This window comes from Symsagittifera roscoffensis, chromosome 1, assembly GCF_963678635.1.
Source record: "Symsagittifera roscoffensis chromosome 1, txSymRosc1.1, whole genome shotgun sequence".
Lineage (NCBI taxonomy): Eukaryota > Metazoa > Xenacoelomorpha > Acoela > Convolutidae > Symsagittifera > Symsagittifera roscoffensis.
Genome location: NC_087062.1, coordinates 32,782,526 through 32,854,614, shown reverse-complemented (window position 1 = coordinate 32,854,614; position 72,089 = coordinate 32,782,526). Strand labels below are relative to the sequence as shown.

General features: G+C 34.2%; 2 protein-coding genes across 5 annotated transcripts in view; both read left to right on the top strand.

The window, feature by feature from the left end:
- The window catches only part of LOC134856550 (fructose-1,6-bisphosphatase 1-like), a 9,771-nt gene extending 5,160 nt beyond the window's left edge, over window positions 1–4,611 (top strand). For all 4 annotated transcript variants that reach the window (XM_063872838.1, XM_063872832.1, XM_063872824.1 and 1 more), the window contains exons 4-5: window positions 1–23; window positions 4,121–4,611. The exon at window positions 1–23 is cut by the window's left edge and continues 115 nt beyond it. In XM_063872838.1, the coding sequence (XP_063728908.1) occupies window positions 1–23; window positions 4,121–4,426 (329 nt within the window). In that variant the 3' untranslated portion in view covers window positions 4,427–4,611. The remainder of the gene's footprint in view (window positions 24–4,120) is intronic.
- A 17,457-nt stretch (window positions 4,612–22,068) lies between these two features.
- Window positions 22,069–56,363, top strand: LOC134843001 (probable G-protein coupled receptor 142). The gene is made up of 5 exons (XM_063859577.1): window positions 22,069–23,693; window positions 24,061–24,347; window positions 39,727–39,905; window positions 47,465–47,635; window positions 55,651–56,363. Exons 1-5 carry the CDS (start codon window positions 23,619–23,621, stop codon window positions 56,193–56,195), a joined length of 1,257 nt encoding a protein of 418 aa, XP_063715647.1. The 5' UTR covers window positions 22,069–23,618; the 3' UTR covers window positions 56,196–56,363.
- The last annotated feature ends 15,726 nt before the right edge of the window (window positions 56,364–72,089 follow it).

The window sequence follows — 72,089 nt, the reverse complement described above, 5'->3', positions numbered from 1 at the left end:
TAGACTCCAAGAAGTTTCCCGAGGTATGTTTAGTATTTTCTAATGCTTTGAGTGGTTATGTTCAAGATGTGGATCTTGAGTGGTAATTGAGTGAGAAAATTTCTAAATTTTGATTTTGTCAATAATTAGTTTTTGGCGTCCTTTATAAAGGTTTTGTGTGTTATATATATCATAATAGGGGACCTGTATGGTGCCAACGGGGTCGAATTCCTTCGAATCCCGACTCTGATTTAGTTGGTTTCATTTTTACACGAGCGCAGCGTAGTCTGATAATACGATACAACTTTTTTCCCAACTTAAGTAGCAAATAAATGTGCTGCTTTTGGTGGCACTTTTGATCAGTAGGCTGCATTAGCATCATAATACCATGTGATTTGAGATTTTATTAGTAATAAGCTAAGACAGTTGATGCTTTTTTAATTCCTCTATTGAACTGAACAAAGATATTTGTTTCATAACGGTATCTTAATTAATCAGAAATTTGTTAACTACTTAAATTCGCGAGATTTTTGAAATGCCTAGTTTACGCAATCTATTATTATATATTTAAATTATATATTTGAATGCGTGCTTCACTATCTCGCCATCTTTCAGCTTTTTCAACGTATTATTTTTGCATGTTTAACAAAAGATTTTTTTAACGTTGAAGCTATATCGTATATTGTGATAGTTAACGTTTTTTCGATATTCCAGCTTAAATTCAGTGTTAATTTCATGAAGTTGAAATTAGCAACCCAATAATTGGATATTTTCCCAGGTTTTGCGATTCTGGCCTCCATATATGAATAACCAAATTCTTTTAGTTTACGAGATAGGCAACTTTTGAGATTTTTTCAAAAAATTCTAGAAATTCAATTTTAAAAAAGTTCTTAATTTTTGAAATTCTCACCCTGTAGTTAGGTGTTCAGGGTACTCTCTGGGGTTACGAATTTCGCCTTCAATTATCACTTCTCAAATCCTTGTAGTTTTTGAGATATAACGTTTTTAATGATTTTTTCGAAAAATTTTCAAAAACTTAGATTTTAAAAAATTCCCAAAACGTTGAAGATCTCAATCCTGTTGTTGGATATTGTGAGGGTACTCTCAGAGGTTGCGAATCTTGCCTCTGATTATGGCTGCTCAAATCCTTATAGTTTTCGAGAAATGACTTTTTTTTGGTTTTTTCAAAATTTTTCCGAAAACTTAGATATAAAAATTTCACAAAACTTGAAATTACTATTTGTGTAGTGAGGCTTTTTCAGGGTACACTCAAGAGCTGTTAATTTCGTCGCCAAATATGACTGCTCAAATCCTTGTAGTTTTTGAGATTACGTTTTTTTATGATTTTATCCAAAATTTTCAAAAAAACACAAAAAATGTTATAAAGTTCCAAAACTTTGAAGAGCTCAATCCTGTTATTAGAATCTTTGAGGGTACTCTCAGGGGGTTGCGAATCTTGCCTCTGACTATGGCCGCTCAAATTCTAGTAGTTTTTGAGATATGATTTTTTTTATAGGATTTTTTTCTAAATTTTTCAGAGAACTTAGGTAAAAAAAAATTCACAAAACTTGAAATTATCATCTCTGTAGTGAGGCTCTGTCAGGATACTCTCTGGAGTTGCGATTTTTGCCTTCAAATAGGACTGCTCAAAGTCTTGCAGTTTTCCAGATATGACGTTTTTTGTGATTTTTTCAAAAACATTTTCATGAAAATTAAATTAATTTTTTTTTGAAAGTTTGAAATTCCTAACCTGTAGTTGGGGGCTGTCAGAGTAATCTCACGGGTTTAAAATTCGGCCTCCGTTTAAGAATGCCCAAGTCATTTTTGTTTAAAAGATACGACGATTTTTATGTTTTTTTGGTAATTTTCAGAAAACTCAAATTACAAAATATTTCGTGAAAGTGAAATATCCAACCCTGTAGTTGTATACTTTCAAAGATTGCGAATATTGCCATCAAAAAAACTGCTAAAATTTTGGTTGTTTCTGTGATGTGAATTTTTTCTGGTTTTCAAAAAAGATACCTCTTTTTTAGAAAACTTAACCTAAAGTTTCTCAAAATTTGAATTTCCAACGTTGTAGTTGGGTACTGTAAGAGTACTCTCAGGAGTTGCAAATCTTGCATCCAAATACAACTGCTCAATTGCTTTCGATTTCCCAGATGTGACGTTTGTTAATTCATTATAAACTTAGATATTAAAAAAAATGTCACAAATTTTTATGGTTTTTCAAAATTTGAATTAAAAAAACGAATGAAAAACTTTACAAATTTGAAGTTACTCTCAGGAGCTGCATATATTGCGTCCAAATGCGAGTGCTCAATTGCTTTTAGTTTCCCAGATGTGACGTTTTTTAGTTCATTTTAATTTTTCGAAGAACTTTTATAAAACTTCACAAAGTTTTATGGTTCTTCAAAATGTGTATAGAAAACTTGAAAAAAAAAAAACGTTGCAAAATTTTAAATTACGATCCCTGTAATTGGGTGCTGTCAGTGTACACTAAAAGAATAGTTTTTTGAGTTGTTGAAAATTTGAAGCACCGGAGGTGCGGTATCCGCTAGTTAAGTTTATTACAGTTCAAGTTATTACATGCAAAATTTGTTGTGCGTTTTATAGCTCTGAATTTTTGCAGTTTTTATGGTCTAGAGGTATCGACTTTCCCTGGGACGGCAAAGGTCCTAGATTTGAGTCTGTGTTATTGTTCTCAACTTATGTGGTTTTAAAAAAATCAGCCGGCCTATCGTTTGTCTGATTGTTTTGTCTTTGGTCTCCGGAAACTGAAGGATAACAATTAGACTTTCAGAATAACTTATGTTTTTCATGACTGTAATTTTATTTGCGGCTCAACGAGAGTTTACCCAAGCTTCGTCTGCTTAATAGCTGCTCGATAAATGTATTGCAATACTCAATACCCTTTCGATAAGCAAGCGTATTGCAATGGGGTAATAGAATTTTCCCCCGTAATTCACTTTTTTTCACAGAATGACTGCAATTTCGGTCCTCTCTACTTTCGTCAACGAGCAGAAAGATGGAGAACAGATAACGTTTGAGCATAGACTCCAAGAAGTTATGGCCGCTGTTATGGCATAGACGCCGACTTATGGCTGCTGTTTGTTTGTCAGTTTCATCAGAGTTTTTGTTAATACTGGTTGCAAGTTTACCAACTCCTATTTTAGTATATCAGTCTTTTTTCTTTTTTTTCTCTCCTTATTCGACTTGGTTTCGACTTGTAATATATCGACACATGGGCATTTTTTGAGAAATTATAGAAGCAAAAAATTTTACCCTAAGTTGAAAGTTTTTCTACAAAGAGTATTTGCTCCAAAAAAAGCAATGTATCTGCTAAAGAATTGTCAGATTTGTCACCGTTTCATTTGTTTCGATTCTTATTTAACATTTTTTTTAACTTCTTGGTATTCTTTTCTCAAAGAAATTTTTGTTTAAGACTAAATCAAGGCAAATTAAAGAAAATTTTAGTCGATCAATTTTTTCGAAGTCTTTCATCTCAATTTTTGTTTGTTTGTTTCTTCTGCTATATATGTGTCCTATGGCATATAGCGCGGTTCTTTGCTTCGCCTGCTCCGTAAAAAAGCCGAAGGTGCAGTCATTTCAGATCCAAGATTTTGGATAGTTTTGCAATTTTTGGTAATTTGAAATTTTTTGTTCGTGTTGTAGGCTCATTCTTTTTCTATCGCAAGTGATGCGAAGCTCTATTTCTCCTGTGCGTTTCATACTGCCGCTTGTATTGCTCTGTGCGTTTTCCATACCATGAACGTCACTCGACGCCGAGTTATCAAATCCTTGTTATGGTGTTCTTTGTTTTTGTGTTATAATTTTTTTTCTATTTTTTGGGCTTAGTTGCTGTCTTTTCATGTTTTTCCTGCTGGCTTGCGATTCTGCTTTTGTGAGGTATCATTGTTCTGTAAGTTATGCGAAACTTGGCCACGTCTGTAAGTTTTATTTATTGTTCCTGGTAAGTATTTTCTTCTTTTTCAGTTTTTTTTTTGAAATCAAATTGCTCTTCTAGCGTACCAGATTAATTTGCAATTTGCTGTCGTTCAACATAAAGTTTAAGAATTCAAAGTCTATATAAACTCAATCCAAATTTTAGTTTCTTTTATCATGAATTTTGTACATATTCTAGACCGGTGAGCCTTATGCTGCGCGATACATTGGCTCAATGGTAGCTGATTTACACCGAACCATTAAGTACGGAGGTATCTTCATGTACCCAAAGAATACCAAGGCCCCAAATGGCAAACTACGACTGCTCTACGAGTGCAATCCCATGGCATTCGTAGCTGAGCAAGCGGGAGGTGCTGCTTCGGAAGGCAGTGGACGTATCCTCGCAATAAAGCCAAAATCGATTCATGAAAGGGCGCCAATTTTTATTGGTTCTAAAGAGGATGTGGCGGAAATTGAGGACTTCATTAAGAAGTTCGATTCTTAGGAGGCACAAGCAATCTTGATCTTGAGTGTAGATGACCAATGTTGGCACCTTGGAATGCTGTTTAATGACTGGGGAATGTAATATGTTAAAAGTGATTTTTTGTGAAAGTGTTTCTCTACTTGGTGCTTGATTTGTGAATTTGTAGCCGGTGAATTTTAGAATGTTAAATTTATATTTTACTCATAGTTTTGTTTTGAAGATGATTCATATCAAAAGCTCTCATTGATTAAATTATGTTGCGCTCTGCGACATGTTACTTTTGTGTCAATCAAGGGTGTTGGACATGTTTCAATTCCTTAGAAAGTCTTTCAGGGTCATAGTTTTTTCTACCATGAAAACCGAAAACTACGCTCAATTTGGCGTTGGCTCCCAACGCAATGGTGAACCAATGAAACCAACTTCTGAGGAAACACCATGGGCAATGATGATTCGAATGTCTGACTCGTTCTTAGGCTACCCTGTTGGTTTTGACTACGATCCCTGTACCATGAAGTGGTCAGCATCCGTCACTGTTGAAGGAACTTTTTTTGTGTCCCACAGTACCTATATTAGTCTAGCTAGAGAAAAGTTAGCAGTTCAAATTATTCATTTCAAGAAAGCGATAGATATTAAGCCACAGTATGTGAAGTTTGTCAACAAATTTCTCTTGAATGTTGATGCTTATGAGATTGAGTGCATGAAGAGCTTAAGAGGTGATACGGTAGGTCTAGCCCATAAACAAGAGCAAATTGATGCAAATGACATAAAAGTAGAACCAGATGCTAGTCCAAATCAAACAAGATGGTGTCATGATGGTGATTTCGAAACAAAACCAGATTTGAATCTGAAGACGATGATGAAGCAAGAAGCTACAAACCTACAAGTCGGTTCTTATCACTCGAAGTTTTCTGAAACGCCTCAATTTCTAAAATGTGATTTGCCATTAACGGATGACTGCATCAGTAGTGTGTTTGAGAACATGTCAGTGCCGGTAGAGGAAATTGAAATTGACCCTGAGGATGACCCCTTTGCCATATTTGAGGACGCCGAAAGCCCAGATCTTAATTCACAAATGGAGCTACAACGAGAATCAGAAACAAGTAGCCAAGACAGTACATTTCAGGGATCAGCTTCAGCCAGTGGGAATAACGATACAAGTACGGAATTAACTGAATCGGCTTCGAGGACTGAATTTTCGGATTGTTCAAATGGGAAGCAGCAAAGTGCATCAAAGTTGGGATCCAAAGGCGATTCTTGTAGTTCTTTTTCTGGTACCATTTCATCTAGAATTGACGAAGATTTGCGATTGGAGTATGGAAGTGCCAGAAAAGTTACTGCGGCGAAGTGTGATACTAAATCACAAGAACCTACTAGTTCACGTGCAATTAAGAGAGATCCTGTGACTTCGGTGTACAAAAAAGAAATAACAAAGCGACAAACATCTAGAGAAGAATCAGATCGGAATGAGAACAAAAAGGTCAAGGTTGAGGTGTGTCATAAGTCGAAGAGTGAAAAGGAAAAACGAGAGGATAAAGATAGCTCAGAACCGAAATACAAATACAAAAGTCCGGAGATCAAGTTTGTTCCCTTCAAAATTGAGAAGAACCCAATCAAAGATCCTCGACTGAAAAAGCGAAAGTACTGAGAGATTTATATTTGAGTTTTTGAGTTTTGAAAACAGGCGAAAATAAACAGGACGTAGTTTTTTAGTGAATTGTTTTTTAGTTTCTTTTAAGCCTGCATATGAAATGAGTTGCAACTTCCCGATTTTTATTGCAATCAAGACGAAATCCACGTCAATTTTTTCTACTGATCAAAACAATTTAGCCGACGAAGAAAATTTAATTGTCAATAAGAAATTAGTTTTTCTTTCCTTTTTTTCCTATCAAGAGAGTTGAGATCATCATTACACTTCCCACTGTTAGTCACGCCGCTCGAAACTAATCTGAAATGGGTCAAATAAATATTGATTTTTTTTTCGTCTGCCAAGGCAATCGAAACATACCCATTTTTGGTCGAGATCTGGAGTTTTTGGTCGAGATCCGGGTGGATCTACACTAAAAACTGGAATTGCTCAATTGATAAATCTTCCAACTGATTATAAAAGGAGAAGGGGCGGAAAATTCAAGGTTCCTTTTTAATAGTTTTAATGTCCTAAATAGCTACTGGAAAGATGGTCAGGTCAGATCAACGGTCTGATCTTAAACCGACAAAATCATCTCCCCAACCTATGAAATATGATTATTCATGAACTTGCATTATAACTGCGAGTTAACTGTCTTATAATGGGGTATTTTTCATAGTAAAACATGCCGTGTTATCATAGTTTTTTCTGGTCAGCTGTTAAGATACATGGAGCCAGAATATAGATCGAGCTTGTTTCATTTTTAGGCTGTTGGTCTTTTTCAAAATTCAACGAAAGGAGTTCAGAGATCGGCCGGCTGATTGTTCCTTATGATTGAAGTTTTTGCCTTTTTTCTTGACAATTTTTTGGACAATGTTTTCAGCTCCAATTTTACCCCTCGTACTATATCTCCTATTTCTGAGTGTTAAAAAGTATGCGTTGAAGAAATTTTCAAAATCCAACTGATCGAGTTTGAAGGTATTTGTCATTAGTCACTTAGATTTTTTTCACAATAAGCCATTGGTCTCAAAGTTGTTAAAATCAAAATGTGGTTAAATCGGTTTGCTTTAGACTTGAATGATAATTTTGCCATTTTGTAGTGCGTTGTTTGTGGGGAGATAATTTCCATGTTATTTCAAACGGATATGACTGACCTTTTTTGGTTTTCTCGAACATTTTGCAAGCTATCTGAATACGCTTCATGACAGATGAATTTTTCAGCTTTGTGATTTAGATTTTAATTCTTAATGGATCTTTTTCCGGTGTTTTTCGATCTAAGCCAATTGCATACAAACCTAGTACTAGAAAATTCGATTTTATTTTCAATAGTGAGCAGAGAGAAAAAACCGTTGGTTTTCTGGCCATTTGTGAACCTTTGCAAAATATATTGTTTGCTGTAGTTATTCTGCAGGAGGTGAATTGTGGTATATTCATTCAAAACCTGTGCAATCGGAGTTCATTTTCGCAAAACATTGTTCCAGACTCATATCAGCGTCGATTCAAGCTAATTTTGACTTTTCGGAAAAATTATATCCTCATCACCAATGTTTTACTGTCATTGCACAGTATATTTATGAAGCTCAGAGATAATCTTTTTCATGGTACGAAGAAGAATTGAAAACTTTGAAGGAGTTCTGTTAATTTATCACTCGACATTGTCTAACGTTTTTGTTTTTCTATGACACTTGAAAAGAATTACGTGCGGAGGATTACACGAATTAATTTAGCTTAATTTAAGCCGTGAAAACTTAGTTTTACTCGGGTAAACTTAGTTTTTGAACGCTATTTTGGGATTCAAGAAAATTCAAAAAATTTCTGCAAAAAATGGGAAAAAATTCTTGTTAAGTTTATAACAATTTTTTACGATTTTTTTTTTGCTTTTATAGTCGTTTTTCTACAAAAACTGTGGTACAATTGGCCTAGTTTACCATGACTGCCGACTATGCCTAAGTTCTGTTTTTCGTTCAGATCTTTTTATCAAACCACACAGAAAAAAAACGACACTAATTTGAAAAAAAAAACTTTTTTTTTGTTTTTTGAAAGATGGTCGGAACATTCTGTGCAACTTGCACACTAACCGGCTTTCTTTGTTTAAAATCTGTCTTTTGTCGAACGAAAAGAATAAATTTTTGGTTCAGAAAGCAGGTAGAAAAAAGTAGAAACCTGTTCCAAAGAAGGATCATTTTGAGAGTGATCTACAATCATCTCCAGCCATGCGCTCATTGGCACCGAAATTGTAAGCCATTTTTCTCATCATGGAGAATATGCCCGGAAAAGTTTCCTTCTGATAAACTTTTAAAACTACTATGATAACTAACGCTGATAATAAATACTATGATAAACTAAAGTGATTTGACGTTCTTGAGGCTAGCAGAAGCTGTTCATTCAGAAGCTTACTTAAACAGGCAAGCGTTCAGAGCCGTAGTATTCGTAGTGTTCAGACCCTTTTCGGCAACCTAAGTGGACCATTATAGTGCAACTCTGCTGTGTTAAGTCACCGAATTGTTTATGCAGTTGTCTTTGACGCGTAAATGCATCTCATTTTAGAGCAGCAAAGTAATCTAAATTTTAAGGCGCTCAAATATTCATTTCGAGTTGAATTGAGGCCAGCTTTTTGCTCCCAAGTACTTTCCCAGATAATAGTCTCGCGAATTAATTGTTAGGTGGATTTCTTTTGTTTTTTTTAGAGCTGCTTTTGGAATTTTTTGTTCCTATTTGCGTAGTGCTGCTTCGCCTCTGTGTTCCAATAATCTGGCGCTATCCAACTAAAGGGCCCAAGATCCAACCAAAGTGTTGAATTTGCCTATACTTAATTGGAGACACGTTCATTCAATTTTCATTCGCTTTACCCTTGCGACAAGCAAGTGTGTTACAACCAGGTACTTGGCTTCTCACTTGTTTTAGTAGAGAAACCACTAAGGTTTTAGGCAAAGTCGAATTTTTGAAGTTTTTCAAACAAGTCAAAATTTTTAGACCTTTTTCTTGGAAACTTTTTGACTTTACCCGAAAAATACAGTGCCAAATCACAGGTTGTTTTCAATTGATAGACCCGGTTTTGGGAATCGTCTCTGTCTAAGCGGCCACAACCCGCTTGTTGCAGTAAAAATTATAGAGTTAGGAATTTCTTTAAACTGTTTTTTAGAACTTAAGACCGTTTTTTAGAAGCTTTGATTTTTCTTGAAAGTGACACAATCCAATGTGAGATTTTTAAAAAATTAATTAGAAGAGCCAGTTGCGATAAGTATTTCTGTAGAAGCGACGACTCCTTAATGTTTTTAAAGAGAAATGTTATCTCCTTGGGAAAATTGATTGTCTGAAAATTTTTTACTCTTCTCACTTATTTTAGTAGAGAAACAAGTAAGGTTTTAATCAGTCTTATTTTTGAAATCACATTTTCCCTGCCGCATCACTAAAATTGTTTTATTCAATATCAAATGCGTACCTCCAGTGTTAGTTGGGCCCCTGGCTGTTTTTCATCAAAAAATACAAAGTTTTTTGGTTCATTAAAATTTTTTTTCAACATTTTTTCGACGTATTTTTGTGTTTGTGTTGTGTCGCAAGTGGGACGAAGCTCCGCTTCGCCTCTGCGTCAATTATAGAGTTGTCAATTTTTTTTACTGAACGAATTTTTGGCTAAATTTGTCGGCTTTAACTGCTCATTATTTGTTTGAATATTGTGATTAGTTTCATTTTATAGTTTGAGCAGCATTTTAAATAAAGTTTTTTTTTGCGCTTGATTGCACAAACCAAATTTTTTTTTCAATTTTTCCCCAGTTTTCTCGAAAGTTATTTTGAAAATTGCTATTTATGTTTCTATACTTTTCTACAGTGTTTTTCAGCCTTTTTAAGCCTCTTTTTAGCCTTTTTTTTTAGTTTTGAGAATATCAACTTCCTTATTATTTAAATTTTGCTAGATTGGTTTCTTTGCAGAACGCTTTAAAATTTTTCCTGAAATTTTTTTTTCTTTTGACTGTTTTACGATAAAACCTTATGAAATCTTGATCTTCGTTGGGATGTCAACTATTTCAATTAACATCGTTTTTTTTGTGTCCTATGTTCTTAGGAGAACGCTTAAAAATTTTTCCTGAAATTTTTTTTCTTTCGTGACTGTTGTACGATAAAACCTTAGGAAATCTTGATCTTCGTTGGGATGTCAACTGATTCAATTAACATCGTTTTTTTGTGTCCTATGTTCTTAGCAGAACGCTTAAAAATTTTTCCTGAATTTTTTTTTCTTTTGTGACTGTTGTACGATAAAACCTTATGAAATCTTGATCCTCGTTGGGATGTCAACTGATTCAATTAACATCTTTTTTTTGTGTGTCCTATGTTGATTGATTTTCTCTGTAAAGTAATAGCAATTTTTTTGTGCTTGCAATAAGCAAACGTTATCGAAGCGGTATATACAAATTTTTTTAATTGAAAACTAGTGTGAGTTAGTTGACATTTTATTGATTTAAAGACCTTATTTCGTGTCGTTTGAACCAAAAATTGGAGTTTGATCGGGGGGGGGGGGGGGGGGGTGAGAGCTTAAAAGAACAGAATTGAAAAATTTGAAAATTTTTCGGCTCAACGAGAGTTAACCCAAATGTTTATGGCTCAAGATTAATCTACCCAATTTTTCTCCGCTCTGATGCCGTTCTATGAATGCTCCTGAATAACTCCATAAAACCAGGTGATTGTGCTTTCGGATACTTTGATTTTTTGAGTTTTCAGTGAACCCGGCGCGCCGTACATGCAGCCAGAATTGGCATTATCACAGCATCTTTGAACTGTGGTGTGAGGAAACTAGACATCCTTTCCGGGTTTCTAGTTGTGGAGCTCCGCGTGCCGGTCGAGTAGCTCCGTCTATTGATTTTAATCCTACTCTTTTTTTGTCGGCAAAAACCATAACCCAGGCTTCTTCACCTGCTGCCCTTGTAAAAAAAAACTTTTTCGGACACCAGCTTCAGCCCTTTTTATGTGATTAGACCCATTTGAAATCTAGTGGTCTTGACAAGCTCAAAGAGTATTATAGATTTTTTTAACCCAATATCTGATATACTCCCACCTCCTATGACTCACGAAAAAAATCAAACGCCACACAAAGTCCGGCCCTATTTTGACTGTTTTTAAACTATCAATCAGGGCCCAAATTACCAACCGCGAGAATTCTTCCAGAAGTTTAGTCACGACACATTGTCCACTAGGTTCTAGAAAGTGGTGCAGTCAATAAACGGCAGTAAGTCTTTGCCAGGAACGCCCTCAATTAATTTCAATTGCAAAATTTTCTCGGTGGGTAGACATTGTAACTTTTTTGGTGCCGTCAATAAATGGCAGTCAGTATATGGCAGTAACGCACCCGATTACTTTCAATTACAAAATTTTCTCGGCTGAGAGAATTTGCAAATGCTTTTAACCTGCAATATACTAAATTAAGTACTCACTTATGTGATAAATCTCAAGGAGCAATTGAGAAAAAAGAACACAATCTTAGCGTCGAAGGCTTTTTAGTTTTCTTCCTTTACAAACTGAGCGTTCAAAAGCAGTAGGAAGTTAAGGTCTTCGTACAGTCGACCATAAACATGTTGGTCAATTAGCAATAGCATTTTAAGCAAACATCCTTTATATCTATACTATATTTGAATGCGAGTGACAGCTATCTCCCATGTTTAAGCATAATAATTTTGCATGTCTAACGAAAGAATTTTTTCATGTTTAAGCTATATCATATATTGCAATGGTTAAGAAAATTTTCAATTAGTTCTTCGCAAGGTCATTAATTTTTCAGTATTTTTTTTCGAGGCCAAACTAAGTCTGTCTGTCTGTATACCTGCATTTTAATTAAATTGATTGTCTGTCTACCCGTCGCCTAATTTGTAAATTTTCATCTTTTATCTATCTACTATCTATTTTATATTTAAATGCGGGCTTCATTATCTCGCCATGTTTAAGCTTTTTCATCGTATTTTTTGCATGTTTAACAAATGATTTTTTTCACGTTTAAGCTATATCTTATATTGCAATGGTTAAGGTTTTTCGATTTTCCAGTTTTAGTTCAGTGTTTATTCCATCAAGTTTGAAAATAGCAACCCAATAGTAGAATAATGTCAGAGTTTTCCCAGATTTTGCGATTCTGGCCTCCATATATGAAAAACTAAATCCTTTTAGCTAAACGAGATAGGCAATTTTCGAGGTTTTTCAAATTTCTAGAAAACTTAATTTCAAAAGTCTTCTCAATTTCTGAAATTCTCACCCGTAGTTGGGTGCTGTCAGGGTACTCTTAGGAGTTGCGAATCTTGCCTCCAATTCTCACTTCTCAAATCCTTGTAGTTTTCGAGATATGACGTTTTTAATGATTTTTTCGAAAAATTTTTAAAAACTTAAATTTTAAAAGTTTCCCAACACGTTGAAGATCTCAATACTGTTGTTGGATATTATGAGGGTACTCTCAGGGGTTGCGAACCTTACCTTTGATTATGGCTGATCAAATCCTTGTAGTTTTCGAGATAAATTTTGAAAAAATCCAAAAAAAGTCATATCTCGAAAACTACAAGGATTTGAGAAGTGAGAATTGGAGGCGGGATGCGAAACTTGCGTCTGAATAGGTCTGCTCAAAATCTTACAGTTTTCCAGATATGACGTTTTAAGTGATTTTTTTCAAAAAAAATTTCATGAAAATTAAATTTTTTTTTTTTCAAAGTTTGAAATTACTAACCTGTAGTTGGGGGCTGTCAGAGTAATCTCACGGGTTTAAAATTCGGCCTCCGTTTAAGAATGCCCAAGTCATTTTTGTTTAAAAGATACGACGATTTTGTTTTTTTTTTGGAAATTTTCAGAAAACCCATATTACAAAATAATTCGTTTAAGTGAAATTTCCAAGCCTTTAGTTGTGTACTATCAAAGATTGCGAAAATTGCCATCAAAAAAGACAGCTCAAATTTTTGTAGTTTTCGAAATGTGAGTTTTTTCGAAAAAATTCACATCTTTCAGAAAACTTAAGGCGAAGTTTCTCAAAATTTGAATTTCCCAACGTTGTAGTTGGGTACTGTAAGGGTACTCTCAGAAGTTGCAAATCTTGCGTCCAAATGTGACTGCTCAATTGCTTTCAGTTTCCCAGATGTGACGTTTTTTAGTTCATTTTAAATTTTTCAAAGAACTTCAAAATTTGGTTCTTCAAAATTTGTATAAAAAACTTGAATAAAAAACGTTGCAAAATTTTTAATTACGAACCCTGTAATTGGGTGCTGTCAGAGTACACTCAAAGAATATTTTCTTTGAGTTGTTGAAATTTCGAAGCACCGGAGGTGCGGTACACGCTAGTTTTTTTCTTTTATACCGTTTCTCAAATATAGAAGAATTACAGAGGTGATTTCCTTCCGGGCACCAAGCCAAACAGGTTTCGAACCGCTTTTTTGAGTTTAAGCTCAGCTGTCACAATTTTAGAATGTTTACGCTATACCACCCTAAAAAAGTTCCTACCCAAAGCCGATCATCAGCATGGCTTTCGTCCGAAGCATTTAATCAACACAAACAATTTTCGTACGTTTTTTGTGCCGGCTTCGATTTTCACCAACAAAGTCTTCGAATAGGACAGTCCTGGCTACGTTTGATTTATCAAAAGCTTTCAACATGGTCACCCATTGTACCCTCCTAGATCTCCTTCATGGCACATGTTTACCGGGAAGCCTAAGTTTTTATCAAACTACCTCAGTGAGCGTCAATCAAAAACTTTGTTGGGAGAAGCCTTGTCAAGATCCAGGATTTTTCGTATTGACGTCCCCAAGGCCCCCACAGGCATCCCTCTATAACGCACTTTTTAACTTTTTTCTAGTTTTTACGCCCATGACGCTCCAGTATCGCTCCCCGATTTCAGATTGCAATCTTCAGCCGACGTTTATCATTCAGAAAAACGACTATCTACGGCCTCATCAATCTTTTCTAAATCAGTTGCCGATTTAGGCTCCTAGCGTCGTCAAGTTCTAAATATCCATCCAATTGCGAAAGATATGCCGTTCGCTCCTCGCAAAATTTTTAAAGGAGTAATTTGGAAACGTTTTACCAAGGAAACAGAGAACATTTTAGCAAAAGAATCATTGCAGCGCGACGTAAACATCGGCAGCCCTCATTGATGAAAAGGCCGGAAAGCGCGCTCGATTTTTTGTTTCCAAATCAAATTTTAAACGTTAGAAATCCCAGCCGAATAGAAAATTCTTGTAGAGCTTGTTTGTGTTTTAGTTTATTTATGTTTTTTTTTAAATATTATGTTCATATTATTAATTTCGTTCAGTGGTCGTTCGATTTTTTTAAATGTATTTTTCCATTATAGGCGCGGTTAAAGGTTTTAAATGAAATATATATACATGTCTTATAATTTTTCGGGGGTTTATTTTTGTCTTATTAAAAATGTTAGTTTTCTTGGCTCATTTTGCGATTTTCTGCGAGCCAACCACTTTGCTTAATTCAATGTTTGTTATTGGAAGTAGAGCACTAAGGTATTTCTCGGGTTAAACTTCATCAAACGTAAAATTTACGTTTGTTTGAGTATTTTTTTGATGAATTTGTCGGCTTTATCTACTCACTCTTTGTTCAATTTTTTTATTAATTTCATTTTATATTTTTGAGCAGCTTTTTAATTGAAAGTTATTTGCGCTTGTTTGTTCACTAGCCAAATAGTTCATCGGTTTTTCCGAGTTTCTCAAAAATAATTTTGAAAATTGGGATTCTTGGTTTTTATAATTTTCTAGTTTGCTTCAGTTGCTAATTTCAGCTTTTTTCTAGTTTTGAGAATATCAACTTCATTATTGTTTAAAATATGTGAGAGTAGTATGTCTGCAGAGCACCGCAAAACTCTTCCTCAAATATTTTTTAATAATTCATTTTTCTCTTTGATTGTTGTACACGATAAAACCTTATGAATTGTTGATCTTCTTAAGGATTTCAACTGTTTCGATCATAATCGACTTCTGGTATCCTCTTTTGGTTGATTTTTCTGTTTATTTGAACATCGGGTCCAAAACATTTTTCTTTTGCAATAAGCAGGCGTTATCAAGTCGAACTATGTTTTTTTAAATTAAAAACTTGTGTAACAGAATCAGAATTATTTGATAGCTTGCTTTACATTTAGTTCAATTTACTCAGCCAGCTTCTCCGGCATACTTGTTTAGAGGTCAGGCAGGACCTGGGATGGCAATCTTCCTAGGTTTAAGTCTAGCTTAGAACATTTCTTTTGAGCTGAAAGCCATGTTCATTATACTTACAAATGTTTTCTTTTAATTTTACTATTAGTTTACTAATCCTGATTTAGTTTCCTTCATTTCACTTAAAAGCTTGTTTTTTTGCCTCACATGTTAATTTTTCGGCTCAACGGATTTTACCAACTAATTTCGGCTCAACAGTATTTTTCTCATTTTTTCTCGGCTAAATTATTGCTCTATAAATGTTTCTGAATACTTAGTTAACACTGGCGATTGTGTTTCCCGGAACGTTTTCCGTTGAATGTCATTCAAGTCAATTTTTTGAACTTGTGTAGTTGATATTTCCAATTTTCTTTCAACTTTTTTGTCGCCTTGGTGTTTTTCCGTCTATTAGTTTGCAATGCTATGTTTGTGTTGTTTCCCAAGTTCTGCGAAGCTCCCCTATGCTTCTGTGTCCAATTTTTTTTTGATTTTCTTGATGTATCTCAAGTGTTGCGAAGCTCTGCTTCAGGGTCCAGAAGTGCCGCCTTACCAGTAGTGAATCCGATGCACTGTGTATTATCCGGAATTGGCACAACCATACCCCACTAATGAAGTATTTCATTTGCTTCATCAGGCTGCCTTACCATATTATCATTTGTCCCATTGAGAAAACCAACTGTCAAGATTTTGCCTGAGAGTGAATTCCAATGGTGATATATTTAGTTAATGAATTTTTCGAGCCAGACTGATTTTTTAATCTGAATTGGCGTTTCATTCGCTTCATTTTTGCAAATTGTTTTCTTTTTACCATAATATTCCGTTCACGCATGATTCGATAGCTTTTTTAAAAAAGAAAATCATGGGTAATTCACTCCGCTTATATCATTATTTGTCGTTGTCTTCTATTTTTTGATTGTTCATTGGACTAATCTCATTTGTTGTTAGTTAATGTTTGTGGCAATTCTTGTTTGATCTCGTCGATCGTCTTCCGATTCGATTAATGAATTGTGACAGCAGCTTACTCACTACATTTTAACTGCCTCCGTTTATATTTAGGTCATTATAACTGTACAAAGGCTTCCTTAAGCTGGTAGTACAGCTAACATACCGCTCTTGAAGTGCTGATTGATTTTGAGCAGTTTAAAATTTATGATAATTATGGTTGAGCGGCAGTTCGTAACAGGCAACAATTGCAATTTTTGATAAGGCAACTGCTTGTATCAAACGACCTTTATATCCTAAACAAGCTCAAGTAGTCCTTTTTGCTATGCAATGTTTTAAGTTTTTTTTTGTTCATTTCTGCCAAAAGACTTCTTTTGATGCTTATGATTTTCTACTCGATCTGCTGATTGGTCTGATTATTGGTTGCGCTGTTCCACCGGCGTGTGTTCCGGTGCATCCGCGGGGTGCATGACATGTGTCAAAAGATGCGCCTTGGTCCATTAGCCTATTTCCAATTCACATTTGCAGCAGGAACCTAGTTAATCAAATTAAGGCAGCTCCGTCGGGAGTTTTCGACTCGATCTGAGGATCAAATTAGCACTTTTTGATTATTTTCTCTTTAAGTACAAAAAGATGAAGGCGGAAACAAAACATCCTAAGCACAACGGATCAAATTTCAAGAAGAAAAGAACGACAAACTCAACCCTTTGCAATTTGTTGTGTCAGAAAACTTCATCAGGGATCAATGTTAACTATCATCCTATATGGTACCTATTAGAAATTGTCCCATTTTGCGATTGCGGGCCGGGAGAATAGTGAACAAGATCCCGCCAGTTATTAAGTTACTAATTACATTATTTCTGATGTAACGCAACTCAGTGTTCGCAAATGCTCACCAAATTGTTAAAATTTCTACTAAAAACATAATTTCGAAAACTTACATAGTACTGCTAGTAAGCAAGAGTTGTCGAAGCTAGGTATTTAGTTAAAGGGTATAGGAATTTGGATTAACTTAATATATATGTCAAGCTTATCAGTGGATTAAATGGAAGATGTGGATGTTAATGTGGTGCTCTATTTTCAACGAAGAAAGAAGTAAAAAGATATCAGCTTGTTCAACATTAAAATTAGTTGTAAAAAAAATTGTGGATCAAGTTAACTATTCCCCCCCCCCCCCACTATGGTACCTTATAAAGAATCCCCCCCTTATAAAAACACATTTCATTTATGCTCAACTGGATTGGCTTTGTATTTCTCACAAATGTGTTCTGTCGCATTCCTTTTGGTTGGCGTTATTTCAATTCGCATTCCTATTGGTTGACGTTATTTCAATAAATTTCATCCAAACCTTGTTAACTATCCCCCCCCCCCCTATTGCAATAGGGGGGAATAGTTAGCATGATCCAAAATTGTAATTGTCTATTCAACATTGAAATTCAAGTATGTGTTTCTTTGTTTTTGTGTGGGGGCGGGGGGGCTTGCTTATCCTGGGGGCGTTCAACAGTGCCGCAGTACAACAGTGCCGAAAAAGGCGGGAGAATTTCAGAATAATTTAAACGCATTTTCTAAAGAGCGGGAAATTACTGACGCTAATTATCAAAGAAAATCGCCCCAATTTTAGCGCCAAAATGTCTGCAACTGCAAATTAAACAATTTTTTTGGGGCCAAAATGTCTAAATTGCAAATTTTCTTGCTCAAAATCTTTAAGTGTCACTTAAGGTTATAAAGGTTCGTCGTTTAATTTTTGATTGCCGCACTTAATATGCTGAAACTTGTTCATTTTTCGGCACTGTTGAACTAAGTTTTCATTTTCGGCACTGTTGAACTAATTTTTTTATCGGCACTGCTGTACTTCGGCACTGTTGTACTGCCTCCTTATTCTCATGCTCACAGAAGCATCAATAGTGTGGTGCAATAGCTGTTTTAATAGGTTAGACGGAGGTTGAGAAATTAGACGATAAGCAAATCAGACGGAGGTACTTAAAAGGAATATAGACGATTTTGCAAAACTGCAAATGTGAGAAAATAGACGAAAGTGCGAGAGATTAAAATTGGTGGAATCCCTCATACATGAAGGACCGAATGTGCGAAATTAAAAATCAGCCAATCAGATTTCAGTAATCTAGAATTTGCAAAGAAATTCCAGGGACTAGAATATTGATATTGGCCGAATATAAAAACGGCAGAAATATGCAACATTTCCAAATTGTCATTGGCGCCGCCGAATTGGAACAAATTTTATAATTCAAGAGTTTCGTTATAAAAGAAGCGATATATTGATTCATTTAATTGAATGGCAATTGCTTCTTTTTAAATTTTGACTGTCGGCTAATTTTATTTTCGGTCATTAGCTCAGCAGTTTTTTCGCGCATTCGGTCCTTCGCGCATGAGAATAGCCCCCATTAAAATTGCTTGAGAAAAATATAACTGTTTGTACGCATTTTACGCTTCCAATTATCAACCGTTATCAAGTCGGAATATTGTTTGTACGAATATAACAGTTAAATTTCGGTAGCCAAAGTCAATCATGCATAATTTATTCAATTTATAACTATCTTGTAATATTCGGATTTGACATCGTTTTGTTCATTTAAACTAATTGTTTTGATAGGTGTTGACATTTTATGTTCTTTGTGTATTTGTGAAACTTGACTCTTTAGAAAAAATTTTGTTAGCACTTTCCTTGTCATAGCTTTTTTTCGTCTAAAATGACAGATCTGTATAAAAAAATTCTGTCTACTTTCGTTTTTGTAGCATCCGTCTAATTTGATTATCGTCTAATTTCCTAGGCCCCTGGTTGGACATGAAGATCAAACGGTTTTGGAATTGCCGAATTCTTATAACAATGGGAAATTATTTTAACAATCTTACCAATTCTTATGGCAATTGGGCATTTCGAAAAGTTTTAAAAGTAGAAATTTTGCTGATATAGGTGAAAAGAATAAAAACAGGCCCTTTTGTTAACCAGAATAACTTTTCAGTTCGTGCAGCCTAGTGGAAACTTTCACTTTGTTTTTATGAAACTAATGAAGACTTTTTTGGAAAGCGAGTAAGCTATTTAAGGACGTTTTGAGATCTATAGATCACTGGCGCCGCTTTTTTTCTCTTATTTTACGGGGAAACAGAAATACGAGCACTTATTTAAATTACAGAATATTTTTAAGGCAATGAAAAAGAAAGCAAGCGTTCCGCAAGGTACCTTTTCAGCAATTGGATTTTTCGAACAAGTGTAAAATTTAAATAGGCTCTTAAAATTTTACTTGTATGATGTTAATCACTTAAATTAAGCAATACGATAAATTTTCTGAAAAAAAAACGAATAATTGAATCGATTTAAATTTTACTAATAACTATATTTCTGCCCTAAATCGAGTTGGGGGGTTTTATAAATGATCAGTAACATACCAGACAATATCAACCTATATTTAAAAATAGAAATTCATTTGATATTGTTTTCCTATTTTTTTTTTTACTAAAAGAGAATAAAGCAATTGAATTTTTTTTCGATTCCAAAAGTTTCGGTGAATTTAATATTTGAAAATTAGAAATGATTTGTGGTTCAATGGTCACTGTGGGTTCTGCGTTCTTCGAAGCTCTGGGTTGCAGTTCTGATGTTTTTTATTAAGTGTTTGCGTTCTTTCTTCTTTCTTCAGGTTTTTGTTGTGAAATTAGGTTTTTCTTTTTTCAAATTCTCAAGTCTAGCGCTGTAATGATGCCTAAACAAGAAGCAGAATTTTGTTTTCATCTTATATAAACGTTTTTACGCTTCCAATTACCAAGCGTTATCAAGTCGGAATATAGACTTTTGTCGGGTGTTGTTGATGGTATCTGATTATTGTTTTTCTATCCGTTTTATCGCCTCAGTTGTCACATCGAATTTTATATGCTGTGTGAAGTTTTCATTGTTCCTGCACACATTGTTTTGAAATTGAATTTACTACCCCAGACATTTTTTTTTTTCGATTATATGCTTCTTTCGGTCTGAATGGTTTCGGCGTATGTTTTATCGGCTAAGTGACCCAATTTGCGTCGTTTGTTGAGAAGAAAAATTATCACGCCCCGCCCTCCGGAAAACCCAAAAGGAAAGAACTTGGGTTAACATGGTAGCTGAAGTATTTTTATGACAACAGTTATGCTTTGACTCAATCGGATTTTACCCAAGTTTTGTTGGCCTACTAGCAGTTCGAAAAAGGTTTATGAAAATGTATTTGACATCAGTATTGTTTTTTTCTGGATGTCATTTTCTAAAATTGAATATCTTTGATGGAAAATTGTGAAATATTTCTTCTGGTCATTTTGCGGCTTTTTGGCTTTGGTTTCATCTTTTTTCTGCTAGCTTGCAATTTTGTTTTTGTGGCGTTGCAAGTGGTGTCAAGCTCCACTTCGCCTCAGTATTAAGATTTTTTTTTTAAAATTGTAGATATATAGCGTTAAAAACGTATAAATAAGTGTTGATGAACTAAGTGCAGACATTTAATTTGTTCATTAGCATTAAAAAAATTGTTCGCTTAAATATAATTTTATGTTTGTTTTTTGATTAATTTTTAAGTCCAATTTCAACTCGTTCGCTTAATTGAAATCAAATCATGCTCTCAAATAAAGAAAGCCACATAGTGCGCAAAAATGTTATCTATACTATATTTCAATGCATGTGACAGGTATATTGCCTAGTTTAAGAGTTTTGTTGCAACAGGTAAGGGCATAAAGTATATATGCGTGGTTAAGCTATATCGTTTATTGCAATGCGGAAGATTTTTTTTCGATTTACAATTTGAATCTAGTGTTTTACAATTTGAATCCTTTTAGTGTAGATAAGACGATTTTTGTGTTTTATTCAAAATTTTTCAGAAATCTTCAATTAAAAAATTTTGTCGAAATTTGAAATTTCCACCATTGGAAGCTGTCAGAGATTTCTCTGGGGGTTGCACAAATGTTCCCTCCAAATATGGACACTCAAATCTTCTTAGTTTTTGAGATATGAGGGTTTTTGTCATTTTTTCAAAAAAAAATTCAGCTAACTTAATTTTTTTTTGGTTTTCAAATTTCAATTGAATTTTGAAGCCTTCTTCCTTGTAATGGGGACAGGGGAATGTCGGAGTGTTTTCAGGGGTTGCTTATTTGTCTCCAAATATGACTGCTCAATTCTTTGTAGTTATCGAGATATGACCTTTTTTTCGAATTTTTCAAAAAAGTTTTCGAGGAAACTTAAATTTGTTTTTCTTCAAACTTTGAAATTCCCAACCTTTTAGTTGGGTGCTACCAGAGTACTCGAGGCGGCGCTACATATGACTTATCAGGATATTTTTAAGTTTCCATATGCAACGTTTTTATGGTTTTTCAATTTTTTTTTTCGAAACCTAAATTTCAAGTTTTTTCCTAATTAGAATTTCCTAACCTTATCGTTGGGTACTGAGAGAGTGCTCTCAGCAGTTGCAAATTTAGCGTCCAAATGCGACTGCTCAAATGATTTTAGTTACCAAGATGTGACGTTTTTTATATGTCATTTTAAAATTTTTCAAAAAAAACTTAGATATATAAATTTTTGTTTTGTTTTCCTCAAAATTTGAATTTTGTTTCCCCGGAGTTGCGTTACACGCTAGTTGATTCATTATTTCGAATGTGAAATTTTGTTCGATTTCACTTCGAAATAAATTTAATCAATGATCTGGTATGTTTTTCATTGCTCCACTTTTTTGAAAAATGAATCAATCATCTAAGATTTTTGAAAGTCCGAGAGCTTGAAAGTCCACCAGCCGTCATCCTAATAAATGAAAAAGATAGCATTTTTTTGGCAAAATTTTAGCTACTAGCATAATTTGCTGCTCTTGTAACCATGGGCAGATACTTTGTGTATTTTAAATGAATATTTTTAAATGGGTTCATGATAGTGAGGGATGATGTCATAATCTAAATTGCTATGGCAATACAATTGTTTTTCCCAAATTCCTCGCTGTGATTGTGTGTTTTTATCTCGCAGTTGAATGTACTATGGTCCAGCCGTCAATTATAAGTCTGGGCTGACCATTCAGCAGTTCCAGCGCTCCTCTTGATACCTTGGGATTTTAGGTGCGTATCAAGTTAAATAATGTGTTCCCATTTGCCATTCTGCTCTCGCTATTTTGAGCTAGACTAACCACTGTGACTGAAAATTAGATTCTGACCAATGAGAATTTTGTTTCTTTTTTCTGCATTGTAAATAACACCATTTCAATTATCGAATGAATAAACTTCTTATCTTCTTGATTCAACTGAATACTTTTCCTCCAATACCGACTAAAGCGCACATTTGGCGTAGCTATTTTTATATTCAGCTTGTTTGCTATCAATAGGTAATTTGTAGGATATATTTTGTCTGAAAGCTCATTTTATCTTGGAGCGGTTTAATGCGACCATATAAGTTCTATTTTCCAAAGAAACTGGCTCTAATTCCGAATATCCGAGGGATAAAAAAGGCTCATCTACTGTACTGTCTTTTTACTACCACTGTTAGCGAACCGCTACGAGTTAGATTTTCCATTATTCATAGTATACCACTGTATAAGCATTTTAAGTTTTTCTTAAAAAAACTAAGCTATCAAAGAAACATTTTCCTGGCTCCATTTTTTCTTTAATTTTTATTTTCTTAAATTTATTAATAGAGATGCATCTGTGACGCTTAGTTTTGCAACAATATTTATGTCACTTGAAATTGAAGGGAAATAGACTTTTTGAGCAAAGTACTTACCAGTCCGATTTTTTGAACAGCAAGTTTATTAGTCCTTGACAATTTGTCTCTGAAATCTGAAAAGATTTTAAATTCCCATCTGCCGTAATTTTATTTAATTATCTGATTTACCCTGAAAAGCAGTCCTTTTTTCTGTCGCTACTGTGAAATGAACTAATTGAATCAGTTAGAAGCCAATATTGAGGAGAAATTAGAGAAGTTGCGAAATAAAGGCGATCAACTTTCGAGCGACCCCAGCATAAACTTCACTTTACGATCGGCTTCCTAAAAAGGTTTCCCTCTTTGTTGAAAGTAATAATTGATGATAAAGGCAACTTCCTTGGCACACCATCAAAACGCGTTATAAACCGGCTATAAAGTCCTTATCTTGCTCACATTCACCGCTTCCCCGCTTTTTAAGTGCCGAATTTATAAAATTTCCCACCCGTTTAAGTTTCGTTTTTAATGACGTGAAATTTTTTAAAAGTTTATCTTCTCAATTTAAATTAGAACTTGAATCGACTATTGAAGACAATTTTGATTTAACTATTGGGAATCCATTCTTTTATTGCAGCGTAATTGTCGGAGGCATTTTGAAAGGTTTCAAAATAGCTCTCTTTAATGTATTATCGTTAGCAGTTTAACATTTGGATGTAAATATTTTTGAAATAAACTCAATTGTGGTTCAAAATAGCTTATTATTTGCGGTCCCAAAAAGAATACAAGAAAAAAGAAGACTTACTCGAACGAAAGTAGTTTATTCACGCAGAGCTGCTCGGGTTTGAAATGGATTCGAATGTCACTGAAAACCCAAAGGAGATAAGCCCGGAAAAGCAAGATTTCTACGATTTTCTTGACGAAGTGAGTGTAATTTAGGAGGGAATAGAGCCGTCAGTTACTTGAAGTTCGTAATTTCTTTTTTTTCGGAAGTCGAAAAATTTTTTGGCAGCAGCATGAAACTAAGAAAATGGGATGCTATTTTTTTGGTCGTTACAATGATTATTGTGCCATCAATTGGGTTTTTTTATCGAAGTATAATTGTGAGCTGCTATTCAATTCAACAGCATCAGCATGAAACAAATAAAAGGCAATGAAAAATTATGTTTTATAACGAAAGATCAATCAAGTGAAGTTGCGGTTATTATTTTGGGTCAGATTTCGTTGGATTTGTTTCAAGTATGTATGCTTCATCGATTCTTAGGATGGCTTCAAGTCTGATTCTGTTTAGTTTGACGTCGTGGAGCTAGCCTTCTACTGGGGCCTCATCCTCCTCGGCATCCCCTGCAACATCATAGTGTCTGCCCTCATCATCATTCGCAAGCGACTCCATGGTCATGCATACCAACTGATTATAGTGGCCATAGCTATGGCCGACATAGTAGTCCTGCTCTCAGTGGGACTCATGGACTCAATTACATTACTGCACAGGTGGGGGAAAAGATGGCCAGTCTGGATGACTTTCCACTGCATGTACTTGCCAGTGATCGAGTTCACTTCAACCATCGCATCTGTCTGGTGAGCCAATTTTTCGATTACGAAATCGAAAATCGCGAGAACAAAAAACATGAAAGATTTTTCTCAAAATGTGGTAATTCTATCGAAAAAGTGGCTACCATTAATTTTTCATGAAGCTCAATGGTTCTTTTCATGTCTTTTTTTGAAGTTCGAAAAATGAAGTTTTCCAAAAAACAAGTCAATCGATTTCCCTGCGCTCATTGACTTTTTTCCAACTGTCTCTTAGCTATGGTTTTTAACGTGCTGACATTTTATCAAGTTTTTGCACGAAGTGAATTTATTAAATAATGATGTTTGAGTGATGGTTTTTCGGAAAACATTTTGTTGCAACTGAGTTGCCTTTTTTGATGTTTCACCTTTTCTAAGTTCTTAAATTCATTTAACGAATGTTACGAAGATCACGCATATGGCGCCACAAATCTCCTTCATATTTAGGTTCAGTTGCTGAATACTGAGTGGAATGAAAAATTTACCAAGTGATCCTGCTTCTGAAATAGGATTCTTTGCATTACGAAAATTTAATCACAGAAGATTTGCGAACTTGAAAGAGCTTTGAAGTTATTTTTTTAGTTTGGAAAGTTTTCAACAAAATTCAAAACAAATCAGTAGTTTTTGAGTTAACTCGAACTCATTAACTTTTTTCAATTGTCTATGGGTTTAATTTTCGTCTATCACCGGAATTATTCTATACAACAATTTTGTCTTTATTTGGTAGTCCTTTTCCACTTTCTTGCTATATAAAGAATCTCAAATTGATCTTTTTTGTAATAATATAAATAGAGTGCGAATAAAGTAACTGTTTTTAGTATACTTGCAATTAGCAAGCTCTATGAAGGCGTAACATTACCTTTTTCTCGTTGATAACTAGTCTAGCAGAAACATCAAATCATTTGGTAGCTGGATTTATGATCAGTTAAAGTTCAGCGTTTTCATCTCCACATGTGGCGCAGAGGGTTGAACCCGGTCATGGACTGATCTTTTTGCTAACTGAAAATTTTTTAAATGAATAAATAAGATTAATTGTCGGTCAGACTTTTCCCTGCTCGTTTTTTGTCTTCTTAGTGTTTACAGCGTCGACTTAATTAAGATTTCATTTATTTTCACTTTAATTGAAAACCTTTTTGATTTATGCATGTAATGATACGGGTCATTGATTCCCTATAAAGTAAATTGAAATTTAATTTTTTTGTCAGTTTACGATTTAAGGAAGTTTTTTTCATGCTCCTTCAAAGAGATCAGTCACAAGAATTAAGCCGTGTCTCATTTTTAATATTACGCATGTGATCATAATAACTTGAACAATTTTTTCGAAATGTTTCAATATGGAAGAATCAAAATAGCCAAAACCTGAGAATTTAAAATTGTTTTTTTTGTCACTGGTAACCTATTCTCAAATTTTTTGTTGACATGATAGAATAAGTGGAAAAGTATGTGATGCCGCTTTCGTGACACCTCATTTTGCCTAAAAAATAAAACAAGCTTGGTGTTCGGAAAAAATTTAGGACTTTTCAATTTCGTGTAACATCTTTGAACACAGCGCTGTTTTGAAATCTGAGATGCAAAATTTGATTTTTCTTTTTTTTCACCTCTATGAGTGTGGCCTCATATTACAGTATTGACGTAATGGTTGTTATTTTGAGTTTATTTTCAGTCAATTTTGCGTCTCATGAGAATGGCAAAAAGTTTGGGAAACAGTTATTTTCATTTTGTTTTTGTGGAACAAGCTTGACTACCGGCTTCACTTGTCTTTGTGTTATCGATAATTTCAGAATTTAAATAACCCCCTCTCAAATTCAATTTTTTCCTGTTCTTGCAATAGTTTTGGCAAGTAGGGTGTTTATATGGCTTAACGGGTGGTTGGAATGTCAAATTGTACGACCTTGAAAAAGACCGAAAATTGATTGCACGAAATTTCTGTAGTTATGTTCGATAATATGATTTTGTTTCAAGTTAATTCTTTTCCCCTGTTTACACTAGCGTCAACTTAGTGTATTAATATGAACCTTCCTTTTTTCTAATCTAACTCGCAAATGTTGGTGCCACTTTTGGGGCACCTTTACAGCTTTTAGATAGTATGCGCTTTGATATTCGAATAGTAATAAGTCAACACAGTTGATGTGTTATAAGTTCATCAAATGAACCGAAAAAAGTGATGTGTTGCTTAGTTTCACAATTTGGTAGCATGTGTTCGATTCGATACGGTTTATTGGTGGCAGTTGCTTACATCCTGCCAGCGCACATGCCGGAGATGGCAGGACGTTACACTCGTATTCTCTTGGTCGGAGGTTCGAGTCCCGCCGAAGTTGCGTTTTGTGCTATGACTTTCTTGAATTCCTCTTTTTTTGTTTTGGAGCTACTTTTTGCCATTTTCTCGATTGTGTTCGCGAAGTGCAGCTTCGCTTCTGTCTTAAAACCTCATTTAAGCTATATATATATATAACTCAATTGTTCAAATTTAATTTCAATCAGTTCATATTCGTATTACTTTTTAAAATCTTATTATGTGTAATCCTAACACAGTTGAGTGCTTTTATATCGAAAATTCATCCGAATATTTATTCGAAAATTAACTGTCTGCATTGCTTGCAAATTAAGTATAACGTCCGTTGAATCCAAATTGTCGGAACTTCTTTGCTGCAAACTGGCACCTATTTGTTCTTGTGCAAAATCAGACTTCCTAATTGGCTTTTTTTATCCTTGAAATTGAGTTCGTTAAAATTAATTGATAGCTTTTGTCGCATATATCTTTGTTTTCGTCTTGGAATTTCGAAAGCATATGTATTGTAATTGGGCGTTTTTCTGTTGGTAAATAGCTTTGATTAAAGTAAGATCTCTTCTGCTGTCATGGCATACATTCAGCCGATGCAAGTATATGATATTAGTATATTTCAAATGAACGTTGCTTTCGAAATTATAAAAAAAAATCACAATTTTTTAATGAATATTTTTTTCTATATTTCCTCCAGAAAGCGCACGTTTTCCCTAGAAATCGGTCAAGTCCTCAGCCTATTGCAGACTTTCCCTGGAATTTGGTCAAGTCTTGCGGTAATTTTTAAAAATGTTTTCGTGCTGAGACCTCATTTCAAGTGCTTAAATTCGATTTGTGAAAGCATATTTATAACGATATTGATGCTCTCTCTAACTTGCAAAAATTGTGGCAGCATGAACAAGTGAAAAATTCCTAAATTATTTCTGCAGGCAAAATGACCTTTTTTAATAATTGTTTTAACCTAGCGATAAACAAGGGTGTTGCAACCGGGTACTAGATTTTTCTTCCGTTTGAAAAATGTTTATTGAAAAATTGGAAATGTGAGTTACTCATGTACCTATACTGGGCTTGTGCTTCATTGCTATGCAGGCGGTACATTCAAGATTTTGCTATGTGATTTTGTCTTAGCGCTGCCAGAAATTTGCAGCTTACGTTTTCCCTCCTAATTCACGGTCGTTATTAATTGATGTTGATGTAATTTTTTGGTTCAATAATTTTTAGGTTCTTGAAATTTCATTTTTTTCTTTTGATTTTTTTGGCTTAAAAAGTTACGGCTTTGGCGTCGTTTGATGCGCGAAAAAGTTTTCGTGTGCCTGTGTTTGTTATAAGGGGAAGGGGAACGTTGATTTTTTCGATTTGCTTTGAATTAAAAGAATTTTGGCGTGAAGAGTTTTTTCGGCTTTGTCACCACCTGTTTATTTTGTTCGCATGCTGATTATGCATTCTATTGTTAGGGCAGATTTTTTGAATAATATTTGTTCATTTTGATAGATCTAGTTGTATCCTAAGTGGTGCAAAGCTCAGCTTCGCCTCTGTGTTTTAGTTTAATTCCTACTTTGTTCTTTGAAGCGATGAAAGTCTTAGGCAATTTAATTGGATTAAGAAAGGAATACGCGATCTCAAATAAGGAATTCTGTCTTGAAAGTTTTTTGATTTAAAATGTCACATTTAATATTTTTCCGCTATAATTGCAGGTACAATTTTTTTAGTTTTTGTACATTTTTGTGCTGTGTTGAGCAGAGTTATTTGATTTCAAGTTTTTATAAAAACATAAATTTCGTTCATCAAGAAAAAATGAAGTCACATCTTTTGGACCACATGGCTTCTGTACAATTTTTTGGCTTCCTTGTTTGTTGGGACGGTGTTTTTAGTTACGTAGTGTCCTAGTTTTGGTTAAATTCGAGACTTTTCCTGTGAACAATTTTTTTTACAATGTTTGCTCAATTTTGCTGACGTGCTCAAATTCTTGACAATTCAAATAAAGCTATCTGTTGCTTCAATTGAGGTAGTGTTTAGTTTTATAAGATTTATTTTGAAAAAAAAAGTTTTTTTTTGGATTTGTGGTTTTCGCTCTAATTTCTGTCGGCAGATTTTCCGTTTTTTTTTTTTACAATTTTTGTTATCTGGTACGATAATTTTTTTGCAAAGCTTAGGTTTTCGAATTTTTCATTCCAGTAGTTTTTACTATAATTGAAAGCTGTTCTTGTGTTTGTAAATATATCTACTTTTCATTCAATTTTTTCTGTTCAGTATCATTATCTTGCAATGCTTTTTTTAAGTGTATCGTAAGTGTTGCTGAGTTGCGCTTCGTATTTGTCTTTAGAATTTAGTGTAAGATATTAACTCATCGAATTTGTTCAAGTTACTGGCTCATCGACTTTAGTTTTTAGTTTAAGAATGGATTTTTTAAAATTTGACCTGATAATTTTTGTTTTTGACATCATTTGATGTGTTTAAAATTGTGACATGCGATAAGCAATTGTTTTCAAAGCGAACTTATACTTTTGTAAGGTTAATTTTAAAAAAAAATAGTGTCAGTGATTCATCAATCTGCTTGCGTTATTACTTTTGCTAGAGCAAATTTCTTGTAATCGTGAACTAGACTTTTTCCCCGTAGACAACTCTTCATACAAACTCTTCTCTTCTTTGTTCACTTTTTCTTCTCCCCTTTTTCAAATTTGGTTTTCCTAATCGATGAATATCTATACGCGGTTAATGTAGTCCAATTGAATTGTTTTATCTAAAACATTTTTTTTTACATGCGATCTAAAGGAGTAAATTCCTGTTTATCCTGTTAGCAAGGCTAATTGAATTTTCTTTCAAGTTTTTGAAGGTTTTTTTAATCATTGGTCACTACTTCTGATCTGAGTATTTTTTTAATTAAAACATACTGTAAATCAAAGTGATAAAGGGGTTGGTATTCTGTGCTTATCCCAGGCTCTGAAACTGCTAAATTCAAAGACAGCAAGATATCTTTCCTGAACATCTTTGATCATTTATACTTTTGATTTTTTATTTGATGGTGCATCTAAAAATCAAAACCTTAGTGCCATAGAAGTTTTCGACGTCATATTTTATTTTTTTGTCTCCTTCAATACTGTTTATAATTCCGTCTTTTTTTGGTTAGAACAAATATCCAAAATAGGACCTTTTAATTTCCTGTTTCCTTCTGTATCTGGTTTTTAAAATGTAAGGTTAGATTTTCTAATCATGCTTTTTCTAGGTACATCCTAAGAGTTGAGAAATTTTCCGAGGTGTTATTTGACGCAATGTGTGTCGCATATTTTAACTTACTTTATGAGGAAAATAAAATAGAAAAGTTTGATAATGTGAATGTGACTTCGATAAGATAAGGAAATATTACTTAAAACTATTTTGGATAACAAAAAGAAAACCTTACTGAAAAACTTTTTAAAGCCTAGTTTTTTTGACATACTCGAAAATGCTTTTTCTCAAACAACCGTCATAGAATACTTGGCTACATTTTTTTGGGACCACCGTAACAGAACTGCAGCCGCACGAAATGATTGGCAAATTATTAAAAACCCCTCCTCTCCTAGATACTTGGTACATAATTCTTTAAAATTCATTAAATTAAGCAGCTATAATAGTCCTCAAAAATTTGCTCAATTTGCTCGAGTTCTTGTATTTAATTTAGCACTAATCTATTTTTTATCACTTCGTCTTGGTTTATTGTTGAAGTAAGGGCAATGCTTGCACAGTTTTTGGTTCTTGAATGCAATAAATCTGCCGCGGCGGTCTCTACTGATAGGTGCATCGGCCATTATATTTGCTGCCCCTACCAATAGGCTCGTGCAACTGGTATTCGTGTTTTAAGGTAGATCAGAGAAAGAGTAGATTTATTGTTCACGGTTTTTCCCGTTTTTATTATCTTTTCATCCGTATATCCGGTGTTTTCAGTTTTTTTCAATGATTCAATGATTAACCAGCGGTGGAAATTGAAATTTAACTGGCTGTTTATCGACGCAGAGCGTGCCTTGGCGCTCTCTTGGCTACTTCCTAAAAGCATCCATACACAAATGATTTTATTGAATATCAGTTTGTTTTAGACTTTAGTTCACGTTTAAATTCCCGAAGATATCAAGTGCATAATCTTTAATTGATTTTTCCCCACAACTGTTTAATCAAAAAATGGGAAAAATGTTTGAGTTGAAGGTGGCCCATATAATAAGCGAATCAGATAATTAAAATTTAAGTCCTAATTGGCTAACGATCTGTTTCCTAAAAGCTGTAAGAAAACAGCTTTGTTGTAGAGTGTTCGCTCTTTGACTCAGTTTGCAATGGCTCCACAAAGATCGCAGTTGTGTCCTGCAACTCTGGTTGAACCTTCTGTTTTGGTTTATTCAATTGGCTCCTATAAATCAATTTGACAAGTGTAAACCGGCCAAGAAAGAATTCAAAATGTTTTCACACACGTTCCACCAACTTACCAAGCAAGAACACCTGTGGCGATTGAGTTTGGAGAAAGTTTGAATGGTTTTTGAACCGGAATATGTTGGGCTTACACCCTTGATTGGTACCCTTTCTCGCATACGTTTTCGTAAATATTGAACTTCAGATACAAAAGTCTGTTTTGCTTAAATTATTAACCGGCTAACTGAAAAACGGCTTCTTCCAGATCTTAGACTCGAGCCAAAGTCTGTATGCATTATGGACATGTTTTTGACAAAATTGAACTGGAAGCGCACAGGAGGGGTTAATTTACATGCATACATTAAAGACAAAATGCCAATCGCAATCTAAGATAATTATCAAATCTGGGTTTAAAGGGATTCTTTTGGCTGCTGTTACGTTATAAGGGAAATTCGACTAGTGAATCTGAATGCTAAAATGCATTAAGCTAATTTAGTTTTAAGTGTGCAGAATTCTGAAGTAACTTAACCTATCACCAGTTGACAAATCACGGCATCAAAAGAAAATTAAGTTGAACCTTTATCTGGGTTATGTATTATTTATGAATGTGATCGAACTGTAACTTATTGGAATCCAACGTCAAATCCGAATTCATTTCAAGTCAAATAGTTCGGAAACGGATTTTCCTGCTATGAATTATTCAAAGTTCAGATGTAAGCTTTGAATTTTTCACGAGCAAGCAAGATGTTTTGAGAGGAAGCAATACATCGAATCTCTTTTTCCCTCCCCAGCGTTGGAGATGAAAAATTACTCCGTGAAATGACTCCGTTGACAGTGCGAGTGATGCAATACATAAACTAATTGGTTCGTCGGGACTTGTTAATTAGGTCAGGTGATTTTTTGAGCTGATTTTGGTAAGGTAAATGCGGCTTGATGTTATAGATCCCGATCCACCTATTTGACTGCTTGTGCGAAAGCAAATCATTATTGCAAAAGGACATCCAACTCAGACTCGTGTTCGGTGAACTGTGTACCATTTTGGTGTGCCCTCGGGGCTTGCACTCTCAAATCTTTTCTGCTTTTTGTTTTTTTTATGAACATTTTCGGCATAGTTGCCTGATTTTTTTTCTGAACATTTCCGACATAGTTGCCTGATTTGCTCTCTCCGCTGTCCAATACAATTCCCTGTTTATTTGATGGGATTGAGTTAATTTTTTGCTGGAATCAAGAAAAAATTTACGAACATATTAAAATTTTCCACCCTTTTTTAAGGGAATTGCAATCGGGTACTAGACTTTTTTCCGGAATAAATATTGTCCACAGAATCTTTAAAAAAAGAAATGGAATATTTAGGTTCAATTCTTATTGACTTCCATAGGGTTCTGCGTCTCCGGCAAACTTGGCCTGAGGGTGTTTTGAGGGGATGAGGACTCGAACCTATAAACAAATGAAAAACGTCCGTATTTTTGAATTTTTTCGCCTCTGTGTGTTATTTGAAATTTCCTCCCTCCACCGATCCATTCATACGCTATCAACCCATCCATCCATCGATGCCAACCCATCCATCCATCGATGCATCCTGCTTTCAATTCATTCAGCCATTTCTTCAGCCATATAAATTTGCTGATGCTACAAATAATTGAGTTTCCAGAATTTTCCGGCTTAAGATAAATGCTGTCCGATTTCATGAGAAACTTTAGCTGTAGAGGGCCGATAGTTTTTCTTTAAACTCAAATATTTTTAAGGCTATATATTTTTTTCTTTTTCCTTGCAATCATTGACTTTTTCACCTGTCTGTGAGCTCTTTCTCATGAGGATTTACTTTACTTGGCACCTGTACGTTTGATAACGCAAAAAATGGCAAAAAGGAGCTTCATAATTGCGATAAAGTACAAAAAAGATTGCAAGGAAAATAAAAAGTTTTTGCTTCCAGGGGTTTCGAAAACGCCGACCTTCAAAGTCCGAATCAAGTATCTTCTAAACTGCGCCATGTCACTTTTCTGTCGTCTAAACAACTCGCACTGATAAAGCGGATAAATCATATGCTCTTAAATTAAAAATCATTAGAGCAGTGCATATTTTTTGAAATTGAGGACAAAACTTCAGCACTTATTTGTGCGAGCTAGGTTCAGGAAATGGCTCTAACTCATCACAAGCACAAAGCACAAGCAAAAAAAGAGCAAAAAGTAGCTCTTAAAAGGCCTTAAAAGAGAAAAGATATAACTAAAATAAAATCTGTTATATGCCGGAATCGAACCCACCACTTGGAGATTAAGAGTCACATGTCCTATCATCTGCGCCATGGATCTTAACAATTTGTAAAAAAAACTACGAATCATAAACCAGATGCAAAGATATAATGCTATGCAGCAGAAATATACGAGATTTAATGTTATAGCTGCTGATTTAAAAGCCACTAAATAAGTGAGCATTTTTATTTGCGACTTGGGTTGAAAAAAATGTGGGTCTCGTAATATGACTCTACGCTTTACTTGTGTATACTCGTGTAAATACACGCGTTTGCTTGGCCAAAAAAATGTATTGAAATTTAACTGGCTGTTTATCGACGCAGAGCGTGCCTTGGCGCTCTCTTGGCTACTTCCTAAAAGCATCCATACACAAATGATTTTATTGAATATCAGTTTATTTTAGACTTTAGTTCGTTTAAATTCCCGAAGATATCAAGTGCATAATCTTTAATTGATTTTTCCCCACAACTGTTTAATCAAAAAATGGAAAAAATGTTTGAGTTGAAGGTGGCCCATATAATAAGCGAATCAGATAATTAAAATTTAAGTCCTAATTGGCTAACGATCTGTTTCCTAAAAGCTGTAAGAAAACAGCTTTGTTCTAGAGTGTTCGCTCTTTGACTCAATTTGCAATGGCTCCACAAAGATCGCAGTTGTGTCCTGCAACTCCTGTTGAACCTTCTGTTTTGATTTATTCAATTGGCTCCTATAAATCAATTTGACAAGTGTAAACCGGCCAAGAAAGAATTCAAAATGTTTTCACACACGTTCCACCAACTTACCAAGCAAGAACACCTGTGGCGATTGAGTTTGGAGAAAGTTTGAATGGTTTTTGAACCGGAATATGTTGGGCTTACACCCTTGATTGGTACCCTTTCTCGCATACGTTTTCGTAAATATTGAACTTCAGATATAAAAGTCTGTTTTGCTTAAATTATTAACCAGCTAACTGGAAAACGGCTTCTTCCAGATCTTAGACTCGAGCCAAAGTCTGTATGCATTATGGACATGTTTTTGACAAAATTGAACTGGAAGCGCACAGGAGGGGTTAATTTACATGCATACATTAAAGACAAAATGCCAATCGCAATCTAAGATAATTATCAAATCTGGGTTTAAAGGGATTCTTTTGGCTGCTGTTGCGTTATAAGGGAAATTCGACTAGTGAATCTGAATGCTAAAATGCATTAGGCTAATTTAGTTTTAAGTGTGCAGAATTCTGAAGTAACTTAACCTATCACCAGTTGACAAATCACGGCATCAAAAGAAAATTAAGTTAAACCTTTATCTGGGTTATGTATTATTTATGAATGTGATCGAACTGTAACTTATTGGAATCCAACGTCAAATCCGAATTCATTTCAAGTCAAATAGTTCGGAAACGGATTTTCCTGCTATGAATTATTCAAAGTTCAGATGTAATCTTTGAATTTTTCACGAGCAAGCAAGATTTTTTGAGAGGAAGCAATACATCGAATCTCTTTTTCCCTCCCCAGTGTTGGAGATGAAAAATTACTCCGTGAAATGACTCCGTTGACAGTGCGAGTGATGCAATACATAAACTAATTGGTTCGTCGGGACTTGTTAATTAGGTCAGGTGGTTTTTACACCTTTTGATTTTTTGAGCTGATTTTGGTAAGGTAAATGCGGCTTGATGTCATAGATCCCGATCCGCCTATTTTACTGCTTGTGCGAAAGCAAATCATTATTGCAAAAGGACATCCAACTCAGACTCGTGTTCGGTGAACTGTGTACCTTTTTGGTGTGCCCTCGGGGCTTGCACTCTTAAATCCTTTCTGCTTTTTGTTATTTTTTTCTGAACATTTTCGGCATAGTTGCCTGATTTTTTATCTGAACATTTCCAACATAGTTGCCTGGTTTGCTCTCTCCGCTGTCCAATAGTCCAATACAATTCCCTGTTTATTTGATGGGATTGAGTTAATTTTTTGCTGGAATCAAGAAAAAATTTACGAATATATTAAGATTTTCCACCCTTTTTAAGGGAATTGCAATCGGGTACTAGACTTTTTTCCCGGAATAAATATTGTCCACAGAATCTTAAAAAAATAGAAATGGAATATTTAGGTTCAATTCTTTTTGACTTCATATGGTTCTGCGTCTCCGGCACACTTGGCCTGAGGGTGTTTTGAGGGGATGAGGACTCGAACCTATAAACAAATGAAAAACGTCCGTATTTTTGAATTTTTTCGCCTCTGTGTGTTATTTTGAAATTTCCTCCCTCCACCGATCCATTCATACGCTATCAACCCATCCATCCATCGATGCATCCTGCTTTCAATTCATTCAGCCATTTCTTCAGCCATATAAATTTGCTGATGCTACAAATAATTGAGTTTCCAGAATTTTCCGGCTTAAGATAAATGCTGTCCGATTTCATGAGAAACTTTAGCTGTAGAGGGCCGATAGTTTTTCTTTAAACTCAAATATTTTTAAGGCTATATATTTTTTTCTTTTTCCTTGCAATCATTGACTTTTTCACCTGTCTGTGAGCTCTTTCTCATGAGGATTTACTTTACTTGGCACCTGTACGTTTGATAACGCAAAAAATGGCAAAAAGGAGCTTCATAATTGCGATAAAGTACAAAAAAGATTGCAAGGAAAATAAAAAGTTTTTGCTTCCAGGGGTTTCGAAAACGCCGACCTTCAAAGTCCGAATCAAGTATCTTCTAAACTGCGCCATGTCACTTTTCTGTCGTCTAAACAACTCGCACTGATAAAGCGGATAAATCATATGCTCTTAAATTAAAAATCATTAGAGCAGTGCATATTTTTTGAAATTGAGGACAAAACTTCAGCACTTATTTGTGCGAGCTAGGTTCAGGAAATGGCTCTAACTCATCACAAGCACAAAGCACAAGCAAAAAAAGAGCAAAAAGTAGCTCTTAAAAGGCCTTAAAAGAGAAAAGATATAACTAAAATAAAATCTGTTATATGCCGGAATCGAACCCACCACTTGGAGATTAAGAGTCACATGTCCTATCATCTGCGCCATGGATCTTAACAATTTGTAAAAAAAACTACGAATCATAAACCAGATGCAAAGATATAATGCTATGCAGCAGAAATATACGAGATTTAATGTTATAGCTGCTGATTTAAAAGCCACTAAATAAGTGAGCATTTTTATTTGCGACTTGGGTTGAAAAAAATGTGGGTCTCGTAATATGACTCTACGCTTTACTTGTGTATACTCGTGTAAATACACGCGTTTGCTTGGCCAAAAAAATGTATTTATTATACACTCGGCTAAGTAATCGAAAAATTGTAAGCAGAGATTCGCTTGAGTTAAATTAGCCCCCACTCTTCACCAAAAAATAGCAGGTTTTTCAGGATTTCGGTATTTTTTTTTCGTTTTGCTTATGATATATCTGTTCAATGAAAAGAAAAGGTTATGATACGTGTAATATTGTAAGCAATCAGCTGTACAAGTTTTGTACTAATTTACGATTAGCAAATCATTATTTAATGAAACAAAAGTTCAAGAGATTTTTTTTGAGTGATCTCTTTTGTAAAATTGGGTTTCTTTAGCATCCGAATGTCTTTTTGAGCTTAGTTAAATCCGTAATATTCATTTTGAACTATTGTCTCGACGACAAAAATTCTGGTCTAGCCGACGTGAATAATCTCATGATGTTTTTTGCAGTAGGTAGTGGGTTTTCGAGGCTCTTTTGAATGCTATCAACATTTTAACAGCTTCTCATGATGACGCCAGCAATATTTGATGGAATATTTATAACAGGGTAATACTTGGCCGAAATACAATGGCTGCAAGATTTACGGCAATTTGAAGTATTTAAAAATGGCGGGGAAGGCTGACAAAGCCTAGAAGTGTTTACTGACGAACTTAATTAGGTCATTTAAGTGCATTTTGTACTTTTAAGTATATTTTGTTGGTATCCATGCCTCAAATTAACAAAGAAACGAGGCTTTTTTGAGTGGAAAAGACTTATAAAAATGCTACTGTAAACATACTTGTACAAAATGCTAGTGAAAGTTTCATCAAAATCATTGCCCTGAATGTTGTATTGAAAATGCGTTTCAATTAAAGAAAATAGAGAATTTATTTCTCCCAATCATAGAACTTAATAAACCTAGAATTATCCGGAAATATTCGTTTTACAGCAATTTAATAATTTCATTTTTTTTTCTATTTAATTCTCGATTGGAGAATATAGACAAATGGTTACAGAAACACCCACAAGTTGCTTTCAAAAAATTGTATTGCAATAAAATGAAAATTAAATACCAAACAAAAGTTATGTAAATCCCCCTGATTTTGTCTGAACTATTTAATGGATAACTTGGTTAACGTAATGAAACAATTAAGTAAGGGTTTGTCTGAACTTTGTAATGGATAACTTAGCTTTCTCATTTCCTTATTACCACATAGGTAAATAACCAACGTCAATCAGTTTTATCGAAAGAATGGATTGAAATTTTTTCGTTAACAAACAAAATTTAGGCAATTTTTTTGGAGATCAGATTTGCAAACCCTGAGAGTACCTTGAAAGCATCTAAGACTAGAGTTGAGATTTTCAACGTTTTTTACTGAACGAAATTGTTTATTGAAACACATATTTTACTCAGCCATTGTTTCTACAAGCCAGCTTGTCATCGTTTTTTTTAAGAGTACACTTTTTATCCCGTCCAACTCGCCTAAGATATTTTTGGTCTACAGTTTTGCTTATGTTTACAGTTTAAAATCATGTGTTCTCAGCTTTATCAGTGGCTAGTCTTTCGATTCTTCACTGTCAGTAGCGCAAATGGGATGGCAGTCGGCTTGTATGCTTATTGACCAAGGTTCTATTCCCATTGAGGTTTTTTTTTCAACTGGAGGACGTTTTTTGTCTTTCTCTTTCTTTCTTTTTTGTTCCGACTTTGGTAACGAAAGTAACGGAATATTTGTGCTCGGGTGGGTTTTTTTTTCTTCAGACAAACTTCGACATTTTAACAAGCCATTTTTGACGGAATTTTTTTACATCATTCGAAAGCTATTGTTGTCCTAAGGTTAAATTTGAAAAGATATTTTACCTGTGATGATTTTTCGTAAAGTTATGGGGGTTTGAAGGTTGCCATTTTGGGCAGTTTGACACAATTAACGCGCGATATATTTTGCGCTATAAACGCGTAAGCGAGATTTAATCCGTCTTAGTAATCGTTCCAAATTGGTTCAAGAAAGATTATATGCCATAATTGATTTGTTAATAGGAGCAAAATCTACCACTTGGTAAAGTTAAATGCTTTCTGGATCAGTCTTGTGAAAGCTATATGCTTTTTTAAACGTAATGAAGGCAGTGAAGTTTCTTATATAGGTCTTGGTGATTTTTTAGGAGTAAGTCCTAAAATGCTCGAATAAATACAGATTCATACATATTGATGCCTTTATGAATGCACTTAGGTATATATGCACTTCTTGAGTTTAATTGAAAATATTTTGCTGAAAATGACGTAAATAACACTCTCCAAATACGAACGTGGAAATGGCTAGAAAAAACGTGAACGATTTCTAGTTTCGAAAGTCGAATTTTTTTAAAAGATTTCCCAGCGGAATAAAAATCTTACGTATTGATCCAGTGTTCTCAAGTTGGGATCATGTTGTCAAAAAAGCGCTTGTCTTAAATTGTTCTATTCATTCAAAGATCTTAAAAGCATCATTATTTTTGAGATTTTTTCGAATTTTTGAGAAGTCTGTTTTTTTTATAATGTTTACTTGCGTTCATTACTCTTTTTCAATCTTTGGTTGGCTATGTTATGGAGTTTTGTCCCTTGTGTTTGCGAAGTGTAGCTTTGCTTTTGTATTTTTAGTATATAATTGTCTCTGAAATTATGGAAAATACATGCCGATCGCTTTATGACATGCTTTCAATATTTTCCAACCTAATTATAAATTAATATGTTAAGCAAGCTTGAACCCTTATTGGTTGTTGAGCAGCATTTTTTTAAATTTTTTTTGGAAATGAGGTATATATACGCGAAATATTTTTTTCATGGGTAAACCGCTAATTGCTCTGTTATGATTTTAAGCTTTCTACCAAAATATGCCATTTTTTGCTGGAACATTAAAATCTTGAATAGTTCAGAAAAAACTTTAAATTATTATTGACCCTTGAACGACCGGTTTTTAATTTCTGACTGAATAGCTGTTTTTTATCGCATAATTGAAGGAAGTGTATTTTAAATTGAAACCAATGCATAATCTTTCAGTCACCAATTGTTTTAAAAGCCTATCTTTAATTAACCGTTTCTTCTTTGTTTCTTTTCAGGTGAATTTAGTTCAAATGAATTGGCACCAGGATATATTTGTATCAATTTTTCTTGAAATTAAATTAATGTATTAATGATGCTAACATATTTTTGGAGGATTAGAGGATTAATCCTCTATTAATCCTCCAATCCTCCATATTTTTGGAGGATTGGAGGATTAATAAAAGGTCTCGTTCAATAGTGAAGTGAAGTCTGGTTTTAGGTTTGTGGTTCTGTTCAGCGTGGAGCGATACTTCGCCTCCCTCAATCCGGAGAGGGGCCGATTGCTCTTCTCGATGGACAAGTGTGTGAAGTATCTGGGGGGCATCCTGGTCCTATCTCTCCTCTTGTCACTCCCGCACCTCCTCGTTCGGAATTATGACGGAGTACGCTGCCGAGAGGGTGAGTGATTGTTGTTTTAATGAGTTATCATCGCAAGATCTAAACTAACCTAATCCGACTGCATTCCGCCCCCTAGTTTTTAGTTTAGTTCCAAGAATCTTACTATGAAATCGAAAATGTATCATCATCGTTTTGAATCAGTTTCAGCGGAAATTCTGATTCGAATTAGAATAAAATCAGAAAAAATTGTAACTCTTTTTCCTTCCCCCCCCCCCCCCCCCACCTCACTCAAACATGAGTTTTATGGTCTAACGAGTGGTTTTACGAGGTTATTTATGAAGACCAAATATGTTTGTCATGGCCGAATGAGTCTGCATGTCAATTTTCATGACAATCGGACAAAGTGATTAGTAATTTCAAATATTAGAATTAGCAGGTGTGGAGGGGGGGGGGAGGAAGGAAAAAGAGCCAAATTTGTTCCGAGCCGAACTATTGATGTTTTTAACGTATCTTGTAATCGGAATTGAGCTTGCTTTATTAATGAACCTTGCTATCATTCAGTATTCTTCCCTTTTAGTCTTGAGGTAATGCAGTTGCCTTGGCATCCTATGGTCTGAGTTGGTCGAGTCTCGGCCGGTCATTGTTTTTTTTCAGTATATATGAATCAAATTGAAATGTAATTTAAAAATTCACTCTGGGTATTTTCCTTTTTTGTTGTTTTTTCACTTGAAAGTTTCAGTTTATGTTGTATTGGCTTAATCAACTTGTTTGGTGTAATTTGATGGGCAAAAATTGGTTATTTTAAATTAATTCAAGTTGGTTGTAGTGCGAAAGTTCAAAACTTTAAAACTCAAACTTTTTTATGACGATAAGAAATGTCTGTTTTCGGCTTAACGGTCGTCTACCCACTTACTGTCGGCTTGGTGGCTGCTCGATGAAAAGTAAAAGCGTATTTAGTTCTGGTATATGTGTTACCGATTGTTTTTCTGAAAAAGACTTTCTTTTATTCCCAAATAAATTTTTTCCTTCTCTCTTTGCTTGCTTGCAATACTATGATTGCGTGGCTTCTCAAGTGATGCGAAGCTCAGCTTTGCTTCTGTGTAATATAATATTTTCATTTTTTGATACAGAAAAAACTTGGAAACTGCTTGAACTTTCAGTTGAATTTGTTTTATGCATTTCTTATACGCTTCAAGATATTAAATATGCGCTGGATAATCCAAAGATCCAAAAATTTAGCGTAGACTTCTCCAAAATGAAATATGACAAAATCTGCCTCTGGGTCGGAAAATTCTCCGGTCTTGAAGAAAAATAATTTCGTTGTCTAATTTTGTTTTTGAAGGGAAAAAGATTATCAGTAGTTGAAAAAAAATTCACGAATGAAGTAAGACTAAGACCGCTTTCAGTAGAACATTGCTGTTACTAAACTTACCGTGACTCTTTGACATGCTTTCACTCTTCCGTCTAAATCGCAAAATTTTTGTACTGTACTTGGTTGGTAGTTTCTGTTCCGACTTTGAAGAAAGTGAGGAATATATATATACACTCCGCGTCATAATTTTTCGTACCATTTTAATACATGGTAAACACTTGTTTAAAGACAAAAGTTGGCCAAATTTTTTCGTACCCTTAGGTTTTTGTTGCAAAAGTCACGAACTGCGCGCAATTGGTTCTGTTCACATGCACTCACGCGAGATCAGTTTGTTTAGTTTTGTTCAATTTTTGTTCAGTTTGTTCAGCTTTTGACATGCACTCACGCGAGATTATCGAGTTAGCGAAAGAAAAACAAGCTAATAGTTTTTCATATCGCCGAATCAGCCAAGAACTGAATTTACCAAGATCAACAGTGCAGTCTATGATCAAGAATGACTACTTAAGAGTCAAAGCAAAGCGGGGACCCTAGCATGTGGCCGTTGGCTTCAAAAAATGTGTATAAAACGATGAATTGCTCTGCTGAAAAAATGCAAAGAAATGGTAACAGCCTCCTCTAAAATCCTGAGGGAGACAGCCCTCAAAATCAGCAGAAGAACGGTTCATCGAGTTTTATCAAGAATGAGGTATGGGTCCAAAAATGCAAAGTTTACGATAATTTTGACCAAAAAACAAAGAAAATCGAACGCCTCTGCACTGAATGGCTGACTAAACCAAAAAACTGGGATGAAGTCGTATTTACGGATGAAAAAAAAATGAAACTAGACGGACCCGACAACTGGTGTTCTTGGATGGAGGAAAATCATCAAGTTTAACACAATAAACGTCAATGTGGGGGTGGTTCCCTAATGGTCTGGGGTATGATTTTTTCGACCGGTCACATTTTTGTCAAAATGGTATCTGGTCGAATAAATGCAGACACCTACATCAAGCTTATGAAAGACAATGCCATCCCTTAAATGAGAGACATTCTCCCCGATGGTTTCGTTCTGCAACAAGACAATTGCAGTATTCATGTTTCAAAAAAAAAGTTTGGACTTTTTTGAGGAGACGGGAATTGTGCTTCTACCTTGGTCCAGCAGGAGCCCGAACCTCAACATCATAGAAAACGTGTGGAGCATGTTAAGTTCAAGGGTTCATGATGGTCCGCAACCAAAAAACAAACAAGAACTGGAAGAAAGAGTTTTTGAAGCCGTAGACCACATGAACTCGCATCTTTCTGAAAATGTTAAAACTCTATTCTCATCATTGCATAGTCGTTTCTTATATGTTACGAGAAATGGAAACAAAGTTTCGTACTGACTTTTTTTATACAATTCTGAGATGGCACGAAAAAATTTGGCACACTTTTGCTTTGAATTGATGAAATTACATGTATTAAGATGGTACGAAAAAAATGTGACGCATTTGACATATATAACGCAATTTTGGGTTTTTCGATTAATTTGATCTTTACTTTGTTTTTAAATGTTTTCTGGATTTTTGAATAGAAATGATAATTTTGCAGATTATGAGATGTTTTTGAAAAACTTATGCTGTAAAATAGAACTTTTGGATAGATAAAAGCTTAGACAAATTTTTCGTTGCTGAGACAATTTTTTATGGTTTTGATACAAAGTCCGAATCAGGAATAAAAAAATTTTATATATGATATTACACTCGATACCCTATGAGCGTTCTGTGAGGCACCTAATTTTGCGTAAGAAAAACCTCAGCCATAGTTCCTCTCCCGCCCCCCTTACGGGGGATGTCAGAAAAAATGAAAAGAACTTTTTATTGCTTAGCATTTGTTTTTAATGAAGTTGATTGCATGTATTCGTGTTGTCGCCGGTATTTTTCAATCCTGTATGAGTGCACTGTGCGATGACAAAAATAGATTTTCATGTCAAAAGAAAAGCAGAAATGAAAGAATATTGAATTTTTGCAAAATCTTTCTAAATATGAATTTTTTTTTCAGTGTTTTAACGCAATTTTGAATTATTTTAATTGATTATTTCAATTGAGTCATGTGTTTTGGTTGAAAATTACTAAATTATGGGTTTTTGTGCCAAATAAAAAGCAATTATTGGTTTCCATTTCGTTTATGACTGTTTAAAGTTCAAGGAGCGACTTTCAAAAAACTTCCCGCTAGCTTGGTTATGCAAATTTTCAAGTTATTTTTTACTGTAATCGTATTTGATCTAGCTCATGAATTAAGAAAATGAAAGGGGCTTCCACTTCTGGGCTGTAAACGGATATTTTTCAGAGGTTTCTATTAAAAAACTACTTCAAATATGAAAATAACAAGATTCAGGTAAAAGGAGGGTTTGTGTTAATTTTTGCAAGCCTATCAGTAAAAGGAACGAAATGAAAAAAAGTCTAATATTGAACGCCAATTGTGGCTTCCTAGGGATTTCCTTGGCTTTTGTGTTCCACTGATTTCAGTGATTTTACTTGAAACCAATCTTTTTGAATGAGTTCAAGAAGTGTGAAATTGTTCACAGGATGTGCCCATTGAAATCAGTATAAAGAAGAGTATTCTCACGGAAATTTGTTATTGAGTTTGCAAATTGGTCCAAGAATCCAAATTGTCTGAAAATAACAAATTTGAACCAGGTCAAGAGCAAGAGCTTAGTCCGATTGTTGGTTTTGTGATATAGATCAAAATATGCACTCATTTTTTTCTCGGATATCGAAAGGCTGAAAACAGGTGAAATTAAAAAATATTTTAAATTTGTTGCAAAAATTACATACTTTTTATATAAAACCTTTTTTTTTGTATAGGAGTCCATTTTTCTACTTGTCCTCTTGCTTTATCTTTCCAAGGCTGTTGGCAATGAGCTGATATGCTCTTTCATTAGCCATTCGAGAGAATAAATTATGTTCATTTCATTAACATGGTTTTCTGGACAAATGAGCTTTGTTCCGACGATATCACGAAGTGACTTGAAGTAAAAATTGCTTTTTTTTCAGCAGATTTTACGCACTTCTTGAAAAGTTCGTAGAAGGTCAAGTGTTGTCATATTCAAGCCGTAATAGTCGTAATTTGCATTCAAAAAAGTTCGTATCAAGAAAAACGGTTCTAAATGTTTTGAGTTTACAGAGGAATTTACAGTAAATTGGCTCTCAGACCGTTTTTTTGGGTTTTTCGATTAATTTGATCTTTACTTTGTTTTTAAATGTTTTCTGGATTTTTGAATAGAAACGATAATTTTGCAGATTATGAGATGTTTTTGAAAAACTTTTGCTGTAAAATAGAACTTTTGGATAGATAAAAGCTTAGACAAATTTTTCGTTGCTGAGACAATTTTTTATGGTTTTGATACAAAATCCGAATCAGGAATAAAAAAATTTTATATATGATATTACACTCGATACCCTATGAGCGTTCTGTGAGGCACCTAATTTTGCGTAAGAAAAACCTCAGCCATAGTTCCTCTCCCGCCCCCCTTACGGGGGATGTCAGAAAAAATGAAAAGATCTTTTTATTGCTTAGCATTTGTTTTTAATCAAGTTGATTGCATGTATTCGTGTTGTCGCCGGTATTTTTCAATCCTGTATGAGTGCACTGTGCGATGACAAAAATAGATTTTCATGTCAAAAGAAAAGCAGAAATGAAAGAATATTGAATTTTTGCAAAATCTTTCTAAATATGAATTTTTTTTTCAGTGTTTTAACGCAATTTTGAATTATTTTAATTGATTATTTCAATTGAGTCATGTGTTTTGGTTGAAAATTACTAAATTATGGGTTTTTGTGCCAAATAAAAAGCAATTATTGGTTTCCATTTCGTTTATGACTGTTTAAAGTTCAAGGAGCGACTTTCAAAAAACTTCCCGCTAGCTTGGTTATGCAAATTTTCAAGTTATTTTTTACTGTAATCGTATTTGATCTAGCTCATGAATTAAGAAAATGAAAGGGGCTTCCACTTCTGGGCTGTAAATGGATATTTTTCATAGAAGTTTCTATTAAAAAACTACTTCAAATATGAAAATAACAAGATTCAGGTAAAAGGAGGGTTTGTGTTAATTTTTGCAAGCCTATCAGTAAAAGGAACGAAATGAAAAAAAAGTCTAATATTGAACGCCAATTGTGGCTTCCTAGGGATTTCCTTGGCTTTTGTGTTCCACTGATTTCAGTGATTTTACTTGAAACCAATCTTTTTGAATGAGTTCAAGAAGTGTGAAATTGTTCACAGGATGTGCCCATTGAAATCAGTATAAAGAAGAGTATTCTCACGGAAATTTGTTATTGAGTTTGCAAATTGGTCCAAGAATCCAAATTGTCTGAAAATAACAAATTTGAACCAGGTCAAGAGCAAGAGCTTAGTCCGATTGTTGGTTTTGTGATATAGATCAAAATATGCACTCATTTTTTTCTCGGATATCGAAAGGCTGAAAACAGGTGAAATAAAAAAATATTTTAAATTTGTTGCAAAAATTACATACTTTTTATATAAAACCTTTTTTTTTGTATAAGAGTCCATTTTTCTACTTGTCCTCTTGCTTTATCTTTCCAAGGCTGTTGGCAATGAGCTGATATGCTCTTTCATTAGCCATTCGAGAGAATAAATTATGTTCATTTCATTAACATGGTTTTCTGGACAAATGAGCTTTGTTCCGACGATATGACGAAGTGACTTGAAGTAAAAATTGCTTTTTTTTCAGCAGATTTTACGCACTTCTTGAAAAGTTCGTAGAAGGTCAAGTGTTGTCATATTCAAGCCGTAATAGTCGTAATTTGCATTCAAAAAAAGTTCGTATCAAGAAAAACGGTTCTAAATGTTTTGAGTTTACAGAGGAATTTACAGTAAATTGGCTCTCAGACCGTTTTTTTGGGTTTTTCGATTAATTTGATCTTTACTTTGTTTTTAAATGTTTTCTGGATTTTTGAATAGAAATGATAATTTTGCAGATTATGCTGTAAAATAGAACTTTTGGATAGATAAAAGCTCAGACAAATTTTTCGTTGCTGAGACAATTTTTTATGGTTTTGATACAAAATCCGAATCAGGAATAAAAAAAGTTTATATATGATATTACACTCGATGCCCTATGAGCGTTCTGTGAGGCACCTAATTTTGCGTAGGAAAAACCTCAGCCATAGTTCCTCTCTCCCCCCCCCCCCCCCCCTTACGGGGGATGTCAGAAAAAATGAAAAGAACTTTTTATTGCTTAGCATTTGTTTTTAATCAAGTTGATTGCATGTATTCGTGTTGTCGCCGGTATTTTTCAATCCTGTATGAGTGCACTGTGCGATCGAGAAATTTTTGAATAATCAAAGTTTGTATAAAATTTGTATAAATTTTTAGACGTTGAGTAGACTTCATTTATAAAACCACAAATGTTAAATAAATGAAGTCTTCTCAACGTCTAAAATTTTATACAAATTGCATCCGAACTTTTACAAACTCGTCATCATTAAGAGTCATGAACGTAGTGAATACTCTTATGCAGGTCTTGGCGATTCTTTTTTTCAGGAAGAAGTCGCTAAATATGTTCACGCAGTCGGAATGTTTTTATATGATATTACACTCGATGCCATATGAGCGTTCTTTGAGGCACCTAATTTTGCGTAAGAAAAACCTCAGCCATAGTTCCTCTCCCCCTTACGGGGGATGTCAGAAAAAAATGTTCCTTTCGCAAACTTGCGCAACTGTTCCTTACGCAAACTGTTCCTTTCAGCAAAGCTTTGTTGAAAGGAAGGCGAAATGCACTATCGAACAGCAAAAGTGTAAAGCTCCTGAAAAACGTGATCGTCTTCTAGTTTTCAAAGTGGATTTCCCAATGGAATATAAATTTTATCTATTGCCCCAGTTTTCAAAAATTGGGTAAATTGTTTTGATAAATTGGTAAGTATCAATTTTTGTTGCAGTTTAAAGAGTATTAGGGCCATATATCTTGTTTCTTTGAAACTCGAAAGTTGAAACAGTGATTTTCTGTTTCCTTGCGTTTACTCTTTTTAAACTGCTGTTGGCTATGTTGTATTTTTCTCGACACGTTGCATTGGCGACTATTGCTGTGTTGTGCGAGGTCTAGAGTTTCATTTTAAAAAAAGACAAGTAGCTCTTAGTTAGCGTCTTGGCGTCCTTAAAAATTTTCTTTGAAAACGTAAAGTTATGGTGTTTGAAGTTAATTTCTGTGATCATTGATCCTCTGCATGGAATTAATTTGTCTTAATATCGGCTCAGTTTTGTATGCTTTGTTTAGATGCCACTTGGGAATTGATCGTGTATGTCTACCAAGTACTGTTGCTGCACATGATGCCAATTGGAATCATCCTCTACTGCAACGCATGTATAGTGCGTAAGATGTTCGTTGCCAAACGGAGACAGAAAGAGAGAGCCCAGGGGTCACTCGTGAACAGAAGTGTGCCCACACGTAAGTTGTTTTTCATATTAAACAATTGCGTCATGTCATTTATGATTTAATTATTACCCAGTTTTTTCAAGTGTAAAACAACCATTGTCACTTATAATGTCGTTATGATTTTTTTTGTTTTTTTTTGGGAATGAAAACTCTTTCAAAGAAAACTGTTCGTTTTCAAAGGAAGCAAACTCCGCTATCGAACAACAAATTTTCCTGTGCACTTTCGAACCATCTTTTTGAACTATATAAACACCTATAAAATTAGCAAAATAGGCAAAGGTGACAACAGTTACTTTCAAAAAACTAAAAATAAACAAAAACATAAAAAATAGCGACATAGGATAAAATGACATTTATTTTTACAGAAGCAAAGCTTGTGTGATAGTATAAACTCTCTTTTTTTCCAACCTAAGTGGCAAAAATTGTTGCGACGCAAATATTGCTGTGATATGATGTGTGCATTTTGAAAGAGTTCATTTTTATCAATAACCAGCTATTAAGTACAGCCAATGCCAAGGATTTTAACACAGACTATTATTGTTCCGACTTTCGTAACGAAAGTAACGAAATATTTGTGCTCGGGGTGGTTTTTTTCTTCAGACAAATTTCGACTTTTTAAGTAACCATTTTTGACGGTTTCTTTTATAAACTTCAAAAAGTTTTGTTGTCCTGAGCTTAAATTTGGAAAGATTTCTCATTTTTCGTTAAGTTGTGAGTTTAAAAATTGCCAATTTGGGACAATTAACGCGCGATATGTTTCGCGCTATTGACGCGAGAGCGGAGATTTAATCCGTCATAGAAATCGTTCCAAATTGGTTGAAGGAAGCTTATTTGACATAATTGATTTGTTACAAGGAGCGAAAAGATCACTTTGTACCTAATATGGAGTGTGGGGGGTGATTTTCAAAAAATGAAAATTAAAAAAGAACATTTTGAAAAATTATAAAAAACGTGACTTTAATTGGAAGGAAAGTTTTAGTGTTTTTTTAAAATTAATTTTTGAGGCGATTTAAGTGAAATCACGATTTTTTAAGCTTATTAGACCAATTTTTATCCATTTTTTATTTAACGAAGTTACTCGATTGCGTTACCTGCTCGAAATTAGAACAAAAATCAAAAAGTTCAGTTGAGTTTTTCTCGAGGCTGAGAAAGGTTTTCGAAATTTTAAATGTCGTTCAAAGCACGATTGAAAGGGTTTATTATGATATATCAATCGACCAATTCAAGTTATTATTTGTGGTTCCTGATTTTGCGTGGACAGCAATAAAAAACAAAAAAGAAAAAACTAAAGTACATCCGAAAAAAAACAAAGTTTCTCCCCAATTTTCAAATGGTCAGAACAATAACAATGCAATTTGCAACAGCCATATCGGAGTTAAATGTCAAATAATTTTTAATGGCAATTCACCACATCTGCTTTGCTTCACTTGCGACGCAAGTGACTTGTAATCGGAAATTAGACTTTTTTCCGTAAACAGTTTTTTTAACGTATTCAGCACCTGAAAGTTATTTTAACGTTGTTTTAAACAGGTTTTTTTAACGTATTTAGCACCATCCCCCAACCGGCATTCAAAGTTTTCCATATTTTTTAGACGTGTGATAACGGTTAAATGCGTGATATTCTGATGTGAAGTATGAAGACCATATCTGTTCACAATTGTTGGTTTGTTCAACATAAAAATTTCATTGCCTTATTACACTGTTCAAATGGTTTTATAAACTTGAATTTCATATGTGGGGGAAATAGTGGAACAGAGCCCTTGTTTTTCTTAAATTAGGTTAATTTTATCAATCCTAATTTGTTCTAGAAATCGAAGAGCTTTAAGACAGTTTTTGTTTTTGAATTTCGAAATTTAAGATTTTTTTCTTGTTTTTTTATGTCTATTTGCGTTCACTGACTCTTTTGCAACTGTCTTTTGACAATCTTTTTAAGTAGTAATTCATTTTTCAAATAAATTTTTTGAGAAAAAGTTGATTTTTTGGATTTGTAGTTTTCATCCTAATTTCTGACGGCTTTTTTTCCGTTGTATCTCAAAATGCATTTTTTATCATGTGATACGCTTTCGAAGCAGTTTTTTTTCCAATGCTTGGTTTTGTTTCATTCCAACAGTTCTTTCTATAAGTTCTTTCAAAGTGTTCTGTGGTTAGTAAATTTACCAACTCTGCTTTTGAATTTTCTTTAAAAAATTTTTCGGTTAATGGGTTTTGCTTCTGTTATATCTGCTTAGTCAACTTATATGGCGTAGATTCAAGGGGGATTTTTCTATTGCTTTTGCCTGTTTCAGCAGGGATGGAGTGTAAAAATATTTAAACGATGGTTGACCCAATTTTTGTCACCTTGGTTGCCACTCGGTTTTTTTTTTCAATTTTTTTAGGGCTGTTTTTGAGCATCATCCGAGACAAAGGTGAGAACTTTTTGAACTTTTCGACTTTTCAAGAAATTTTTTCAGCTAAATTTTTCAGAAAAAAATCGATTTCCTTCTCTACAATAATGATAATGCAATGTTTTGTTTGGATCGCAATTGTCACGATGTTTTTTTACTCTGTTTTTTCATGATTTTAACTGCTTTTACTAAATTGAAATTTGTTTTGTAGTTTTACCACATCTGATCTTAATTTTGATTAAACGGGTTCAACTCATGTTATATCGGCTTTGTCAATATATGATGTCTACTTGCAATCTTTTCTTTTTGCCTGTTTTTAGCATGGATGGGTTATAAAAATGATTCTTACAACGGAGCGTAGCTTCGTTTTACTGTATTCACGTTTTCCAACCGAAAGTCGCAGACAAGATGCTCCGTATTTGGTGGCACTTTTGCTTTTTGATATCAGGTTAACTTTTGCTCCATAGCCTTATAATTTTGTTTCTTGCTTATTGGTGGCTATTTGTTTGATAAAGAAGAACAGATAATTTATATGTGATTTGATATTTTTAAGTTTTTCTGTGACGCCTGTGGAAATTTCAGTTTTTCTCGGGATTTTTCAACCGATTTTCAAAAAAGTTTTACCAATGGATATACCGGCTACTTCCGTATGTGCTTAGATGTTCCGCTTGTCTCTTCTTTAGTTCACTGGGCGTTCTACGACCTGAGAGAATTTCTGTTTTCTGTCGAGGGAACTTTTACCGATTTTTTTTCTTTTTCTCGGAAATTACCACGACAAATCAATCTGAGATTAAAGGTTCAAACAGAGAAACTTGCTTTAGCGATAAAATTTAGGTAGAAAATGAGTTTGGGCCTTAAGAAATGTCCAAATCCGAGCTATGAGTTTTAATGAAAAGAAAAGGTTGTGAGCCTTCGCTTAGCAACAGGCGATTTTTTTTGGAAACTGTGACTTTTGGAAACTGTTCGCTTTAGTTGCCGCTCGGTCATTTGTTCTGAATGTTTGTTAAGGTCGTTTAAATGCGAATCAGTTTTTCACATGTTGCAATTGTATAATATATGCATTTCAAAAATGTTTTATCATATTTAGATTACCGTTTAATAAATCATTTAAAATAATTAGTTCGATATGCAAAGAGGTTATAAATTCTTTTTGTATTTGTGAAATTTTGTTTCGAGCGAAAAGTTTTGTTAGATCTTCCCTTTTCGTCCAAAATGCTAGTTTTGCAAAAAAAGAATTATCGTCTAAATTCCCTTTTATTGGAGCCGTCTAATTTGCTTGTCGTCTTATTTCCTAGCCCCCATTCGTGGTATCGGGACCATTTTGTTCACTAAACAAGAAATAAAATAACAACAAATTTAATTCTTTGCCTCGGGTGAAAGATTTTATTGAAGACAATTTCGGTATTTCAAAGTGTTTTTAATTAAGTTTTACGACCCTATTTCTCTTTGTTTGATTTTGCTTAGCAATTGGCCGGGTCCTACAATCTGCAATAGTTATACCGTACAATAGGTATATCGTGAAAGCAGCAGTAACCGAAAAAGATGTTAACCAAAGACACTATTATTCATCACAGGTTTATCAAATTTTGCGTAATTGGCGTAGTAAAAAAAGATGAGAACCCCAATAATGTTTTGTTTTGAAAACACACTAGGAAGGAATTAGAGATCTTTTTTGCAGGAAAAAGCAGGCTTATAGAAACAGTGTCGTACACGGTCAATTAAAAAATCAAATGATTTTTTTATCCGTGTCGACGAAAAATAGGTTCAAAAACTTTCAGCTGTAAAATGGGCCTAGGAAATTAGACGACAATCAAATTAGACGGAGGCATTTAAAAGGAAATTAGACATTTTTGCGAAACTGCAATTGCGAGAAAATAGACGCAAGTGAGGTGTTAACGCGTGAGAAAGTTAAACTTGTTTGCAGAAAAAAAATTTCAAAAAGTTCCGTAGAAACATCGAAATGGGCAAAATCTTAATACGGATGAAGGTTTCAAATTTAGAAAAGATGGCAGAACCAATTTTAATTGAAGACCCTCCCCCTCAGGGATTCGACACCCTGCCGACCCAAAGGGTCCCCCTTTGGTACTTTGTATGAAATCCATTTTTGGCCGACCGACCCTAAAATTTTTCTAAAGGGGCCTTCGGCGCCAGTATTTACTAATTTTGAGGGGGGAGCGCGCGCCGAAAAAAACGCAAATTTTTGGTCAAAATTTTCCAAAAAGTGCCTGAAAACGCCTTTTTTGACTGTTTTTTTTTCAAAAATTTGTCTGCGGCGCAGAAAATTTTGCCAAAATAGGGGCAAAACAGTGCTTTGGGAGAGCTCAAAAAATCAATTTGGTCGACCTAAAAATTTTCGATTTCTTTTTGAAAATCTGCCCCCCTCGAGAAAATCCTAGATCCGCCCCTGGTGCTATGTGAATTAAAACTAGCGACAATCTAGATTTTGTATCACAGCAGGATGTTGAATAGGCGATTTTTATTCTCTGAAAAACCTTCAATTTTTGCAAAAAATTCAAAAGTTTTTATGTGACAGAACTTTCAAGACTGTACTAGAACCTTTTTGTCAAGTTTATGCAATTTTCAGTGTAACAGAAGATCGCAAAGTCACAGAACGTTGGGCTCTGGCTTACGAATAAGCCGAGGAAACTTATCAAATTTTGCTGAAAAAAATTGACCAAAATTTTTGGGTCACAAAATTTCGAACGAAATTTAAATATATCAGATTGCGAGACAAGTTTCATTACTGCCCCGATCCGAAACATTTGATGCCAGAAGTCGATCATTTGGATGGTAATGTTTTCAATATACTCAAGCTATTTTCCGAAAAATTCTGATTTTTGGTATTTTTTGCTTTCAGAAAAAGTAGTCCTTTTCAGCTACTTTGTCGGAAAATTTTGTCAAGTTTATGCAATTTTCAGTGTAACAGAAGATCGCAAAGTCACAGAACGTTGGGCTCTGGCTTACGAATAAGCCGAGGAAACTTATCAAATTTTGCTGAAAAAAATTGACCAAAATTTTTGGGTCACAAAATTTCGAACGAAATTTAAATATATCAGATTGCGAGACAAGTTTCATTACTGCCCCGATCCGAAACATTTGATGCTAGAAGTCGATCATTTGGATGGTAATGTTTTCAATATACTTCAGCTATTTTCCGAAAAATTCTGATTTTTGGTCTTTTTTGCTTTCAGAAAAAGTAGTCCTTTTCAGCTACTTTGTCGGAAAATTTTCAGTGAATGATTTTTGCTTATCGACTAGATGATCGCAGTTGTTGGGAAATCAAAACAATTTGGACTTTGCGGAAAACTCAAAATAATTATCCCAAAAACTGAGGATTTAGTCATTTATGTTGGAGAAACTTGGATCGAAAAATTGGAAGTCTTATGTGGACGCTCATAATAGACTTTAAAATCTCCGGCCTGCGAATCATGGCATGAGCAGATCAATTTTGAGGCAAAAACTATCAGTTTTAACGTTTTTTGGAATAAAATTGTCCTTCGTGTATAATTTATTCTATTCAAAACTCCCCAGTTATATTCTGATTTAACGTTTTACTATCATCTATCTATCTATACTATATTTAAATGCGAGTGACAGCTATCTCCCATGTTTAAGCATAATAATTTTGCATGTTTAACGAAAGAATTTTTTCATGTTTAAGCTATATCATATATTGCAATGCTTAAAAAAAAATTTTCAATTAGTTTTCCGCAAGGTCATTAATTTTTCAGTATTTTCGAGGCCAAATGAAGTCTGTCTGCAACCTGCTTTTTTAATTAATTTGATTGTGTCTGTCTACCCGTCGCCTAATTTTTTAACTTTCATCTATTATCTATTATATATTTAAATGCGGGCTTCACTATTTCGCCATGTTAAAGCTTTTTCAACGTATTTTTTTTGCATATTTAACAAAAGAATTTTTTCACGTTTAAGCTATATCGTGTATTGCAATGGTTAAGGTTTTATATTCAATTTTCCAGTTTAAATTCAATGTTATTTTCATCAAGTTTGAATTTAGCAACACAATAGTAGGACATTGTCAGAGTTTTCCCAGGTTTTGCGATTCTGGCCTCCCTATATGAATAACCAAATCCTTTTAGTTTACGAGATAGGCAATTTTCGAGATTTTTCAAAAATTTCTAGAAAATTTAATTTTAAAATTTTTTTCAATTTTTGAATTTTTCACCCTGTAGTTGGGTGCCTTCAGGGTACGCTCAGGGGTTGCGAATCTCGCCTGCATTTCTCACTGCTCAAATCCTTGTAGTTTTCGAGATATGACGTTTTTTTATTTTTCAAAAAATTTTCAAAAACTTAGATATTAAAAATTTCCAAAACGTTGAAGATCTCAATCCTGTTGTTGGATATTGTGAGGGCACTCTCAAGGGTTGCGAATCTTGCCTCTGAGTATGGCTGCTCAAATCCTTGTAGTTGTCAAGATCTGACGTTTTTTTGAACTTTTTCAAAATTTTACAGAAAACTTAGATATAAAAAAATTCACAAAACTTGAAATCATCATCTCTGAACTGAGACTCTGTCAGGGTACCCTCAGGAGTTGCAAATTTTGACGCCAAATATGGCTGCTCAAATCCGTGTAGTTTTTGAGATATGACGTTTTTTTATGATTTTCTCCGAAATTTTCAAAAAAAAACTTTTAATGTTGTCATTGGAATCAATCCTGTTGTTGGAATCTTAAATATTATTCGATCCTGTTATTGGAATCCTTGAGGGTACCCTCAGGGGGTTGCGAATCTTGCCTCTAAATAGGACTGCTCAAAATCTTGCAGTTTTCCAGATATCACGTTCTTGTGATTTAAAAAAAAACTTTCATGAAAATTGAGTTAATTTTTTTTTCAAAGTTTGAAATTCCTAACCTTAGTTAGTGGGCTGTCAGAGTAATCCCAGGGGTTGCAAATTCGGCCTTCAATTAAGAATGCTCAAATTGTTTTTGTGTAAGAGATAAGACGATTTTTTTGGAAGTTTTCAGAAAACTCAAATTACAAAATAATTCGTTTAAGTGGAATTCCGAACCCTGTAGTTGTGTAGTTTTTGAAATGTGAATTTCTGGTTTTCAAAAAAACCTGTTAGAAAACTTAAGATGAAGTTTCTCAAAATCTGAATTTTCGAACGTTGTAGTTGGGTACTGTAAGGGTACTCTCAGGAGTTGCAAATCTTGCGTCCAAATGCGACTGCTCAATTGCTTTCAGTTTCCCAGAATATTTTTAGCTCAGCAATTTTCAATAACAGTTTTGTTTCAGGTTATTTGTAGCCGACCTAATTTTTTTCAGACTAGTTGCCACTCGATAAATGGCTACCAATGTTTTTAAGGCTAGTTTTAAAGACAAACTTTCCAAGACAAACTTATGAAGTTGTTGCAGATAAAAAAATATTCTACTTTTTTTATGTTTTTTTTCTGGACTTCCTCTTTTTCTCTTCACTATCATGTAATGCAATGTCATCGTGTATCGCATCTTTTTTGATTCTCATCATCACAAAAACAGCTATAATCACGTATACGCAATACCCTTGGTGAAAAAAGAGAACTTATTTTCGTTAATCAAATTTTTGATGCAATAGTTTAGTCAGAAGTGTCTGTGCGGCTTTTGCATTGCCACCAATATTTTACGTTGTTAAAAATATGTTTAGGAGCAATCCACCGGGCCACTATGTTTCTTCTTGGACTGTCCGCATGCTACATTATTCTGTTCACGCCCAAACTGTTCACTGACCTGATCATTCATACCATACCCGAACATTTGTACGAGGAGTACTTCAACATGAACAAACCCTATTACGTCATAACCCGAATGTCCGAATTTATCTACCTGCTGAACTCGCATGTAAACTTTTTTGTGTATTCGACCATGAGTCCCTCGTTTCGAAGACATCTCGCCAAGTTGTTCTTCATTCACCTGCAAGCATGGCGAGACTCTCTGGAAAGTGTGGATACTCGAGCCACTTCTATTCACAATGGAGTCAGTTTTGAAAGTTTGGACAACGTAACTGATAATGCTACTCAACGAGAAGGCAAAGTGTCTATGGATTCCACCCTTGGTATCCCTGGACAAGTGAGCCATTGCCGAAAAGATGCGGGAAGAGACGAGTTGGGAGTCACATTCGTAGACAGTGGCAAAAACGTGCGGGAGAGTCGCATCGACGATGAGTTAGAGGATTTGGTTGCCATGAAATAATAATCTCCTGTATCAAGAATTAGTTAAATCATTTTCAAATCACTACTACATTTATCTAAATTGGTTTTTGCTGCTACATAGACAGTTATGTTAAAAATTCTTTTCAATAAATCAGATAGAAAAAATGGATATCAAGAAAAGCAGAAGCGGATTTAGGGGATTCCACTCCCTGGCTACCCAAAAACTTGGCTGAATCAGGTTTTTCATAGTGATTTGGGAGCGCTCTGAAAATCAATTTGGTCGAGCTAAAAAAAGTTCAAATTTGCCGAAAATTTATGAAAATCCGCCGCCCCCTCGATAAAATCCTAGATCCGCCCCTGAAGAAATTCTGAAGACCTTATCATGCTTATTCTTGATCTTATTAGCATATTGTGGCAGCAAAGAAATCAACTGTTTTGCCAAATAGTTTTGCTTATAGTTTATCGAGATGTGAGTTATAGATATTCTTTATTTAAATTCGTGCATTTAATTTGATTGTAACTGCATATAAATGAGATACTGTAAAACAAGTTTCAAAGATAGCGGTTTGTACGCTTAGTAGCGCAGGATCTCTCTAACTTTCATATGTGATTTTTGCACCTTGTAACGAATCTGACACCCCTGCAAAGGCGGGGGTAGTTAACGAGATCCGTAGCTCATACCGATTTTTTGGCAGACTCAAACCAATAAGCAAGTCTTAACGCTAACATCAGACGTGGCATTGGCAAGTAGCGGCCGCTTGCTCCGCTGCACTTACATTTTTTAATACCCCCCGGTCCTGCTCAGTGCAGGCTCTACCGTGGGTGAGGGAGATGTCATCCATTTCGCTGCAGCCGGTCCCACCTTGGGTGACACTGGGACCCCTCCAACATTCTGCGCTTACATTCGGCACGGGTGGTATTTACGTGCAAATCCACCGTATTCGATTATTCGGTTTTTCAAAAATAATCGATTTTTGTTGACATAACATGTAATATTTGTCTTAGTTATGGAAATTCAATCCGGATTAAGCTAATTTTTATGTCTGTCAATCAATTATGCGTCAGTTGTATTAAGTTGCTCTGCTAAAAGACTCGGTTGGCAATTTTTTTGCGAAACAATTATTCTGCCAAAAACGGGCTCTTAGTACCACGTACGAGTGAGAACAAATGTTCTAGAATTACCTTGTGTTAAATTTCAATAAGTCTTCTAGTTGGTGATATTTTTGGTTGCAGAAAGTATGTTTCAATTATTATTGCTATTTTTTCCATTAGTAAATGCGAAATTTGTATGAATTAATTTAGTTTTAAAATCTAGGCCTGTATTCAGTGTCGTTTACTTTCGAGACTAGGATGTGAAGTAGATTGTTGTGATTCAAGCTTCGAGACTTTAATTATTATAAATTTTAGTTGTTTTTAGTCTTCAGTATTTAGTGTCTACCCCCACATACCGTGTTTTGTTGTAATCTTATCGTTAAATATAACTACGTGTTTTTCTTAATGTATGATGGGCAGTCAGCATTATTTAGATCTGAAGAACATGGAATTTATATTTTTTTGTTTCGAAACTAATTTAGCGATATACATTTTTCATTCATAATTATCCGACTTTGATTATGCCAATTCAAAATTAAAATTGAGGTATTGTTTTTTTTCGTGGTGCAATCAGACAGGTTTGCAGATTATTAATAGTCGATGAACTTAGTTCAGGCTCTTATGTAGGTTGCGATGGTTCAGTTCAGTTCATTTCCTTTGTCAAAAGGAAAGTGAAATTCACTATCGAACAGCGAAAGTGTAAAGGTCGCGAAAAACGTGATCGACTTCTAATTTCGAAAATGAATTTTTAATTATCAGATTTCCCAGCGAAACAAAAGTTCACCTTTTGGTCCGGTTTTCTCAAATTGGTTTGATTATGTCAAAATAGTCAATCATAAATTTTTCTAGAAATTCAAAGAGCTCTAAGGTAATGTAGTTTTTTCTCTGAAATTCGTTGAGATGAGTTGAGATTTGTTCAAAAAGCGAGTCAGTATTCTCTGTTTACTTTCGTTCATTGACTCTTTTCCAACTGCTTGTTGGCTCTTTTATACTTTTCCCAAAATGTAAGTCAGTCGCAGAGCGCAAATTTCGGGTCTCTCCTACTATTTCTTTCTTTTGCAAAAGGGGGATATCCGTTACTAAATTTTTGTTACAAAGTTGCATAATTTTGACCAGTGAATTATTTCTTTGTAGGGCTGGCAGTTCGCTAATAGGTACTCTAGGGGGATAGTTAAAGAGATCTTAACTTTCTGAATGGGTATAGTTTTTTCTCATTCGGAAGTCCCACCAAAAAAAATCATCATCCGACTGACTGTTACTATAAAACCCCAGTTACACTATTGAAATGAAGATTAGGCTTAGCGGATAGGAAAATGTAAAATCTTCAAAGTGAGTTTTTATTTTTCACTTGAGTGTATCAGCTTTAAGGGTATCACGTATCACCTTGTAAATAAAACCTTATTCCTTATATCCAATAATTTTATCCTTCAACGATTAAACTAATTCAACAATTTCAAATTTCAACAGGAATGTTTCACTGCTGTGAAAATAAAATCGGTTTGACCACAAAATTTTAATTGCGTCCTTTCAAAAATTGTTTTAAAAAAATTTGAAGCTCTAATATGGTTTTAGGGATAAATTTATACACTTTCATATAAACTGGGCGACTTCATCATGACGAATTTAGCTAATTACTGTCTCAAAATATATATAGTAGGCAAAACTAAGAAACCTTTCATTTGAACTCAAAATTGATCACATTTCAGCAAGTTGTTTGCCTTTGATTTGTGACTATTTCTTATTTCTTTGTAAGATCCAAAAAAACTATGATGATGGTTTCTTACTTTTTTCAATTTTTTTTTCCTATCCAGTGCAAGTTTTTCCCAAGAGAGCGGCTGAAGCCAGCTAGAAAATTTTGTTTTATGTTACAAATTGTTGTGTTATCAGTTTTTGAAAAAATAGATGTATCGCATAACGTCACAGTAAAGCTTCAACATCTGACGTTGCTTGTCACAGAAAGCCTGTTGATGTACAAGCTCTCGAAAAACACATCTCCGGGAATTTTTTTGTGCATCAAATAGTTCATCTTGCCTTTTCATTATCGTCCAGTATAGATTGATTCATTTTTGCAGAAGCGATTTTGTTATAGTAAAGCTTACTGTCTAACCAAACTAAAAAATTGATTGCAAAATTGTTGCTTTAATTTAACAGCATATGATTTAACGGTGTCGCAAAATTTTGCCCTAGGTCAATTTGCTTTACGCCATTTAGTCCACTTTGTTTAACACTTGCATCGAGGCCTGTTTAAAAATTAATTAGAAGCGTTAAAAACAATTATCAAAATGAAAATCAATTAATTGAATTTTACAAATCCAAGCAATCAATAATTGAAATTGATATTCCTTGAATTTAATGTTTTCGATAGTATGTTTGTCCCAGAGACGGTGATTAACCTTAAGGAACAGTTTAATCTCGAGGTTGATTGGAAGAAGGCTTTGACGATAATCCGTATCAGCGTACCCGGCACTATTAAAGAACCGCTCCACCATATCTGATGTGGGTGGTATGAACGTAGGCTGCAAGTAGGCACTGGGACTATCTGTTTTTCTCTTTCTCCGCGTTAATAGAATACAAGGCATGTTCGAGAATTAAGTTTCGGCGAAAGAATAGTGAAACAACGGCTGCGTTCTTGCCAGGCATTGTAGAAATAATGTCCAAGAAAGATGATGCACGAATATATTTCTCAGAAAAATGTGGCGCAGTTGGATACTTGGAAATTCGTCACAAAGTATTTCTCAGAAATATCTGAAACAAAAACATTTCCATGCCTCCTTGTTTATATAAAATCAATTAATTGATTTCGCCTTTTCCCAATTATTCAATTAACTGAACTATCTAAAACTGAATTGTAGTTCAATTAATTGCCATTAAATTTAATTCATTTATTTTTTTAAACACCCCTGCTTGCATCATATTCTTTTGGCAACATTGGCTTCAAATTGCAGCCAAATTTCTGCATAGATATAGAGCAAATGATTAGAGCTTTCCTCTATGAGCTGTTCAATGTTTGGTTTCACAAACTTACTAACTTAATCCAGATCTGAAAATACTAGAGATCCTAATTTTAGAAGCTTCTGTTGTAAGAAACTGCCTGTTTAGTAAATTTTTCACACAGGTTAACTCAATTTTCTCATTGACAGTTTTTCACGTCGCTTTTCAAAGAAAAACAAAAAATTAATTATTTTAACCTAAGACTTGAAGTCTTTCATTCCAAGATGGCGCTAAAGAAAACTTCGTAAGCTGTTTTACTGAAGTAAATCTAATTTTTCAGGGCATGAGCAAAAATTTATCAGCTTAACCTTCATCTATAATCCTGCTCATTTTTTGCTCGAAATAGGCTAAAGTTCAATTTCTTAGGACGATTTATCGACAAGGGAAAGGACCAATATACGAGCTGGACAGCCGCTGTTGTGCCCTTGATTAAGATATACATGCAGTTTTGTTAGAAATTTTTCTTTGCTCGGTAATGTTGCCTCGCCTCAGGCAACGAACACGGATCATGATGGGCTTCGAACATCCGACCTTTCGAGTGAGAGACGGAGACTTAATCACTTTGCCACCGCTCAGAAAAGTTTTTTTATACTCACTGTTTTTTTATACTTAGAAAAATTATAGGAATCTTTTAAATGTCGTTCAAATCAGGACTAGAAGGGCTTCAATGATTGTAATACTTGACACTTTCTGATTTTTGTGGTACCTGAGTTTGCTGGGAAAGCAAGAGAGAAATGAAAAGGAAAACACACGCGAAGATAAAATAAGTTCCCCTCCTAATTTTCCATGATCGGAAAAAAAGTTGTAAATTCAGGGCAAATTGATAGGAGGCAAGTTGTCAAAAAAGCTTAATCCTGGTCCTAGGCTGTCTTCGTTTTGCTCACGTGGGTATTAAAAGACTTCATACCAATAATAAGAATCATAATATATTGGTTTTCAACGAGATTATTTTATGAAGTTATTTAAATAGTTCAAGAGTTCAGAAGTATCTTTTCAGAAGGGCCATTAGACTATTTTCTACTTTGTTTTCGGGCGTCTAATTGTAGGCTTATTGTATTTAATTACTCGGTCAAAACGGAAGCATAAATATATATATATTGGTCGATCCTAAATTGACGCACAAAAAGTTTTCACAGAAGCGTTTTTTGAGATCTTTCTTCGACTGGTCGTGCAAACTGCACCATCATTTATTATTTTCAAAAGTAGGGTAAACTACTTAAATTCTCTTAAATCCTATATATTAAATGAACGCCAAAAATTCAATGCCATGTTTTAGCTGCCATAAGGCGCAATGGTTCGGTTCACAGCGATCATTGACCTCAACGTTTAAATTTTTTCAGAATCTAGAATGTTCTAGAGTTTTGCAGTCAATATCAAGTCTCAGACTTTTGCTGGATTTTTGTAAGCTGGACATTCTTGAGCTGGATTTTTCTTTTTTTTTTAAAAAAAAAGTCCAAACTATTTAAACAAGACTAACTTGACTCAACTTCAAAGCTAGACAGTAGCTGTCCACTTTGTGTCCAAAAGTTAGCATTTACAGATTCATTTCAGTCTGAAACGGATCAATTGAAAACAGGTACCACCATACTTGGGAAACCTAATTTTTGACAAACCGATTCACGCCATGAAATAGCTCGAATTTTTCAAAACTTCATCGCTCGAACAGCTTGCTTAGAAAAATTTAAACTTCTCGAGAATTGAATCTGTCTACGAAATAACCCTGAAGTAAATCAAAGTTTGATAGCTTGTAGGTTGATCCGCTTGCCTACAAAATTTTTTTTTCGAACCGCTTTGGTCAGAGATAACTTGAAATGTTTAAGTTTCTTCGCTTGAATAGCTTTCGAAAAAGAATTTTCTTGAACTGATGATTCGCTGCATGAAACAATTCAAAAATTCCTGATTGAGTAAATTGGATAGAACAACTTCAATTTTTCGCAAAACGATTCGGTCTATTAACTAACTTGATTTTGTTTTTGAAAGTTTCAGCGCTTGAACAGCTTGCAATTTAGTCTCAGGAACAGAATATAACATTTCAAAACTCATCACTGAAATAGCTCGCTCAGAAAAATTTTAACATTTCGCAAAACGATTCGGTCTATGAAATAAATTGAATTATTTTAAAGATTCGTTAGTTGAATGGCTTCAATCAAAAATTTTATTTTTTCCCCATCGATTCGCTTCATGAAATAAATTAAAGTTCAAAATTTTATAGCTTCCGTAGAAAAGCTTAAAGGGTCCGCAAACCGGTTTGCTTTAAAACTATTTGAATTTTTTCAAAGTTTCATAAATTGAATAGATTGCTTTACACAGACTTGAACTTTTCCCCATCCGATTCGCTCCATGTACAAATTTTAAATATTTTAAAGATTCATGGCTTGCTTGTAAAAACTGAAACTTTTCGCGTACCTCTTCGGCCTAAAGACACTTGATTTTTTTTTTCAAAATTCCATATCTTGAATATTTTGCTTTAGAAAAACTTGCTTTTTTCGCGGACCGATTCGCTCTATGAATTAATTTATAATGTTTCAAAGTTTCATCACTTGAATGGCCTGAAAGGGAAATCTTTAACTTTTTGCCATCCGAATTCCTGATTTTCTCCATGAAATAACTTACAAAATTTCTAAGTCTCAAAGCTTGGTTAAAATATTTCAAAACTTTATTGCTGGAAAACTTGCTACAAACTATCTTACACTTTTCGCCATCCGATATACTTGGTGAAATAACTTACAATTTTTCTAAATTTCATAGGTTGCTTTAAAAAGCTTGAGCGTTGCGCGAACGAATTTGGTCTAAAACAACTTGAAATTTTTCAAAGTTTAATAACTTGATTATCTTGCTTAAGAAAAATTTGAACTTTTTCTCCATCCGATTCGTTCCGTAAAATAACTTCAATCAATTTTTTTTGAAGTTTCATCGTTTGATTAGCCTCAATGGGAAATTTAAATTTATCGCCAAATGATTAGTTCGATGAATTACTTGAAATATTTGAGATTCTTAGCTTGAGCAGCTGCATGAAAAAAACTGTCTTTTTTTCTGAACTGATTCCTTTTTTTTAGAACTGATTCCTTCTGCGAAATTGATTTGCTCTATATTTTAAAGTTTCATCACTTGAATGGCTTCAATAGGAAGTTTTTAGTTTTCTGCGAGCCGATTATTTCATGAAATAACCTGTCCTATTTCAAAGTTGCATAGCTTGGATAGCTTGCTTAAGAAGATCTAATTTTTATCGAACCGATTTGGCCTTTAGAATAACTTGAAATATTTTAAAGTTTTATCGGTTGTGTGGCTCCAATTGAAAAACAATTTTTTTTCATGAATTGAGTTCAAAAAACTTCAATGCTTGTTTAGCTTGCATAGGAACTCAATACGTTTTCGAAAAACGTTTCGATCTAAAAAAAAAATAACTGGAAATATTTCAAAATTCCATCGTTTGAATAGCTTGCTCAGATTCGCTCCATGAAAAAAAAATGAATTGATTCTTCAAAGTTTTGTAGCGTGATTAGCCAGCCTGCTTAGAAAAATTCTATCCTTTTGCTAACCGAATCGGTCTATGAATTGTTTAACTTTTCAAACCGATTTACGATATGGTTTAACTTGATTAGCTTGACCAGAACAACCAATTTTTCGCGAGCCGATTGATCATTGGAGACAGGTTTGCTAGTTAATAGAATGCTGCTTTCAATCTAGCATTTATACATATTTCTACGAAAATCATTTTTTCAGTCTCTTTTTTTTTGGTTTTGTTTTTAAAGAGGACAAGTCTGCGTTATTTTAACTGGAATAGTAGATCATCGCAACGACACAATTAAGTTATGTTGAAATAAAAATCATAATAATAAAAAAATTTATGTAATTGAAAGCTCATTACCGTTTATATTCATGTGATCAGATCGAGAAATTTATAGCTAGTTTTTCTTTGAAATTTTTTGACTGCCTTTAAATCGTAGCCTAAATTTGGTGCCAGCTGATTAGAACAGTTTGAAGGAAGTTAAAAGTCCCGAAAAGATGAGATTGATGCTCTCCAAATCCTGGTTTAAAGTTTAAGCTTTTCAATCAACTCTTTTTCAGTGTGCAGACTATCTACTTTTTTAACGTACGCCAAACCGTTTATGGAATACTTCTGCTTTTCTGTAGAGAAAAGTGTCTGACAAAAATCGATTGGGACAATGTTCAAGAGAAAAAGCGTGGAAATTCAAGAAGCTTCTTCTAATTCTCCGTGAAATTAAAACAAATTTGATATTACGTTCCAAATTAAGGTGGATTCCTCGCTGGCAGCAATTTTAAAAGCCTTATAATCTATGGAAATACCCTGCTCATTTGATAGTTTCAACTTATTACGAAAACGGAGGGACTCTCTTTTATAATTTTTTTTATATGAACTCAATTGTTATCTTAGTGGTGCAGCCTAATGTTCGAACGTTGGTCGGAGGAAAAACCTTTAAAGGCTCTCGTGATGCTTGGTCCTTTTTGACCTGCTTGTTATCGAGTTGCTTACACCAAGACCTACAGTTTATCAAATTAAATATTTTAAATTAAAAAATTAGAAAACTGAAAAACCCATTGAAATACCAAATCGATTATTTGACGAACGTTAGAAAATTTTGGTGAACATTTGATGGTTTTTTTTGAACAAATGCTGCACCACTACTTGAATCCTTAATTCTTCCAACCACTTAATGTGAAAAAAGAGCATGCGCAAGTCTCACATCGAATTCCACTTTTAAAAAAATTGTATGTTTCATTTTTCGTATATCGTGCTTGACACTTAAATTGTTTTTAAGGTGATTGAAAGATGTGACAAGACTTTGGGACATGAGGTTTTTTTATTTTCGAAAAAATGTTGAGATGTTGGCGCTCAAGTTTAATTTCTCGTGATTTGACTTCCGAGTTTTGTTCCAAGTCATTTCAGGCTTATTTGCCATTGGGAAGGAAAATAACACAAAAATGTAATTGGCTGGAAAAAAAAGTGTAATTGTAGCAGAATAAAAAAATTTAACGTTTTTGTCAAATAAAGTTTGTTTCATCGAAAAAGACCATCTTGAGTTTTTGAATTTCAAAAAGTTCTAAATTATGCTTATTTTCGAAAGGCAAAATTGAAAAAACTGGAAATGTTTCAGTTCATTGTCACTTGCTCAAATGTCTATTGGCTATGTTTGCCTGTTTTTCAGCTATGAAAATTGCATGGAATGTTTGAAAGTTTCACGTGCTAGTCAGTTTGCTTGAAAATTTCTTTTGCAATCAGATTTGAGCTACCAAAATTCAACTAAAAACTTGAAAACATTTTTTCAGTAGTTAAATTGTTTCAACTGTTAAAATATCTAAAGCACCCGAATGATTTCAAAGCTTTCATTGTTCAAAAGTTTGGAATGTAAAATTATTCTTTTGATTACTTATTACATCTATCAGGTACAAACTGAAATATTTGAAAGTTTTTTCTTGGATTTTGCGCGAATTACTTTTTTTGCGATCAGATACAAGCTGTCGGAGAATGTAAAATTTTTAGGAAAAGGCTATGATTTTTTTGGTGAACCAATTCAAAATATCACAATCAGAAGCCAACCAGTTCAATTAAATAATTGAAATTCTCTCCTTGGATTGTAGTATGGTTTGAAAAGCTTACATTCGCGTTATCGGAATATATTATCTTTTTTCATATGGTCGACAAAAATAACCAACTGCGAATGAAGTCAAGCTTTTGAAAACAGCTGGAAAATATCCAGAGGTTTTCGTTGAGATATTTGCTGGAAACCGTAAAATATTTAAAAGCATGCGTACCTATCAAGTTTTGAAATGTTTTTCACTTTTCTTTTTCACTCTAAAAAATTGTCTTCATTCTTGTGACCCTTGCTTCATCTTGTGGATAACTTTTTAATTTTCAGATTTTTACCATAGAAGTCAAGCATTTACGCTAACATGACAATTTTTCGCGAGTTTTCAATGCTAGAATTTCTTGCTTGAAACATCTTTGCGAACCGACTACAGCCATCAAGACTACGATTCAATTAAAAAATTTTCTCGTCTGTCATGCGAATTGAGCTAGCAAATCAACTTTTTATAAGATCCTTTATTTATTTTGATTGCTTCATAACCTTTATTTTATCCTGAAGCATATCTGAACTTTGAAAACCTCATTTGAAATATATTAAAAGTGGATTGCATATGTTACCTGATTTTGAAAGAAAAATTTTGGATCAATTAAAGGCCGCAAAATCAATTAAAGCTAGCAAATTGTTTCCAAGTTTTCGAGCTAAAAATTTGATCTTATTTTAAGCTCACTACGGAATCAAATCATCAATTCGGCATATTTCAACGTTCATGTAAATAAAGCGTGATACTTTACAATATCTTTTTATTCTATCAAACCTGAGAATATCGCTTGAAGTATTTAAACGCGGCATTATAACATCATCTTGGATCAACTCAAAATTTTTCCATTTTTATAATATTTATTTTGAGAACAAAATAAGGCAATGTAGACCACTAAGATTGTCTTCTGTTTAGTTTTTGAGTTATCAGCGTAAACAAATTCTTCTTTTTTCGAAGGATAGACTCAAGTAATCAAACTAGCTTGAATTGTATCAATGTTTCGTTGCTTCAATTACTTGCATGAAAAATATCAACTTTTTAAAAATAACTCAAGCAATCAAACCAGCTTGAATTATTTTAATGTTTCTTTGCTTTAATTTCTTGCACGAAAAAAATATATATATATATTTTCTTTTTTTTTCGATTTAATAGGTTTCGGCCTATTTTAAATCGGCTTAGTGGCTTCATTTTGTTTCTTATAATGAGAATTTAAATGTTTTATGTGTGTATGTTTGTTGGTGAGGGAAACTCATTAATTTTTTGTAAGTCTTAGTCTAGTTGATTTTTTAGACTTAGCGGTTTTTTGCTAAGGTGTTTTCAGCTTTGTTACCGCTTGGTGATTTTTCCTACGATGCTAATTTTGCATTCTATTGTCTTGGCATTTTTGTAACTAATCTTATTTTGAAAGATCAAATTTTTTCGACATTTTCGATTTTTTTCGACTATGCGGCTCTCTTGATTTTAAATCGCAAGTGATGCGAAGCTCAGCTTGGCCTCTGTGTTAATTTTTCCTGAATGAGAAAAGCTTTAGCATAAATGTTTTTGTATAAATGCAGCCTACTTGTTCCGCAAGTAGTCTCAATCTATCTATCTATCTATATCTATTATATATTTTGATGCGGGCTTCACTATCTCGCTATGTTCAACTTTTTCGACGTAATTTTTATGCATGTTGATGTTTCTTAAGGAGAAAAATAGCAAACAACTGTTTTTTATCTACTCCCCTTTTAAATGAAAACCGCGCATTTCCAATGTTCTATGATATGCAGCTCATACTGTCACTTTTTGGCCACTGTCTGACTATTTGAAACGGTAAGGGCGCTGTCATTTCAGAGCTCCTCTCCTCCGAAAACTTTTTTGTTTGAATATTGCACCCAACCTCAAATTCTCATTGCGCTTACGACAATTGCACCCATGAATTACTCGGTGTTTTCTTTTCGGTCAATTTTGTTTTCAACTTTATGTCGGCAAATCGGAGCGTCTTTACTTAATTTTAAAGTAAATGCCAGTGAGCAAGTCCATCAAAAGCAATGGCCTGTGTCTTCAATAACAATGGCTACACGCTTTCATTTGGCACTCGTCTTCTCAAATTAGTTTTTAGTTTCTGAATGGTAATGAGGCTATTGGCTTCCAACAGGGAGAGAGACTACACACTCTGCTATGTACTCATCAATGTTTCCGATTTTGGTTTCCCCACGAAATAAAGACTTTTGGTCTCTTTACACAATTATATACGCCCTGGTTTTTTATCGCTAATGGTTTCACCAACTCTGGGAGAGTCTTTTCCATTTCAGTAGGCGTTTAGTAATCGTAAACGTTCTTTGTTGAGACGGTTAATTTTTTTAAATTATGTTGACATGGCGTTTTCAATAGTTAAGAATGGTCCAATGGTTAAGAATTGAATTGTTGTTTAAACTTTATGTGTTCAATTTGAATTTCGGTTTTGATCATTTTATGAACGAACAACAGTTATACATTTTACAGGTTAATAATTTTAAATTTACATGAATTAAATTGGCGAGCAAAAAATCATCATTTTTTGCCAACGAAACTACTCAATGGTTGTACCATAGAAACGTTCACGTTGTTTCGATAGGTTTTGATAGTTTGGTTCGGAACGCAAACATTATTTTGAAGCCAAGTAGAAAAAAATTAAAAAAATACTTCACAAATTTCATTGAAAACTTTTCGTGGTTCGCATAAAACAAAGCTTTCGGGCAAATTTCGCAAAAGATATAACATACCATTTGCGATTCAAATACGTCATTCCGAAAATTCAAATTCAACAATGGTATGTAATACCTTTTGCGAAATTTGCCTGAAAGCTTTGTTTTATGCGAACCAGGAAAAGTTTTCAAGTCTTTTGCGAACCACGAAAAGTTTTCAATGAAATTTGTGAAGTATTTTTTTTATTTTTTACTACTTGGCTTCAAAATAATGTTTGCGTTCCGAACCAAACTATCAAAACCTATCGAAACAACGTGAACATTTCTATGGTACAACCATTGAGTAGTTTCGTTGGCAAAAAATGATGATTTTTTGCTCTTCAATTTAATTCATTAATCTATTATCTATCTAACTATCTATATATCTATCGATTATATATTTAAATGCGGGCTTCACTATCTCGCCATGTTTAAGCTTTTTCAACGTATTATTTTTGCATGTTTAAGCTATATCGTATATTGCGATGGTTAAGAATTTTTTTTTTCGATTTTCCAATTCGGTTTTAGTAGTTTTTTAACCGAGTTTAAATGAAGCAGCCCAAAATCGAATTAAGGGTTGCGAATTTGGCCTCCAATTTTGAATGCCCGAATCATTTTAGTTAACGAGATACGACGATAAATTTACAATACTTGAAAAAATAATTTACAAAACTTGAAGTTCCCAACCCTGTAGCTGAGTACTGTCAGCGTATTATCAGGGATTGCGAGTCTTGACTCCAAATATGACTGCACAAATTCTTGTAGTTTTCGATATATGACATTTTTTTTGATTTTTTCAAAAATTTCCAGAAAACTTAAATTATCATGATTTTTTAAAAATCTGAAATTTCCAACCCTGTAGTTGGGTACTGTTGAAGTACTATCAAGGATTCGAATCTTGCCTCAAATTATGACTGCTCAAATCCTTGTAGTTTTCGAGAGAGGACGTTTTTTGTGATTTTTCAAAATTTTTCAGAAAAATTAAATTAATTTTTTATCGCAAAATCTGAAATTCCCAACCCTGTAGTTTGGTCCTGTCAGATTACTCTCAAAGATTGCGAATCTTGCCTCCAAATACGACTGTTCAATTGTTTGTAGTTTTCGAGATATGACGTTTTTTGTGATTTTTTCAAAAATTCCAGAAAACTTAAATTTTTATTTTTTAAAAAACTGAATTACCGAACCCTGTAGTTAGGTCCTGTCAGAGTACTCTCAAGGATTGCGAATCTTGCCTCCAAATATGACTGCTCAATTATTTGTAGTTTTCTAGATGTGATGTTTTCCTGATTTTTTCAAAATTTTCAGAAAGTTCAAATTAATTATTTTTCAAAATTTGAAATTCCCAACGCTATAGTTCGGTGTTGTCGGGGGTACTCTAAATAGTTGCAAATCTTGCCACATGCGACTGCCAAACGCGCCTGCTCAATTGCTTTTAGTTTCTGAGATTTGACGTTTTTTGATTTTTTCAAAACTTCTCAAAGAACTTATATACAAAGAAATACAAAAAAATTGAAACTACTAACTTGATGAAGATAAAACCTTATTGTCAGCGTACACCCAGGTGTCTCAAATACTGTATCTTTTTTGAATGCTCGAATCCTTTTAGTTTAAGATAAGACGTTTTTTTTTTTCGGGAAACTTAGTTTTAAAAAAAATCACAAAATTTTGAATTCCTAACCCTATAATAGGGTGCTCTCAGGGACTCTCAGTGGTTGCAAATCTGGCCTCCAAATTTCTCCAGAGTTCCATTAAGTTTTCGAGATGACGCTTTCAAAATGGGAATTAAAAAGTTCGAAATTACCAACCCTGTAATTGGGTGCAGTCAGAGTACACTAAAAGCTTGCAGATGTTGTTTCCAATATATGCGGTTTTTCATGAGTTGTCGAAAATTTTCAAAACACCGGAGGTGCGGTAAACCCTAGTTATCTATTTAAATGTGGGCTTCACTATCTCGCCGTGGTTAAGGTTTTTTTTCAATGTATTATTTTTGCATGTTTAAGCTATTTCGTATTTTGCAATGGTTAAGAATTTTTTTCGATTTTCCAATTCGGTTTTAGTAGTTATTTAACCGAGTTTAAATAAAGCAGCGCAATATCGAATTAGGGGGTGCGAATTTGTTCTCTAATTTTGAATGCGCGAAACATTTTAGTTAACGAGATAAGACGATAAATTTACAAAACTTGAAAAAATAATTTACAAAACTTAATTTACAAAACTAGAAGTTCGCAACCCTGTAGATGAGTACTGTCAGCGTACTATCGGGGATTGCGAGTCTTGACTCCAAATGTGACTGCTCAAATTCTTGTAGTTTTCGATACATGACATTTTTTGTGATTTTTTCAAAATTTTTCAGAAAACTTCAGTTTTTATTGTTTAAGAATCTAAAATTCCCAACCCTGTAGTTGGGTACTGTCAGAGTATTAATAGGATTGCGAATCTTGCCTCCAAATATGACTGGTCAATTCTTTGTAGTTTTCGAGATATGACGTTTTTTGTGACTTTTTCAAAAATTTCCAGAAAACTTAAATTTTTTTTTTTTAAATCTGAATTACCGAACCCTGTAGTTAGGTCCTGTCAGAGTACTCTCAAGGATTGCGAATCTTGCCTCCAAATATGACTGCTCAATTATTTGTAGTTTTCTAGATGTGATGTTTTCCTGATTTTTTCAAAATTTTCAGAAAGTTCAAATTAATTATTTTTCAAAATTTGAAATTCCCAACGCTATAGTTCGGTGTTGTCGGGGGTACTCTAAATAGTTGCAAATCTTGCCACATGCGACTGCTAAACGCGCCTGCTCAAATGCTTTTAGTTTCTGAGATCTGACGTTTTTTGATTTTTTCAAAATTTCTAAAAGAACTTATATACAAAGAAATACAAAAAAAATTGAAACTACTAAATTGATGAAGATACAACCTTATTGTCAGCGTACACCCAGGCATCTCAAATATTGTCTCTTTTTATGAATGCTCGAATCCTTTTAGTTTCCGAGATAAGACGTTTTTTTTTCGGGAAACTTAAAATTCACAAAATTTCGAATTCCTAACCCTATAGTAGGGTGCTCTCAGGGACTCTCAGTGTTTGCAAATCTGGCCTCCAATTTTGTTCAGAGGCCCATTAAGTTTTCGAGATGACGCTTTCAAAATGGGAATTAAAAAGTTCGAAATTACCAACCCTGTAATTGGGTGCAGTCTACTCCCCTTTTAAATGAAAACCGCGCATTTCCAATGTTCTATGATATGCAGCTCATACTGTCACTTTTTGGCCACTGTCTGACTATTTGAAACGGTAAGGGCGCTGTCATTTCAGAGCTCCTCTCCTCCGAAAACTTTTTTGTTTGAATATTGCACCCAACCTCAAATTCTCATTGCGCTTACGACAATTGCACCCATGAATTACTCGGTGTTTTCTTTTCGGTCAATTTTGTTTTCAACTTTATGTCGGCAAATCGGAGCGTCTTTACTTAATTTTAAAGTAAATGCCAGTGAGCAAGTCCATCAATAGCAATGGCCTGTGTCTTCAATAACAATGGCTACACGCTTTCATTTGGCACTCGTCTTCTC

Coding starts and splice junctions, on each gene's coding strand:
- LOC134843001 (XM_063859577.1), top strand. CDS start 23,619: ATGGATTCGAATGTCACTGAAAACCCAAAGGAGATAAGCCCGGAAAAG. Junction 23,694..24,060: donor TCTACGATTTTCTTGACGAA/GTGAGTGTAATT, acceptor GATTCTGTTTAG/TTTGACGTCGTGGAGCTAGC. Junction 24,348..39,726: donor TCAACCATCGCATCTGTCTG/GTGAGCCAATTT, acceptor GTCTGGTTTTAG/GTTTGTGGTTCTGTTCAGCG.